The sequence below is a fragment of the Raphanus sativus genome, chromosome 4 (genome assembly GCF_000801105.2).
Source record: "Raphanus sativus cultivar WK10039 chromosome 4, ASM80110v3, whole genome shotgun sequence".
NCBI lineage: Eukaryota > Viridiplantae > Streptophyta > Magnoliopsida > Brassicales > Brassicaceae > Raphanus > Raphanus sativus.
This window is the reverse complement of record NC_079514.1, coordinates 22,475,884-22,547,972: the sequence shown is the minus strand read 5'-3', so window position 1 is coordinate 22,547,972 and position 72,089 is coordinate 22,475,884. Positions and strand designations below refer to the sequence as shown.

General features: G+C 36.5%; 5 protein-coding genes across 6 annotated transcripts; 4 read left to right on the top strand and 1 right to left on the bottom strand.

Annotated features, from left to right (window-relative positions):
• The first annotated feature begins 38,233 nt into the window (after nucleotides 1–38,233).
• On the top strand, nucleotides 38,234–42,076 carry LOC130511470 (uncharacterized). Of its 2 annotated transcripts, XR_008944932.1 has the most exons (5): nucleotides 38,234–38,534; nucleotides 38,811–41,115; nucleotides 41,369–41,429; nucleotides 41,536–41,600; nucleotides 41,818–42,076. XR_008944932.1 is itself a non-coding variant. In XM_057008477.1 (2 exons), exon 2 carries the CDS (start codon nucleotides 39,303–39,305, stop codon nucleotides 39,975–39,977), a length of 675 nt encoding a protein of 224 aa, XP_056864457.1. In that variant the 5' UTR covers nucleotides 38,234–38,534; nucleotides 38,811–39,302; the 3' UTR covers nucleotides 39,978–41,117. The 2 variants fall into 2 exon arrangements, 1 of the variants encoding a protein (XP_056864457.1); XM_057008477.1 differs by lacking the exons at nucleotides 41,369–41,429; nucleotides 41,536–41,600; nucleotides 41,818–42,076 and having other exon boundaries at nucleotides 38,811–41,117.
• A 2,406-nt stretch (nucleotides 42,077–44,482) lies between these two features.
• Nucleotides 44,483–45,690, top strand: LOC130511207 (uncharacterized). The gene is made up of 2 exons (XM_057008088.1): nucleotides 44,483–44,509; nucleotides 44,608–45,690. Exons 1-2 carry the CDS (start codon nucleotides 44,483–44,485, stop codon nucleotides 45,688–45,690), a joined length of 1,110 nt encoding a protein of 369 aa, XP_056864068.1.
• A 702-nt stretch (nucleotides 45,691–46,392) lies between these two features.
• Nucleotides 46,393–48,115, top strand: LOC130511206 (uncharacterized). Its single transcript, XM_057008087.1, has 3 exons — nucleotides 46,393–46,636; nucleotides 46,869–47,317; nucleotides 47,435–48,115. Exons 1-3 carry the CDS (start codon nucleotides 46,393–46,395, stop codon nucleotides 48,113–48,115), a joined length of 1,374 nt encoding a protein of 457 aa, XP_056864067.1.
• An 82-nt stretch (nucleotides 48,116–48,197) lies between these two features.
• Nucleotides 48,198–49,070, top strand: LOC130511205 (uncharacterized). Its single transcript, XM_057008086.1, has one exon. The coding sequence runs from the start codon at nucleotides 48,198–48,200 to the stop codon at nucleotides 49,068–49,070; it is 873 nt and encodes a 290-aa protein (XP_056864066.1).
• Nucleotides 49,071–59,756: 10,686 nt separating this feature from the next.
• On the bottom strand, nucleotides 59,757–61,654 carry LOC108850272 (uncharacterized protein At3g60930, chloroplastic-like). The gene is made up of 3 exons (XM_018623837.2): nucleotides 61,126–61,654; nucleotides 60,444–61,036; nucleotides 59,757–60,362 (listed from the first exon to the last, which is right to left on the bottom strand). Exons 1-3 carry the CDS (start codon nucleotides 61,652–61,654, stop codon nucleotides 59,757–59,759), a joined length of 1,728 nt encoding a protein of 575 aa, XP_018479339.1.
• Nucleotides 61,655–72,089: the final 10,435 nt, after the last annotated feature.

Sequence of the window (72,089 nt, the reverse complement as noted above, 5' to 3'; positions counted from 1 at the left end):
TGAGCACAAGCTTCTTGTTCTCTCCAGAATGTTCGCTTAGGTTTATTGACCGTTCAATTCATCCCACGGTTCTAAAGACATGATACGTTTTCCAATTCTTAAGGAAAATAGTAAAAGTTCAAAAAAAAAAAAAAACAAAATTATTAAAAAAAAGGAAAATTGCTCTAACGTTCAAATGTGGTCCGGTTGAAAAACAGATCACCGTCCTATAGAAGCCCTCATCATGTCGGTTCTGTTTGGGGTTTTCATCTTCAAGATTTAAGCTTTAACTAGATTACTAGATATTGATCCGCTTAGATTTCGATTTTGATTTAAAAAGAATAATAATTGTTTTTCATTATTAGTATTATATACTTTTAGATGTATTATTATATAACTAAATGTATATTAATTATTTGGATATTTTGAATTTTTATATATCAAATCCGAACCAAAACATATAAGATGATTATTTTTGTTTATTTGATTATTTTTATATTATTTTTACTTTAGATACAATATATATCAACCAAATCGGATAACATGATTATTTTGGTACAAATATCTCGAGTTTTAGATATACTAGGTTTTCAACTCGCGCTACGCGCGAGTTTGTTTTAATAATCTATAAATTTTTATTTAAATATGTTAAAAATAAAATATAAACATTTTTATATGAAATAGTATTCAAAGTGTGATTTCTTATTTGTTAAGTGTTTACACAATTATATTCTTTACATAGCTAATATTTTACATTTTTTGTTTGTATATGTAAATGTATAACTCTATCGATAATAGTATATATTTTTTATTAATAACAATTTGAAATAATTATATAGACTGTTTCGATGGGTCTTAGTTACTACGACACTGTTATAAATATTTTTACTATAATTTTTATTAATTTTTCATTTTAAATGTCATAAAAGATTACTTCATATGCATAATTTATAATTTTGCTTTGCAATTACAAAATAATTAAAAAATAAAGTATGACTATTTTACGAAAAATGATTCTCAGCTACATGAATAATGCACCACTACATTTCCAAAACCATCGACATGAACTATATGATTACATGACCACATCTCAAAACTATCATGTGTTAAGTTGCTAACACCATCAAAATATATCTAATAGCTAAAAAGTTTTGTTTTATTTGAAACCCAACAATTTCTAATGAGGTTTTAACATATTATCACATGTACTTGGTTGTACAAAATCACTTTTGAATCATTGATATTTGTATTTATTTTTCTTTCGATCTCTTGTATGTTTGTTATAGTCTATTTCTAAGAGTTTAGTTGACAAACTTCTTACCAAATCTTGCTAGATTTCAAATCTGAAACATTTTTTACTATTAGAAGGATGTTTATGGTGTAAGCAACATAACACCTCAAGGATGTTGTCATGTGAATCATATACTTTTTTGTTTTAGATATATTACTTTTTTCTAAATGTGCATCTATGAAGTCGGATATAGGTCATATAGCTCATAACCATTTTTCTATTTTTATATACTTATAGTGTGCATAAATGTATATGTATTTGAAATAATATAATTTTAATCATTTAAATACATATTTGATGGTATAATATTTAGAATTTTATTTTAATCATATTTATTTTGATGAAATTGAAATAATATTAAATTGTCTTTTTTAGATATAAGAAAAGGAAATAAATATAGATTTTTAACTACTGTTAAGTATTTTTAATTAAAATAAGAATTTATAATATTAGATATATTTTCTACTTGAGCTGGTCATAATATAAATTATTTGCCGGAAGTATGATGGTTTATTAGTTCACATATTTTTTTCTTATTGTTTGAAGTATCAGAATTTCATTGTTTTTAATTTATTCATTAATATTCTTATATAATACCAATTGATTAATGTATAATGAATATTTTTCATATCTTTCTTATCAGTGCCGCAGAGATTGTAGTCTAATGTTAGTACTATTAAAAAATATTAATAAAAATTTAAATACTTTATTAGGTTTAGAATTTTCTGTTTTAATATATTTTATTAAAATTATTCTTCAAATATATTTTTGATAAAAATCGTGTGAAATCATTTAAAATTTTTTGTTACGTTGATCACAGTAATAAAGTTTCATAAACATAGATTGTTTTCAATTTTATTTCTAAATTACATCAAAGAAGTATAAATAGTCACTATGTTCGTGTTTTATTGTTAATGAGTTATAATTTTTAGATTACCCAAATTTTTAGGTTGGTTTTATTAAATCTTATGTGGTTAATTTAATGAAGATTTAGATTAAAATTTTCTAAGAACATTTATTTTGAAACATAATATATTAGTTTTTCAAAATTTAATTCTTGATGAGTAAATTAAATTTAAATTCATTTAATTGAAAAAAATGTAATTTAAAATCACATCAGTAAACAGCATGTGTCTTACACAAGGAAATTACTTCCACCATCATTTATTTTTAATAAAACTTTATACTTATTATTGTAAGTCAAAAAATGAATTGGCTACATTAAAAAGGAGCAAAATTAATAAATTTTAATGCTAATTTAACATATTTGATATTCTAAATTATATGTGAATATTTTTTAATAACATATAGCCTCTATCTTAAAACGTCCGTGTAATTTGGTTTTCTTGTTTTTAGATTAGTTATAAATATAACTAATTTATTAGACGTAATACTTTAGACTCTTTATTTTTCATATTTGTTATATATATTATCAAATATATTTTCAACCATTTTTGTATGAGATCATTTTAATTGTATTTATTATATGGAACCTAGAATTTTATCGGTAATATATATATTTATAAGAAGTCATCATGTGGTTTATTTTATTGTTAATGACAGTATCTATATTAGATGATAGTGTTGATTACAATTTCAAAATTTAATGAGTAAATAGATTTGTTAATTTCTTTTGATTGAAAAAAATCAGTTTAAAATTCTTAAATAATAATTTTCTAAAATATGTGTTTCACACAAGTGAATTATTCTTACATGTGGTTCTTTTAAAATAATTTTTTTATAATTCAAAGAATAAATTGGCTCCATATAAAGAAAAAAAAAATCGAAACCAGCCATTGTTTTAAAATTGTTTAAAAACCATGTAAAACATATTATAAATTTAGATAATTATTTATATTCTATACAACTACTTAAAAATCTATGTCAAATTTCATGTTAAATTTCTTCTATTTTTATTAGTCTTGAAATTTTGATATTAATTATATTATTATATTATAATATATACAATATTTTATGCTTTAACATACTTAGAACACAATGTTTCATTACTTTCTTTGACGTACTTAACCAATAATTAGCATGTATGCATGTATGTTATGTTAATTTTTAAATAAAATCCCCTATATTTGTTTACATTATTTGATATTGATTTTCTTTTTATTTTTAAAATAAATATATTATTCTGAAAATCTTGATATTTTTAAATTCTGTGTGTAAATTTTTATATTATGTAGTATCAAATTTTAAAATAAGTGTGTTTTATAACATCCATCATCAAGATGTTATAAAAAAAAAAATAAGTGTGTTTTAAATTCTCATAATTTAAATTCTTGAAGTTTATATTTTAAAGACATTTTAGTTAGTTTTATATTAAGTTTCCCAAAAGTGTTATATATGTCAAGTTAATTCTTTGTAATGAGTTTAAAAGTTTATATTAATTTATATGAAAATTTATTTTATTTTAAACAATTGTTTTTTTGGAAATTTTTGACATTTTATTTTATCTCATTTCATAAAAATTCTATCAAATCCAATGTTGTCATCATCCTTCGGAAAAACTATTACTGAAATCAAAGTCAATCGTCTTCCTAACCTCACAGCCGGTGCAACATGGTTCGACCTAGGCAAGTCCTAGGTGGAGCAAGTGCCATAAGAGAAACTTTTTTTTCCATTAGTTGCATTGAAAATCAAGGATCTTAAATGACTTATAATCTTCAATGCATCCACATATCTTTGGTTATACTTTGTTATTTTATCAAGTCTACCCCTATTGTGAAATTTTCTAAATCCACCCCTTGGTGCAGTGGATCCAGTCCAAGATCAACCGATATTATAATTTTTCAAGAAGCGTAAAGATTCACCACTCATCTGTTCTCACATCCATTGACTTTAATTGGCACACTTAGTCGAGGTTTAACTAATTATAGGCTTCTTCCGAAAGCTTTCTCTTCAGCTCTCCGGCTTGTTTGTTGTTAAGATCAAATATAGTAATCAATATTGTGTTGTATTATATTATATCTGTGTAACAAAGCCATTATGTTTAACTTGTATTTGATGTTTCTTTTACCAAAATAGGAGAAAATCTCTTAGCCGCTTCAATTTTTAATCTAGACACACATTATTTCTTTGTTTCGTTTCTCTCTTGCTTGAATTATAATAAGAGCAATCTATTCAAAGAGATCATATACATATATATAAATTGACAACATTCCATTGAAGTTAACTAATTGGAAATTTTGTTGAAACCTTTAATATTATTTTTAGCCTAGTTTTCGATTTTTATCATTTAGTTTTACATTACTAAAAGTCTTCACTTCAATGTATTAGTTTTATACTATTGAAAGTATTGTCTATAATTTATTTTTAGCAATTTTCATTCAATTGCCTATGTTAATTTTGTTGAACATGTTGAAAATAATAAAACATTTTTGAGTAGGAGTTTAACTAACTCATGGTATCGACCAACCCAACATAGACAACTTTTTTTTTGGAAATATTGATTTTTGAAAATATTAAATTAAAATGATGATTTATCATATTTTGATCTGGATTTTAAATCATATGTGTTTTTACTTCCTATAGCTTCGATTAAAAACTTTCGTATTCTATTATAAAATGTTAATTTTCCAAAAAGAAACTATATGTATTCAAAAAACATATTGTTGGTTTATGTTAGTTAAATGTAATTCAAAATTATAAGTGATTTAAATTACAACAGATTTAAATTTTACAAAGTTTTGTATTTTAAGAACATATTTTCAGTTTCTGAAAAATCATATATATTAATTGATCTATATTGAATTTGTTTTATTAGTAATTGTATTTTTTATGGATTTCTATTTTATTTTAGAAAATTATATATTTGGAATTTTTTATTCAAAAATAATAAACTAAAATAATGATTTAACATATTATAATTGGTGGTTTTAAATCATATGTTCAATGGCTTATAGCCTCAACATATTATAAGAAGAAGTATTTTTTTGTTAATATTACAATTCTAATTTTCATTTTCCATTTTACTATAATAATATCATTTAAAGCAAGTTGTCAAATGTTAATACTTATTTTATTAATTCAATTTATATAAATATAATTTCGTTTCATTTATATATTTGAGATATTAACATTTTTTAAAAAAATAATAAATAATCTATTTTTCTACTTTGACTATTTTAACATTAATTTCTATTTTATTTTGGTATAAAATGTATTTTATATTTATTATATCTAAGAAAAGGTAATTTTTTTGTTACTATAACAATTTTGATTTTCTATTTTTCTATAAGAGTTACCATTTATTTAAGTAAGTTGTCAAATGTTAATATTTATTTTGTTAGTTTATGATATATAAATAATATTAATTTATTTTTTTTATTTTTTGGAAATATTAATATTTAAAAAAAAAAAATTAAAAATCTAATTTGTCATATTTTAATTAGTCGTTTAAAATCCTATGTGGACGTCTTCAATGACTTATAACCTCAACTTTTATATATATATATATATATATATATATATATATATATATTAATTTCGTTTTAAAAAAAAAATATTTTTTTTGGAAATATTAACATTTTAAAAATAATAAATTAAAAATCTGATTTTTTTTTGTTATATATTCATGTTAATATGACATTTTTATTATTCATGTTATATATTCCCTGTTTTTTGTTAACTTAACTATTTTCTTTTTATTTTTCATTTTTCTATATTAGTTACCATTTATTAAAGTGAGTTGTCAAATTTTAATATTTATTTTTCTTAGTTTATGTTATATATAATATTAATTTCGTTTTTTAAACAATCTTTTTGGAAATATTAACATTCTAAAAATAATAAATTAAAAATCTGAATTTTTGTTATATATTCATGTTAATATGACATTTTTATATTCATGTTATATATTCCTTTTTTTTTTTGTTAACTTAACTATTTTCTTTTTACTTTCCATTTTTCTATATAAGTTACCATTTATTAAAGTAAGTTGTCAAATTTTAATATTTATTTTTCTTATTTTATGTTATATATATAATATTAATCTCGTTTTTAAAAAAAATATTTTTGGAAATATTATTATAAATTAATTTAGTTTATTATTTTTAAATGATATTAATTTATAAATATCATTTAAAAATAATAAATTAAAAAAAAACTGAAAATGTTAATATTTATTTTGTTAGTTTATATTATATATATAATATCAATTTCGTTTTTATTTTTTATTGGAAATGTTGATATTTTTAAAATAATAAACAAAAAATCTGATTTGACATATTTCAATTGGTAGTTTAAAATTCTATGTGGACGCTCTCAATGGCCTATAGCCTCAACATTTATATAGTATCTTATTATATAAAGCTTGGTTCTTCAAAGTTACTAATTAACACGATCGTGACACATGGCAATTATGAATTTAAGATTGTGACATGTGTTAAACAATAATTTTATATAAATAATTAATTAATGGTATTTTTCCTTTTTAAGTTTTAAACAAAATATTGTAAAAAAAAAAAATTTCGTAATTATTTAATATTATTTTATTTTTTTATGTCCACGAAATAGAAAATTATAAAAGTTATATGAAAATAATTTTCCTTTTTAAAACAATTATGAACAAATATAATTATAATAGTTATTTAATAGTATTTTTCCATTTTAAGTTTTATACAAAATATTGTTGACGAAAAAAAATTCTACTAATAATTATTTAATAGTAAGCTTCCTTTTATAAATAATAAAAAATAAATTGTATAAGCTATATGAAAATAATTTTCCTTTTTAATAAACTCTAATTTTTTTTAAATCATTAAAAACAGAATTATGAAAGAAAATAGTAGTTTAATTTTTTTCTAAACGAATTAAAGTGTTAAATAGTAATTTTTATATAAATTGTTAATTAATAGTATTTTTCCTTTTTAAGTTTTAAACAAAAAACAATTTCTTAATTATTTAATATTATTTTCCTTTTTTATGTCCAAGAAATAGAAAATTGTAAAAGTTATATGAAAATAATTTTCCTTTTAAAAAACATTATGAAAAATATAATTATAATAGTTATTTAATAGTATTTTCCATTTTAAGTTTTATACAAAATATTGTTAACAAAAAAAAAAATTATACTAATAATTATTTAATAGTAAGCTTCCTTTTTAAATAATAAAAATAAAATTGTATAAGCTATATGAAAATAATATTCCTTTTTAATAAATTCTAATTTTGCTTTTTTTTTAAATCATGAAAAAACAGAATTAAGAAAGAAAATAGTAGTTTAATTTTTTTTAAGCGAATTATTAAAACCTGAGAATACAAAAGATTATTTAAATTTTTTTAAAAAAGAATCTAAATATTTTTCCCTTATTAAAATTCTAAGCAAAAGAAAGTTCTAAAAAATTTATACTAATAATTATTTAATAGTAAACTTCCTTTTTAAAATAATAAAAATAAAATTGTATAAGTTATATGAAAATAATTTTTCTCTTTAATAAATTCTAATTTTGCTTTTTTTTAAATCATGAAAAACAGAATTAAGAAAGAAAATAGTAGTTTAAATTTTTTCTAAGCGAATTATTAAAACCTGAGAATACAAAAGATTATTTAATATTTTTTTAAAAAAATCTAAATATTTTTCCCTTATTAAAATTCTAAGCAAAAGAGAGTTGTAAAAAAACCTTTTGATTTTTCTATAATTAACTAATTTTCTGTGGAAACTCTAATAGTCCATGTTTTGAGTAATGGTTAATGTTTTTTATACTATTTGGTCTAGGTTTCGAATTTCAGAGAAGGAAAATTATTAGTTTAGTTGGCGAAAAAGTTTATAGGATATGTTTAACATTATATTAAACCATGAACAAATAGAATGGTAATAGTTATTTAATAGTATTTTTCATTTTTAAGGTTTAAACAAAATATTGTAAACAAAAAAGAATTCTATACTAATAATTATTTAACAGTAAGTTTCTTTTTTTTTAATAATAAACAAATAAAAATGTATAAGCTGTATGAGTATAAATTTCCTTTTAAATAAAATCTAATTTTACTTTTCTAAAATCAGGACAAAACAGAATTATGAAAGAAAATAGTATTTTTTTTTAAAGGATTATAAAAACCTGAGAATATAACTGATTATTTTATAATAAATATATGTAGCTTTCCTTATTAAAATTCTAAGCAAAAGAGAGTTGTAAAAATAATAATATTATTTTTCTACGGAAGTTCCATAGTTCATGTTTGACTAAAGATTAATGTTTTTACACTATGTGGTCTAGATTTCGAGTTTCAGAGAAAGAAAATTGGAGTATCAAATTGTGGTACGACATGTACTACACATTATTTCCATAACCAGTTATTCACACAATTGAGATTCAAAAACATGGTCTTTAGCATACACATATCACAAGAATCAAATCAGTATTAAACTGTATAAAATATTAATAGTTTCATTACCTTTAATTGCATGATAAAAAGTTGATCTATTATGTTATCTATTCATAAAACATGAAAGATTATTTTCAATTCACCTATATATTCGTATCTATATTCTCTTTCTAAAATAGAGAAATTATATTATAGAGATGAATTTACTTCAATTTGTGATTATGCAGTTGAATTCTTTTATTTTTAGCGGAAAATATAGAGATATGGTATTTTTGTTTATCAATAAAAAGATAAAAATATCATTACATTACATTTTTCCTTCAACTATAGAAGCTCTATAGCAGAATCATACAATGGAGAGATTCACATTTATAATAGAATTTATTTTATGAAAAAGATAGAGAAATATATAGAGCTGAGAACTGAAGATGATGAATAAACAATACAAACAAAAATATATAAATGCTGACGATTGCACAAAAAAGTTCGAGATCCTACGATGACAACACAAAATATTACTAAATTGTCATGGAAGCATTATAATATGTTTAAACAAGAAGAATACTATAGAAATTAATACAAACATGCATTACATTAAGAGCTTAAAAAAATTTATGACGGTGTCATCAACTCAATTGGCTTGGTTCAACTTTTAAATTCTTTATATTTTGTTTTATTTTGTATTTCTTTATGTTGAGTTCGATTTGAATTTTCAGGAATAACTCTTTTCTCTAACCTTAAGTATAAAGTTGCTAATAAGTTACTTCACTTATGCGCCATGATTGTTAAAATAGGAGTACTAACCAAAATTTATATGAAAAAAAAATAATTCTTATACCTTCAATAATTTTCACACAGTATATAAAAAATTATATAACTAAATTAAAACATTAATCAAAACCCGTGCAGCGCACGGGTCCATATCTAGTAGATATAATAAGAGCAATCTATTCATATATATATATATATATATATATATTGACAACATGCCATTGAAGTTAACTAATTAGAAATTTTGTTGAAACCTTTTATATTACTTTTTAGCCTAGTTTTCGATTTGTATAGATCAAGACAAGATCGGTGTATAGAGCAATATTTATAGTATATTTATTGAAAATAGTTTACTTTTAGTTAACTGTAAGATAAAATAATCAAAATAATTATACTTATCAACAATCAAATAGTTAAGTTAAGAAAATAGCGAAGTTCTTGCTAGAGTATTTTTATTGATCAAAAGGTATTAAAATTTTTATTTAGACATTATCAATCTAAAATTTAATAAAATTATTAAATTTTTTAAAAATTTATAATTGACACAAATTTTTTGCAGGGAACAACAATCCACACCTTTATACAAGCTAATCGAGTAGCGTGCTATGAAGAGGAGTTAAAAGCTGGTGGAATCTATAGAATTAAGAACTTCTTGGTCATCGACAAAAAAGTTTCAAAGTGACTTCTCACAAGTTCTTAATTCAGTTCACTCAGCAAACAGTTTTTGCAGCCACCGACCATTCTGGCGATGATATAATTCTACAAAAAAAAATTTCCGACTTTAGATATAAAGTTAGAACAAGAACAATATTTTTCAAAAAAGGATTACGACGTGCATAAATTCATGTCTTCATTTATACACTTCTACTAAAATATATATTTTATTATTCGACTACAGGTTTATCTGCTGGAAAAAAGTGGAGGTAATATCTTTTGATTTTGAGTATACTATTATGCACGTCGACTACAGACTCGCGTGATAAATGATATCTTTTTATGCATCATCATTTTAATTTATTACTTTTAAAAAGGTTAATATTTCCAAAAAGTATTTTTAAAAACGAAATTAATATTATATATATAACTTAAATAAACAAAATAAATATTAACATTTGACAACTTACTTAAATAAATGGTAACTGTTATAGAAAAATGGAAAATCAAAATAATTATAGTAACAAAAAATTACTTCTTCTTAGATATAATAAATTTAAAATACATTTTATACCAAAATAAAATAGAAATTAATGTTAAAGTAGTCAAAGTAGAAAAATATATTATTTTATTGTTTTTTAAATGTTAATATCTCCAATATATAAATGAAACGAAATTAATACTATATACACTATAAGCTCTTTAAATTAATACTCGATAAATTAGTATACACTAAAAATCTCTATAAATTAATATAATTTTTATAGTCTCAAATTGAGTTTCTGGTTTAATTAGTATATCGATAAATTAACAATCTCTATAAATTAATAAAAAAATATATTTTTGGTGTAGTTCCAATATTACTAATTTATAAAAGTTTCAACGTATATAACTTGAATTAATAAAATAAGTATTAACATTTGACAACTTCCTTTAAATGGTATTATGATAATACAATGGAAAATTAAAATTAATATTGTAATATTAACCAAAAAAATACTTCTTCTTATAATATGTTGAGGTTATAATCCATTGAACATATGATTTAAAACCACCAATTATAATATGCTAAATCATTATTTTAGATTATAATTTTTGAATAAAAAATTCCAAATAAATAATTTTCTAAAATAAAATAAAAATCCATAAAAATAAAGTTACTAATAAAACAAAATTCAATATAGATCAATTAATATATATGATTTTTCAGAAATTATATAATGCATGATTGATTAATTATAATTTAGTATCTAAATTAATTTAATTCGTTTTAATGATTTAGTTTTATTAATTTATTTCATTTGCTATTAATTTTCCTGTTATACTAAACAAAATCTTTTCTGGAAATTTTTACATTTCAAAAGAAATAAATTAAATAATAATTTGAAATATTTGATTGATAATTTAAAAATCGAATTTTGAACATTCTTAAAATTAACATATAACTTCACATTATAATTTAACATAATGATAGATAATTGGTTCTGATTGAGTGCAGGTTTGTTGAAAACAATACCAATTAATCAACTTGTATGTCGTTTCTCTTTAAAAATATAAACATATAAAGTGCTTTCATTAGTTAATTACTATTATCATATTTATACTGGGATGACAAAAAAATATTTATGAGGAAGAATTGTCATTTTTAATTAGTGTTTTATATCCTATGTGGGTGCTGTTAATGACTTAAAATCTCAATTTTTATATGGTATAATACTTTCTATAATATCAAATTTCATGTTTTATACATTTTACTTATTTTATATCTTTTTGTTTGTTACTTTAACTATTTAACATTAATATATCATTTCAAGTTGGATAAATGTACTTTGAGTTTATTCTACCTAAGAGAACAATTTGTTTTATCAATACTACTGTTTTGTTTTTGATTTTCCATTTTACTATAATAGTTAGCATTTTTGTAGTAAGTTGTCAAACGTTAATATTTATTTTTCTAGTTGAAGACTTTAAGTTTTATTTAATAGTAAATGTTTTATTAGTTTAAGACTTTATTTTGTAAAGTTTAGCACGTGGTGTGAGGCAACAGACGTCGTTTACCGTCCATATGGATACAGAGCACCCAATTTGGTTTACAGAGTCTATATGAGTCTGTAAAATTGCCGACAAAAAAAAAAAGACTTTATTTTGTTAGTGTAAGACTTTAAGTTATATCTAATACTAATTTCATTTTATTTAATTTAAAATGTTTTAAGATTTTTTTGTGTTTGTTAATTTAACTATTTTAACATTAATTTGGTATAAAATGTATTTTGATTTTATTATAGCTAAGAAGACATAATGTTTTGTTAATATTACTATTTTGATTTAGTTTTTATTTTACTATAATAATTGCCATTTTAAGTAAGTTGTTATATATTTATATTTATTTTGTTAGTTTGACTTATATATGTAATAATATTTTCGTTTTATTTTAAAATATATTTTCTGGAAATATTAACATTTAAAAAATGAAGATGATGACTTGTCATATTAACCTATTTCTTTAACTAATTTAAAGGAAAAAGAATCATTGTTAATCCCGGTGGTGTGTTTTTTTGGAGGAATTGATCAAGTTCAGAAAGTGTAACCGTTTCTGGCTTTGTAACCTCTGATACTATAACTTTGGAGTCTTCTCGGTCTAACGTTTAATAATGCCCTAATCCAATTTTAAAACTACGCCTTTTAATATTTTGTATCAAAATTACAAAAAAATTAATATAAAAGTAATTTAAATATTGAATTAAAACAGTAAATTTAAAACATTAAAATATATTTTTGCATTTTTCCATGTAAAAGCATTCGTTAAATAGATATAGTAAAATCTTATAACAGTTTTGATCGATAACAAAATCAATGTAGGTAATCTCTTAAATAACATGTTATACTACAAATAACTATTTATACCTTTTAAAAACTTTTTTATATGTGATGATAGATATTCTTATATTCTAAAATGCACACTAAATAATTTATATTTATCATAAAACAATCATTCTTTAACAAAAAAATATTATTGTAGGCTTTGTAATCTATTTTGACATTGATTCTTGTAGAATATTAATTCCATAAATAAAATACCGCTAATTATGTTCGAATGAAATATCATTTTAAAGAAATCTTCGGTATTTGAATTATGCTCTCAAAATATCATAAATAAAATGTCCAATAAGTAGTATAACCTCTTTAAATTAATACTCGATAAATTAATATACACTAAAAATCTCTATAAATTAATATAATTTTATAGTTTCAAATTGATTTTTTGATTTAATTAGTATATCGATAAATTAATAATCTCTATAAATTAATAAAAATATAGTTTTGGTGTAGTTCCAACATTATTAATTTATAGAGATTTCACTGTACTTTCAATTAAAGTATCTTATCAAATTATTTTTATCTATAAATATTAGTAACAAAAAATTATAGAAAATATGCCTCTTTAGATTGGATGTCCTAATCGATGGCTTGGGTGGCTTCTCCTCTGGGCCGGCCCTGTCTCTCAGCCTTTGAAATCAAACACATGCAACATAAATTTAGATAGTTACCAGTTTCAAAAAAAAAAAAAAAATTTAGACAGTTACGAACTTATGATATCAAATAACCACAACTAAATATGGTGACGTATATTCATGTGAATGTACTTACCATGTCAAATAGTCATTAGTTGGTTCAATATCATTATCATAAAAAATCCTTGTGGAAGAAGTGGAGGACAAACAAAATACGTATACTATATAAAGCAATTAAAATGGTGATACAGCTAATAAATCTATATTACTTTTAAGGTCAAATAAGCAACGATAATTATGTGTGAGATTACAAACCTCTAAATTTTTTTGGGTTCATTGTTGTAGCTAGAAACACCATAGGTTTGTCAACACTTTCCATCAGTTTCTTTTGAAAACAATTTATTTAAGATTTAAAAGAAATATGAACTTCATGGGAAAACATGCTCACTCTTTTAATTGCAAGTGAATGTCTATTCTCTTATTAGTCACACCATTGTTGATGTTCTCATCGTTGATGAGAACCAGCTTTCTAAAGGCATCTATATAAATTTGTTATGTCATAAGAACTTATAAATCATATATATTTTTATATGGACAATAGTAAAGTTTAAACCATATAGATCCTCGTTCTTGTTGACCACTACATTGAACTTAACATGAGCACGAATCCTAAAGTTTTGCCTCTCAATATCATGGCTAGCATGATCTGTGTATTGAAAAACTATTTGATGAGTAAACTGAATTAAGAACTTGTGAGAAGTCACCTTATAACTTGTTTTGTTGTTGATGATCAAGACGTTCTTAATCCTATAGATTACACCAGCCTTTAAATCCCCTTCATAGTAGCCTATTCGATTAGCTGGTATGAAAGCATGAATTGTTGTCCCCCGTAAAAGTTTGTGTCAAATAATATGTACTGCTAGAGTTTCAAAAAAAAAATAATAATATGTACTGCTTATAAAATTTTGGATTGATAATATCTAAATAAAATTCTTCATACCTTTTTGATCAATAAGGCATAACTGGACACCCATAGCTGGTATATCTCTTTCTCAAAGTAAAGCTTGAAAACTCTTCGAACTTTAGACAATTATTTATAGTCACATAATACTTTATATATTAGAAAGTTTCTTCTTTTGTATTTAAGTAATTTTCCTTTTTAGATGTTTAAGTTTTTGTTATTCAACTATTTTAGCATCAGTTTTCCATTTTCTGGTATAAACGTTAACTTTGAAAATAACAAATTAATTTTTCTTCTAAAAAATTGGAAACTGAAAATAGTTAAATTAAAAAACACAAAAAATCTAAAATTTTCTATACCTAAAAAGTAAATATTTATTTTGCTAATATTACTTTTTTTTATTTTTCTCTTTACTTTTAATAATTAGCATTTTTAAGTAATGTGTCAAATGTCAATTTTTGTAAGTTTAAGTTATATATGCAAATTAATTTCGTTTTTAAAATATATTTTGGAAATATTAATATTTTAAAATGTAAATAAATTTAAAAATAATTAAATTAACAAACAAAAAAATCTAAAAGTAGTTGTTATACCTAAAAATAAATATTTACTTTGCTAACATTACTATTTGAGTTTTATTTTCCTTTTTTACTTTAATAATTAGCATTTTTAAGTACTATGTCAAATGCCAATATTTTTTTTTGTTTAAGTTATATATATATATATATAATTAATTTCGTTTTAAATATATTTTGGGATTATTAACATTTTCAAAAAATAAATTAAAATGCTGATTTGTCGTAGTGCGATTGGTGGTTTTAAATCCTATGTGGACGCTCTCAGTGGCTTATAACCTCAATTTTTATATAATATAGGTATAAACGTTAACTTTGAAAATAACAAATTAATTTTTCTTCCAAAAAATTGGAAACTTAAAATAGTTAAATTAACAAACACAAAAAATCTAAAATTTTCTATACCTAAAAAGTAAATATTTATTTTGCTAATATTACTTTTTTTATTTTTCTCTTTACTTTTAATAATTAGCATTAAGTAATGTGTCAAATGTCAATTTTTGTAAGTTTAAGTTATATATGCAAATTAATTTCGTTTTTAAAATATATTTTGGAAATATTAATATTTTAAAATGTAAATAAATTTAAAAATAATTAAATTAACAAACAAAAAAATCTAAAAGTACTTGTTATAATTAAAAATAAATATATACTTTAATTACTATTTGAGTTTTATTTTCCTTTTTTACTTTAATAATTAGCATTTTTAAGTACTATGTCAAATGTCAATATTTTTTTTAGTTTAAGTTATATATATATATATATAATTTCGTTTTTAAATATATTTTGGAAATATTAACATTTAAAAAAACAAATTAAAATGCTGATTTGTCGTAATGCGATTGGTGGTTTTAAATCATAAATTAAAAATTTGTGTCAATTATAAATTTTTAAAAATTAATAATCTTATTAAATTTTAGATTGATAATGTATAAATAAAATTCTTCATACCTTTTGATCAATAAGAAATAACTCCAAACCCATAAGCACACGGTGTGCTGCACACCCTTGTTGATGTTACGTGCTTCCCAAAAGTGAATCACTCTAGCAAGAACTTCATTCTTATTAAAACCTTTTCTTAGATCATCAAAAACCAAAGAAGAAGCAGAAGCCACCATTGCGTAAATATTTTTTTTTTGCTTTTCAATATCTCTCTCTTTCCCAAAGTAAATCTTGAAAACCTTTGAAACTCTAGACAATTATTTATAGTCACATAATACTTCATTTATTAGAAAGTTTCTTCTTTTATATATTAAGTGAATTTCCCTTTTAGATGTTTTAGTTTTTGTTATATATTTATGTTAATATGACATTTTTATATTCATGCTATATATTCATCTTTTTTTGTTAACTTAACTATTTTCTTTTTATTTTCCATTTTTCTATATCATTTACCATTTATTTAAATAAGTTGTCAAATTTTAATCTTTATTTTTTAGTTTATGTTATATATATAATATTAATTTCGTTTTTTAAAAAAATATTTTTGGAAACATAAACATTTTAAAAATAATAAATTAAAATTTTGATTTTTTTTTATATATTCATGCTAATATGACATTTTGTATTCATGCTATATATTCCTTTTTTTTGTTAACTTAACTATTTTTTTATTTCCATTTTTCAATATCAGTTACCATTTATTAAAGTAAGTTGTCAAATTTTAATATTTTTGTTATATATTCATGTTAATATGACATTTTTAACTTAATGTTATATATTCCTTTTTTTTGTTAACTTAACTATTTTCTTTTTATTTTCCATTTATATAGTATAGATTTTTTAAAGTAAGTTGTCAAATTTTAATATTTATTTTTCTTAGTTTATATTATATATATAATATTAATTTCGTTTTTTTTGGAAATATAAACATTTTAAAAATAATAAATTAAAAAAACTGAAAATGTTAATAATTTTTAGGTTAAGTTATATATATAATATTAATTTCGTTTTAATATTTATTAAAGTAAGTTGTCAAATTTTAATATTTATTTTTCTTAGTTTATGTTATATATATAATATTAATTTCGTTTTGGATTATTAAAGTAAGTTGTCAAATTTTAATATTTATTTTTCTTAGTTTATGTTATATATATAATATTAATTTCGTTTTAAATTTTTTTTGGAAATATTAACATTTTAAAAATTATAAATTAAAAAAAAACTGAAAATGTTAATATTTTTTAGGTTAAGTTATATATATATATATATAATATTACTTTCGTTTTAAAAAAGAATTTGGAAATATTAACATTTTAAAAATAATAAATTAAAAAAAAAAAACTGAAAATGTTAATATTTTTAGGTTAAGTTATATATATATATATATATATATAATATTACTTTCGTTTTAAAAAATAATTTGGAAATATTAACATTTTAAAATATTAAATTAAAAATCTGATTTGTCGTATTTTAATCGGTCGTTTAAAATCCTACGTGGACGCTTTTAATGGCTTATAGCCTCAACTTTTATATAGTATAGATTATTATTTGGATATTTTTAAGTTTCAATAGATCAGAATTCAACCCACTTAGATTTAGAAGGATCCGACTCAAAACTCACAAGAAAACTTATAATACTCCAACGGGATTTAATTTTAAAAATTTAAAAGTTAGATACCTTAGATATGATTCATATTTGAACGGTATCCGAATGACCATATTGCTAATTGTAGATTACTAAAATCCCCTAGTCTATATTTGAGAAGTGATTTGCCACATGTCTTCTCTACAATCGTTTTTACAAAAATATTGTGACGTGGCTATTAAGATTGATGACATGTCATATGGTTAAATATGACATGGACAATTACATTTAATGCTGATATATATTTTTGGAAATCTTTTTAGAATATGGCAATAACTCATATATTACATTTACTATTGATTTATATTTTTGGTAAACTTTGTAGAATATGTTAATAACTCATAAATCATCATTAAAATAAATATATTCAAAAATGACATTTTGAATTTCGAAATATTATATAATTTTACTTTTATAATAATAAATTTTTTATTATCTAAAATTTTCTAAATTTTCTGAATTAAAAAAAAATTTAAATCGTAATATCATTAGTTTCTTTTAGATATCTACAAATTATATAAATATTATTTAGTTTTAATATTTGATAACTATACAATTTTATATGATTTTTAGTAATTTTGTACAAGTTGATTTAATACATTTAACCAAATGAAATAAATAATTTTTTTAATCTAAGATTTTAACTTTATATATATCATATATATTATTAAATATAATTTAAAAAATATTTTCTATTAATTTATGCTTAATTAATGATATTTATATTAATTATTGGTCAAAATAAAATATATAATATTAATAAATTACAATTTAAAATATAAAATTTAACTTAAAAAAAAAACAATTTCCCGCCAAAACCGGAAAAACGCAATTTCCCGGTAAATTCGGAAAACGTAATTTCCGGCTAAAACCCGAAAAACGTAATTTCCCGCCAAAGCCGGAAAACGCAATTTTCCGCAAAAATTAGAAAAACAAAATTTTCGCCGGAAACGCAATTTCCCGTCAAAATCGGAAAAACACAATTTCCCGTCAAAACCGGAAAACGCAATTTCCCACCAAAACCGGAAAAACGCAATTTCCCGCCAAAACCGGAAAACGCAATTTCTCGTCTAAACCGGCAAATGCAATTTCCCGCCAAAACCGGAAAAACACAATTTCCCGCCAAAACCGGAAAATGCAATTTCCCGCCAAAATCGGAAAAACGCAATTTCCCGTCAAAACCGGAAAAACGCAATTTCCCGCCAAAAACCGGAAAAACGCAACTTCACGCCAAAACCGGAAAACACAATTTCCCGTCAAAATCGGCAAAACGCAATTTTCCTGTCAAAACCGAAAAACGTAATTTCCCGCCAAAACCGGAAAAACGCAATTTCCCGCGAAGACCCAAAAATGCAATTTCCCGCCAAAACCGGAAAACCTAATTTTTTGCCAAAATCGAAAAACGTAATTTTCTGCCGAAACCTGAAAAACGCAATTTTCCGCAAAAACCGGAAAAATAAAATTTTAATTTGATTAACTTGGTCTTAAACTTAACTTATGTCTCAATTCGATCTATTTGGTCTTAACTTAAAAATGGTTCATTATAAAGATGTTGGGTTCATGGGTCAACCATTAATCCATCTAATCCATTTAATTTAATGGGTCATGGATCAACTCAACTCATTTAATAAATAGGTTGGGTTGACCCATAACCCATTAATTGTTAATCCATTTGGGTTATGGGTTGGGTTGACCCATTTGACTCATTTTGACACCCCTAACTACACATGGTGCATGAAAACACTTAGATTAATAATTGTGACATGACTACTAAAATTGTTAGCATGTCTTATAGATTAATATGACATGGACAATTATATTTAATGTTAATTTATATTTTTGGTAAACTTTTTAAAATATGGTAATAACTCATATATTATATTTATTGTCGATTTATATTTTGGACTTTTTTAAAATATGGTAATAATTCATAAATCATCATTAAAATAAAGATATTTAATTATGGCATTTCAAATTTCGAATTATCATTTAAATTAAAAATATTTCAAATATACATATTTTTATAAAATTATAAAAATTAAATCATAAAATCAAATTAAATCGTAAAATCATTAGTTTCTTAAATTTTTTTTTGACAACCATTAGTTTCTTATATATATCTACAGATTTTATAAATATTGTTTAATTTTAATTTTTGACAATTATGCAATTTTACATATTTATTTAATATATTTAATTAAAATAAATAGATAGAAAAATATACCTAAGATTATAATTTTAAATATATACATGCACATTCTTAAATATAATTCAAAATAAACAAAATTGTTATTATCTTAATTTTAATGTTCAGTTAAATCAAATTTATATTAAAATATTAATAAGAAAAAAGAAAATTTATAATATTAATAAAAAATTAAATATAATTTATATTTATCTATTAAAAATATATTAAAATTCTTTTACTGCACATGGTGCAGAAAAACACCTAGTTACCAAATAATTAAAAGGAGTAAAACTACTATTTTAGTGGTATTGAGACTGTAATGCCCCAACCCCACGGCTAATGGATCACCCACGCCTGCTCTTTCGGCCCGTGGGTCCCATCCCATCCAACGGTCATGCGTTAATTTTTCAAGGCTCCAAATTATTGTTTACTGACCCTGCAATCACCACCCGACCTTTCCCCGTGCTTTGGCCTCACTCGTACGGTATCGCGAATCACTTCCCGATAAGTCACCCATCATTTCACTACTCCAGCCCAAACATGCTTAACCATGGAATTCTAAACGGATGTGTGACGGAAAGGGTAAGTCAACTTTGGTGACATAGGTAGCCAAATCAATTCTCTTAAGCTTTTCAACATATCACAACTCCCAAGACGTCTAAAGACGTCTCCCAGGTCAGAACTGAGACGGCTAACCAGCTCTAATACCACTTGTAACGCCACGATCCGTCCACGGCTAATGGGCCACCCACGCCCACTCTCTCGGCCCGTGGGCCCCATCCCATCCGACGGTCGTGTGTTAATTTTTCAAAGCTCCAAATCATTGTTTATTGACCCTGCAATCACCACCTGACATAGGTAGCCAAATCAATTCTCTTAAGCGTTTCAACATATCACAACTCGGGATGTTATAATTCACCCCTCTCAAAGAACGCAACGTCTTCGTTCCGCCCCATGACATGTCTCAAGACGTCTCCCAGGTCAGAACTGAGACGGCTAACCAGCTCTAATACCACTTGTAACGCCACGACCCGTCCACGGCTAATGGGCCACCCACGCCCACTCTCTCGGCCCGTGGGCCCCATCCCATCCGACGGTCGTGTGTTAATTTTTCAAAGCTCCAAATCATTGTTTATTGACCCTGCAACACCACCTGACATTTTCCCGTGCTGTGGCCTCACTCGCACGGTATCGCGAATCACTTCCCGATAGTTCACCCATCATTTCACTACTCCAGCCCAAGCACGTTTAACCATGGAGTTCTAAACGAATGTGTGACGGAAAAGATAACTCAACTTTGGTGACATAGGTAGTCAAATCAATTCTCTAAAGCTTTTCAACATATCACAACTCGGGATGTTACAGAGACATTCTAATTTAAACGTCATGTATGTTTATTTTTACATATTTATAAATAAGTATTGATTTTATATAAATAGTAGTATATATTTGTATTATTTAAATTTATTAAATAATTTTTTATTATGAAATTTCTAAACATAATAATTTATAGTTTGTATTGAGTAATTTATTTTCTTTTGAATTGTCAACAGTTTCATCTAGATTTTTAAACTATGACCAAACAAATATTTTTTTTTTTAGTTTTTTATGGACCAAAATTTTAATGTATGATAAAATTCTTATATATACTAATTAAAATTTGGTGCTATATATTTTATATTCTTTAACATTTATCATATTCGATTTACATTTGGATATTATTTATATGAAATATAAATAAAATAATATATTTACATACTAATTTCTATTTACTTATATATTATGTAGATAACTATATTATGTGGTTTAAATTTTTAGATATTACTAATAAATAATGAAAAATATAACTTCATAGATTTCAAACAACACTGTATATATATATATTCTAAATTTATAAACTAAATACCTAAATTTATTAAATAAATTCCTTAATTTATTAAATATATACCTAAATTCATTACTAATAAATAATAAAAATATGAGTATGTAATTTTGTGTCAATATTGTATTTTTCTCTATGCATGCAGAATAATTATTATTACTGCATATGTCTAACTACAAATAATTACGATATATTTCCATAGAATTCAAATTATCATCATCATCATGATTGTACTAAAACAGCAATAACAACGTAAATAACCATTACTCATTCTTTAGGTTTTCCGTTATATATAACATTTTACTTTGTTACACTGGATTTAAATAAAGAGCTTACGGATGTACAATATTTTACAATCAAAATTAGGAATATTTTTAATTACAGCATAAAGTATAGGAAGTAGTAGTTTTGAAAATATGGTAAATTCGTTGGTTAGCTAGAGTATTGAAAATATGGTAAATTCGTTGGTTAGCTAGAGTATCGGAAGTAGTAGTTTTGATTTTAACTAAATAAGGAAAATACAATACCTAACATTAGATTTATCGATTGATTCGGTGGCAGTGGATTGTAAATATTGTGAAAGTTTAAGGGTTAATATTAATTTGTACTTTTTTAAATAAACTAGATTTAACTATAAACATGATTTTGATCTACACGTTCGGGGCGGATATTTTTTCATGTTTATAATATTTTTATATTTGCATTTGCATATTTTTCTCATTTAATTCTCTTTTTTCTATTAATTGTTTATTATTTAATTATTTAGACGAATTCATACGCTAGATAATAAACTACTAAATAATATAGAAATATGCAATATGAGATACCTAGACGATATGTCAAAATTAAAAAAATTATTATGTCTACCACACGATGATTATGTTAAATATATGGAAGTATTTATACAAAAAACTACAATCTCTTATTAATAAAACATTACCTAAATTATTTAAAGAAAATATAGTTAAAGAAATAGTATATGATTCTTTTAGAGGAATGATACGAGCACTAAGAGAATATGTAAGAACCCTATGTATTCAAAGCCAATAAATCAAAAGAGTAAAGATAACATTTGAATTCAACTGCGAAAACTACGAAGATATACCCTAAAAATTTGGTTGCGAAAAGCAAAGAAAACACAAAAAACGTAAAAATAAGAAATATTACAAACATGAAAATAAAAAGTTTAGATTCAAAATAAATACTTTAGACCAAGAATGAGAAAATGGTATAAAAGAGAAAAAGAAAGAAATATTATAAAGTAAAAGAAAAGAAAGCAATGGATATCGAAAAATATTGTCCACAAGGCAAGAAAAATTGTAAATATTGGTTATGCCATGAAATAGGCTACTACGCGAATGAATGTACAAATAAAAAATCCTATAAAAAAGAAGTAAAATATCTTAATCAAATCAATTCAATTGGACTAGTACCAATATAATCATCATATTGTTATGAAATACTATCTTCCTCAAAATCTGAAAGTGAATATAGTAGTTCGAATGAATCCGAATAGCACATTCATTCATATACAAATAATCAAAACTTTAGCATATATTGATACTGGTGCTAAATTACATATTTTACAAGAAAATACTATAGATAAAGAATTGTGGAAATTTTTTAAAAACCATTAACTATAAGAGTGGGTGATAAAATCAATATAAAATTGATTATGGAGCCTTTATAATTCAGATAAAAATAGCAGAAAAATATTTATAATACCAAGTGTTTATAAACACGATACATGAGTACCTTTTATAATCGGAAATAATTCTTAAAATTATATAGACCTTTCTGTCAGTATCTAAAACACATATCATTAACATGCCCGAAAATAGGAAAACAAAAGAAAAAAGTAGTAAATATACCCATATATAACACTAAAAAGGAAAAATTAAAAATCCAACTAGTAAATAAAATAGAATCAATGATAAACTATGAAAAAGTATGAAAAAACTAGAAGAAGTATGTAGTGAAGATCCATTGGATATTAAGAACACTAACAATATGCTAAAAGAAATTAAATTAAAAGACCCTAACAAAAAAATAAGAGTCAATTATAAAATGACTTATACCGAACAAGATGTAAAAGAGTCTCAAGAAAAAACCAACGTATTATTAAAACGATTAATTAGAGAAAGTTTTAGTCAACATTCTTCAACTGATTTCTACGTTAATAATCATAACAACAGAAAAGAGGTAAAAGAAGAATGGTGATAGACTACCGAAAAATAAATGAAGCGACAATAGGTAATGCCTAAAACCTACCTAGAAAAGAATACTTATAATTACCAAATTAAGAGGAGCTAAGTATTTCTCTGCACTTGATGCAAAGTTGGCAAATCCGGCTCCATGAGAATACTAAACCATTAACTACTTTTACATGCCAACCTCAAAAACACTTTGAGTGGAATGTATTACCGTTTGGGTTAAAACAAACCCAATGAATATTTCAACAATTTATGAATAACAATTTAACCGGATATGAAGAATTCAGCTCAGTATATATAGATGATATAATCATATTTACAAAATATAATGAAAAAGATCATCTCGAAAAACTATGTAAAATACTTGAAAGATGTAAAGAAAAAGGTTTAGTAGTAAGCCAAAAGAAAGCCCAAACACTTAAAAAAAATTCTTAGGATTAGAAATAAATAGTGACGGAACAATTGTCGCACAAAAACACATACTTGAAAAAAAAATCAATTTCCTAACCATCTACAGGATAGAAAGCAAATACAACGCTTTCTTGGAAATCTAAATTATTTAGCTGATCAAGGATTTTTTAAAAATCTTGCAAAACAAAGAAAATCTTTACAACAAAAAATATCCGAAACAATTCCTTGGAAATGACCTGAAGAAGATCGCGAGGTTGTTTAAAACTAAAGAGATGTGTAATAAATTACCTGAATTATACAATCCAAGTGATGATGATATACTCATTGTCTCTACTGATGCATGCATAACACATTGGAGCGCCATTTTAATAGTGTTATATGGCAAAAAGTCAGAAGAAATTGAAAAAATAAAAGAATTAATAACTCAAAAACTTCCCTAAAACAAGAGAAACTAGTAAAATATAATAGTCGCACTTTCACTAATTCCCGACAAAAATACCCGATACATGAATTAGAAACCTTAGCAGCTATAAAAACATTTAAGAAATAGCTGATTGATTTAAGATCAATCAAGTTTTATCTAAGAAATGATTCAAAATACTTGATCGGATTTCAAAACTATAACATAAAGGCAAACTATAATCAAGGAAGACTAATAAGATGGCAGATGCAAATATCACAATACTCATATGTACCAGTATACATAAAAGGAGAATTAAATTAATTGCTGATTCACTAACAAGAGAATTCAGAAATGAAAACCCAAAATAAAAAATTATATTTATCAATAGAAGAATTGATAAACTATCATTAATAATTACCTATCAATGATAAATTTACCAATTACTATTTGATACTCTTGATATAGAGACTATATCATATAAAATAATCAGCCATAAGACACACAAATAATTCTAGTTTCAGGAACGCAGCAATAAAAACTTTGGAGAATCAACTCAAGCAGAATAAGGAAAACCTAAAGAAGGTCCAAGACGAAATAAATTAAATTGAATCAGTAATCCAAAACCTAAAACCAAAAAATCAAACCCAAAACACTGAAAATATAGTCTTACCAGAAAGTCCACCTAAAATCCCCATAAATTCTATGTCATTGACAACGGATCAATGAAGGGAGTATATGACGAATGGCATAAAGCAGCCTAATTTATAACAGGAAAAAACATTATTCATCAGAGCTATCCAACAATCGACGAAGCCAAGCGAGCCCTCGATGAATCAAGCAAAAATAAAAATCAATTTAAAATTAATTCAAAGATCGCCTAATTCTTGGCGAGGAAGGAAGTATGCAACCAACAATTAAAATGACACCCATCAGAAAGTGATTCAACGTTACTACTCACCAGAGCAACTGAAGAAAAATCAATTAAAGAAGAAACAAGCCCATTTGTTTTCAGAATATGGGACAATACTTTCATCAAATGCCCAAGATATCATCATCTAATGTGTGAGCTACTTAGAAAAACACAGTTCGAAGTTAAACTTGGAGAACCACACACATGCACAATCTGCGGAACCAAAGACGAAGGACCAGAGGATGAAGTGATTGAAGAGGAAGACATGACTGAGGAAACAATAATTGAAGAATCAATCAAAAAAATGTAGACATCCGACAAGAATCACGTGAAAAAAAATGTAGACCTAATATATCTACCTACATAAATAAAGTGGAAAATAAGATTCCACACGCTATCTTTGTAAGAGTGGACAACAAATGAGCCATGCGTCTACCTTTATTATGTAAAATAGTCATGTCCTTATCTCATATGTAGTATAAATAGGTGTGTAAACCTCGCTTGTAAGGGTGTGAAGTGAAATAAAAAAAATTGAACAAGTTTCGATTTAAAGAGTTGAGAAAACTTTTCTCTGAAAAGCTCTAACTGTTGAAGGTTTAAATCTTCTGAATAGCAGTTTACACTAGACAAAACTCATAAAAATAAATTAAAAACACCCGAGAATAAAAGAAGTTCAATCAAATTCAGGCGACCATTACAACCAACAAAATTCAACTATAGCTCATTTCAGGTATGTCCGATAAAGAAGAAACTCAGAACATAGTACAAAATAACTTATTAGATTACATTAGTAGTATGGAACGAATAATTTCTTTGAAAAAGATATACTAATCCAAGGATCAAAAATTAAAAACCTTGAAAAAGAAGCAAAAATAACATTAAAATGATGAAGATGTACATAGAAATAGATGATCAGAAAGATTAACAAAAAATATTATACTTTGAAAATTCATACAAGAATTTCCCTTACCAATTGAATCGACCCACGGTGAATTCACATTACTAGTAATTTCCTCTGAAGCCATAAATGAAAAGGTAAGTAAAATGAAATTGAGTCATCTAGAAAAAAATATCGTATATACACATAGGAACAATTCAAATAATAGTAAGATAAACATTTAAAAAATATCGATTCCCCAATCAGATTAGTAGTAACTGACAACAGAATTCAAGATGAAAACGATAAAATAATCGGAATAGTAGATAGAAATTCAAAACACTCAGTTGTTAAATTTAACGTGGTCTGTCAATATAGCATCCCATTAATAACAAAAAACCTTAACAATTTGATCGGAATTATCTACGATTTCCAAAGACATGATCTTATGGAAGATGGAGATCATCCGCTATCAATTACATATACTGTTGGATATGCTTTATCCTCATCTGCACATAATATTGAATTTGCAAAAATGAATGATATATATCTTGAAAACTTGTTTAAAGAAACCACCAATGTTAAGTTTATACCAAATAAAAATATAAGCGATCAAATAAATAGAACATATACTCCACAGTTAAATTCTTGGAACCTAGCTTTAGTGGATCAAGAATAGTTAGAAACAGAACCTACAAAAAAAGAAGAAAATCAGTTAATAGTTCATATGAGTTACAACAAATTAATCATAAACTAAATAAATTAGATCAAATTATAACAACGCTAGATAATAAACTATGAAAAGTAGAGTAAAATATGCAATATTAGTCATTGTCTGATGAGTTTAATGATTCTATTGGTACTAGTCCAATTGAATTGATTTGATTAAGATATTTTACTTTTTTAATAGGATTTTTTATTTGACATTCATTCGCATAGAGGCCTATTTCATGGCATAACCAACATTTACAATTTTTCTTGCCTTGTGGGCAATATTTTTCGTTATCCATTGCTTTCTTTTCTTTTTCTCTATAATATTTCTTTCCTTTTTTTCTTTTATACAATTTTCTCTTTCTTGGTCTAAAGTATTTATTCTTGAATCTAAACCTTCATAGTTCTCGCAGTTGAATTCAAATGTTCTCTTACTCTTTTGATTTTTTGGCTTTGAATACATAGGGTTCTTATGTATTCTCTTAGTATTCGTATGTTATGTATGTTAAATGGGGATGGTAGTTTTTGTATTAATACTTCCATGTATTTAACATAATCATCATGTGGTAGTTCATAATAATTCTTTTCGTATTGACATATAAATTCGTCTAGGTATCTCATATTGCATATTTCTATATTATTTAATATATGTCTCACTTTCGCTATTTTGTTCTATGTCTTCATTAGTTTGTTCTTTCCCAGTAGGTTTATTCCGCCTAAGAACTGTGTATTTAATTTTTCAACCACAGTGACAAGAATTTTTTGATGGTCTCTAAACTTTTGTAGTTGAAATTTATTAGCATCTTTCATCCCGGCAAGGTATGTGAATACAATTCCGGTTGTGTTATATATTAAGAGATTTAAATAATTTTCGGCGTTCATTTTTTGAATTGTTTCGTTTAATTGTAGCTGCATTTCTTGTTCAGAGACCCAACTGCGTAATCTGATTTTACTGATTTTGGTTTAAATTGTTGATACTTTTTCGATTTTTCCTGTTTCGGGTCTAAAATATCCTCTTTCATTTTTGTAATTGTTGTCAAATTTTATGGTTGATTTTTGATCAATAAGTTCTTGTTTACTTGTTCCTTCTACAGGATTTTAGAAAGGAACAAATGGTTCCTCCTCTGATGAAGAAGAGTGATCAATTATTATTTCATTTTATTCAAGTTGTTGAGGATTGTCTATTAGAGTAATATTTTTTTAGCATCTTTCTTAATTCTTCCATATGTTTGTCCATTTTCCTTAATATCGCCCCCCCCCCCCTTTTTCTCATTTGAAATATTTTTTAGCATCTAAACACGGTCGTGCTTCCATACTCCGACTCAAGAATAGGTCGTTCCGAGATTGATTCCGATGGCCGGACCTTCTCATTTACCAAACATTCTATCAGAGAAGCTAACAGAGAAAAGCTTTTAGCAAATTATAAAGATGTAAGATGTATGCTCTGAAGTAGTAGCTGACGTAATTGTTGAAGCAGACATTGTGTTGAGTGGTGAAGACCATGTGGAGTCAAATGCTGAGCTGGAGTCGTGTAGACTTGGAGAGCAAGGGCGTATTTTAGAGATATGGAAAGGGGAATAAACTTGAGGATAAATTTTATGACTTAAAAGAAGAGGAATAAGTGCATTCTAAGAAAAGGAAAGTTGCACTTATTGTTATGGAAGATGTTTATACTCATGTTGCCTTGGAGACTAGGATTTCAGGAACGTGTAGAATAATATAAAATAGCTATGGAGCCGTCTGTATCAAGATAGAGACACAAAGGCTGATTTTATAGAGAGTGAAAAGCTCTTGAAAGTTGTATGGGTCGTGCCGAAGCAGTTGCTGAAGTATTTGACGAAAGAGAGACATAAGCGTTGTAGCTTAGGAATCTTTCAGTAGTGTTTGTTTGGGTGTTAAAATTAGACGTGTAAAATCTGAATTAAGCAGATGTTGTAATAGATTGTTTAAAAGAGATTCTAATAAAGCATAAGTGTTTCCTTGTAGTGTTTTGTCTCTCGGTTTACTTTCTACAATACTATTGTGGTGTCTCCTTTTGCACTAGCAATTGGTATCAGAGCGGGTCACCTAAGTCACTGGTGAAGATCCCGAAGGCAAGAGGAAACAAGGGAAGACAGAGTACAGCAGGAAGCAGTAGGAAGCGTGGTGGCTGAGTTTATGCTTGATCCTCAACAATATGGCATTGTAAAGTGAAGATGAAGACAAGCTTACAAAGTATTGATATGGAGGTTTTGGCATCAGTGGAAGATGGCTATGAAGTTCCCAAAACGGTAGATAAAGATGGTTTTGTGGTCAACGAACAATTGGCTAAATGGAAAAAAGCGTGAGAAGGAGATGTCAAGGAATAATTTTGTGTAACCGACCTGTCGCCATATGATGTCTCGAACGTTATTTTGAGTTTGATTTGGACAATTAGTGTTGACTTCGAAATTGCGGACAAAATTATTCCAAAACTCATCGTAAAAATTCTTCGCTAAAAATTATACGAAAGTTACTTGTTTGAAAAAAACTTTTCCGAGGACTTTCAGGCGTTGATTCTGTTGTGACCGATTTTGACCCCAACAATGATTGGTTCGACTGTGGCTATAAAATTTTACAGCTAAAATTTTACAATCAACTTATCTATAGCTAAAATTTTACAAAACTCATCGCTGTAAGTTATACGCCATAGATATGTTAAAATAAAAATGTGAAATATGTGATGTTTATATAAAATACTTTTTTATCAATTAAAGTAGTTTATAATAATATTTTTTAAAACAATCACAGTTTACTGTTACTTATAATATGATATGTAAGTAATATTTATGTTATTTAAAATATATTTTTTTTTAAAAGTACCCAAATTAATTGAAAAGATTTATTGTTGTTTTATTATAATTATCTAATTTATTTGATATTAAATATAGTTTTTCTTCTTACAGCTTTTACAGCCTATAAAAAGGATGTAGATCACTCAGTAAGAAGTTGGGCAGATAGAGGATTTCATGAGAGTTTTGCAGTAGATACATCCAGATCTTCCCACAGTGGAAACCACATTGAAGAATTTGATGAAGATTATTGGGAAGAAAGAGCTTGGGAAAACTACATGGAGAATGATAGATTTGCAAATCGTGATCCCAAATCGATCGACATCCACCGTCCACCATCGATCGATTATCTACTTCACCCAGCAAAACGACATCGTCCATCGATCGACATCGCCAGCATCACATCGATCGATATTGACCCAGACGAATTAAAGGACAAAATCGGAATTTCACCAATTAGGACAACAGATGGGTATATAAAGTTGTCAACACCAGCCACGAAATTTCAAACTTCAACAACTCATACCCAGCAGCTTCCAGCAACTAGCAACATAACCATGGAGGACTGCAACATCAAGAACAATTGATCCAATCCTGCAGCTAGACGATTTCATCATCGATCGCCACCACCACTGCACCATCGATCGATCCCTTTACCAGAGCTCAATCTCGATTTTATGATTCATATGATATCAGGAATGTTTCACTAACACCTGATGAATTTGGTATTTTCAGGGACATAGATGGCTTTGCAAGAGCAATGGATGGAAGAGTTCTGCACATATCCAGAGAAGACGTAGCAGACATCCTTCAAGTTGCCAATGGACCAGACAACATGTTCACACAGCAACGTGGCTATCCAGACATCCAAGCTCACGTTCAAGACAACCACCACGTCACCATGAGGGAGGATACAGTTCCTCAAAGTTTCTGTCAACCTAGGAGTTCACCATCGATCGATATCGTTTCATCACCATCGATCGACGGCGAGTTACCCAGATCGATCGACAGAGCAAGAGTCAGATCGACCGTCAGACGTATGGAGTTTGGACGACGTGCCTTTGATTCCAACGGATCCAGAAGATTCAAATGGGAAGAGAAGGACGAATTTGGTGTCCACAAATATGAGTTTGGACATGCTGGGGGAGTTGATGGTGAAATCATCCCTGTCACCAAGGAGCACATAAGAAGAATCCTGGAGAGAGCATCTCTTTTTCATAAGGGTTGCTTACGCCTTCCAGAACATACACGCCCTTACCATGCATACAGACCACCACCAGTACTCTACAGCAGAGAGGAGATAAATGATATGGTGACTGATGTATGGAGAGCTCAGACACACCTTGAGGCAGAATTTCGCACATTGGTGGAAGATACTTTCCAGCCTTTGGATAGCAGCTATGAAGCTCTCCAAAGTGATATGACAGTGCTAAGAATGGAGATTGAGAGCATTAGAACCATGCTTGAGAAGGAAGCCACGCCACCAGTATCAATCGACACAGAACCTACACCATCGATCGACATCGGCAAGACTACATCCAAGGACCAACCAGAATGTTCATCACCTAAAAGAGATGAATGGGAGATTGCTTACATCAATACACGGATTGGAGACGTCTACAGCCCCCTCAACAACAATGTCGAATGGTTAAGCAATAGGATTGATCTTCTACAGAAAGAGTTGGTAACAATTCGCGAGAAAGGTCAGACTCAGAATGCTAATGTTCCGTCGATCGACACAAACTCTTCACCATCGATCAACACAAGGTTTGCAGCTATGGAGGATAGGATGACATCATACGAGGAAAGGCACAATCACTACAGTTCACCTATCATGTGATACCTGGATACACTGTCACAACAGTTGAACAAGTTGCAACAAGACATTGGCATAGTTCAAGATCATCTTGGTCTTCGTGAAAGAAACGCGACATCGATAGACAGGCTCAAACCTATGTCTATCGACATCGAGCAACCACCAGCGCAGACAGCATGCACAACAGCAGAAGTTGATCAGATCAAACATGAGCTATACGAAGCTATGAATGCTATGGAGGAGAGACTCAACGGAAGAAGTGATGACATTGACGACACCCTCAACGAAAGAGTGAACAGCCTATGCAGAGCTACTCGTCAACTGAAGAACTAGATACGTGATATGCAGTACCAAGGACAGCTTTCAGAATCGATCGACACAGATACCACTAGATCGACCGACAGAACTCACAGCGAAACGACCGACGCACATGTTGTAGCATCGATCGACACCGAGTCCTTGGCAGACCGAGATCAGCAGACTCATGACCAGCATGACACTACACAACATGAAGAACTGTCCGAGCATTCAACAATTGATTTCTATCAACATCAGTTCGACATGGAAGATTTAGACAGAAGGCTACAAGTCATCAAAGCAGATTTAGCAAATATGCATCAAAGATGGACTAGACCAGATGATGCCACAAGAAGTTTCACTGCTACTGTGTCCAAAGATCAAGGAGACGTTTGCCAACCAGCAAACAACTGTTCCTACTACAACTGAGTCACACACCCACCAAAGTCAAGCTAAATGACTATAACAAAGCGCTGAGTGTGAGGCAACCCACTATTAGGTTTTCTTTTATTTTGTTTTAAGTTATTTTTACATTTTTACTTTTATTTTTTGCATTTATTTTTGCAGTTTTTAAAGATCCAAGTAGAATGATGATTCCGTCGACCGACACATTCCATTCACATCGCTCGACACCACACGACCATTACTAACGATCGACGTATAGCTTTACGTATCGATCGACACCATATCGGTCATGTTTAGTCGTTCTATCTTGTTACATTCAGTTCTTATGATTTATTTATTCACTCCGACTGTGTTACACTGGGACAATGTAATTTAAGTCTGGAGGGGAGTTTACTAATATGTGTTTTTATTTTGGTTTTTATTTAAAATGTTTTCAAAATTATTTTTAACATAAGTACTAAAAAGAGACATTGATATAGATTTATACTTGATTATCTAACCACTCTTTAGCACCATTCTAGATTTACTGATTGCAGATAGTACTAAAGATGCTAAAGTGGATCAACCTGTCACTTATATACACTAGCTGAGATTGGAATCCTTTTACAAGTCTGGAAGGTAAAAAGTCTGTGTGTTTCTGGTTCCCTTCCTTCTCTCTCTTCGACATCTCAAAGATCTAAGTTTAATGTTATAGAAGATTGAAATGATTTCTTGAGCGGCAGAGGGGTAGGAGTGTCTCCCGCGACCCCAGTATTCTAAATCTCAGGGATGATCACACATTGTGGAAACGAGGGGAGATGAGATGACTAGATGACCTTTGTGGCATCGAAACCTGTTGAAATTGAAACTAATAAGAGATTCAGAGAAGAGAGATGAGGGGAGAAAGGGATCAGAGAAGACTACCTGTGTGTTCAGATACTTGTTTGAGTTGAATCCATGTGTCCTTTGATCGATACTCCCAAGGTAAAGCCTGCACTTTTATTTTATGTTAAGAAAGGAGTTTATTAGAGGGGAATGTCAGATAAGATTTGCTAAGTTGTGGACTAGATGAATTTGGTTGCTAAGCTAGGATAAGGCATAATGAACTTCTGTGATTAGGATGTTTAGATATGAATTGCAAACCCATAGAGTGATGACTTCAATATTTTGAATTTTTGAGTCCCTACTGCTTTCAAACCTTTTCCAAAGACTACTGGTTTTTGCTTGAGGACAAGCAAATGAGTAAATCTGGGGGAGTTGATATACCATGGATTTCACCCATTTCCTACCATGGTATAGTAGTATTTTATTATATAACTAATGTGTTTTCTAGCCCGTTAGGTATATTTTCAGGTTCAGGAGCGTTTCGCGATAAAGTGATGTTTTTGGAGCATTTTGGAGTACAAGAGATAATACACCCGAGTTGACCATTTAAGACCAAGTCGGAAGTCAACATTGTGATGAGAATCGATCGATACTCATCCAGAGTTGTCGATCGATGTAGCTGAGAAGATCCGCGTACTAGAAGATTATAATCGATCGATACACATCTAGTGTTGTCGATTGATATCAAGGACGAAATGGTTTAGCCGACTACTTCACCAAGACTTCACCAAATTGCGAGATTGCCCCTGACGAGTTTTTAACCTAATGGAAATGCTTAAATATTCCTGCTATGTGTTTTTGACGGCAGGCAAGCTTTGACAAGTCTAAGAAACAAGTCTTGAGAAGCAAAGCAGAGAGTGTGAGAGAAAGACTAGGGTTTTATATGTTTTGAGAGATTGGAGAGATCATTGAGAGATTTGTGATTGAACTCCATTTGTTTTCTATTCCCTATCTATGCAATTCTTTTATCTATCTTATATTATGAATTGCTTAGCTATGTCTGAGTAGTCTACTTGTTAGATCTAGGGTTTAAATAGGTTTGTGGGATTAGCCCCAAACTATAATTGCTAAGTTCTGATATTCATCAAATAGATTGCACCCTAAGCTTGTTCTAGAGTAGCTAACTAGAGCATAGATCACTATGATCTTTGATATCTTGAATTATTTGTTTGAACTAGTTGTCTCCTTGGAGAAGAGGTAACCGCCCTCCTTGAGACCTAGTGTTCATTATCGGCTTGCGCATAGGCATATCTAGAAGCCGTCGATCGATATCCCGACAGGTGAATCGATCGGCGCTGCGAAAGGTGTATCGCTCGATATCTCTAAAGGATATCGATCGACTCTTTTTCTGGTAAACAGACGACAGTTGAGGCCATGATCTAGATTATTTAACCAGTGAGACATCACTGAGAGTTAAGCGGCTGAGTTCTATAGTATCATGCAAGCAACTTGTTAGGCATTTGTAGATATTATAATCTCCATTCCTGAATAAAAGCCCCAAGTCTATCACTCTTTATCATCAAACAACCATCATATTGTTAGTTAGAGCAACTACCTTGCTCATTTTTGTGGGAACCAAAATTCGCACTGTCGATTTTTATTAAGTAAATCGGAGGAAAGCTAAGTAAACCTAACTTTCCCTGAAGGTCCGGATTCTCTGCGACAACCAACGACAAGTGATCAAATAAATGCGGAAAGGTTTTATTAAGATTTGAGACTGGACCTTAAGGAAGGCTGCCTACGTACCCCTTTCGAGGATCAAGTCGGACGTAGTTCAGTTGGAGTTGTTTGAACAAGAGATCGAACTGCCTGGCGGAGTTCGTCTAGTACGAGCGTTAGTCATAGAAACGGGCATGTCGAGAATAATGCCTAGGGTTTCTATGTGCGGAACTCTAACTACAACAAGGGTTTTGTTAAGAGTTGGGACTGGACCTTGAGAAAGGCTGCCTACGTACCCCTTTCGAGGATCAAGTCGGACGTAGTTCAGTTAGAAAGATTTGAACAAGAGATCGAACTGCCTCGGCGGAGTTCGTCTAGTATGAGCGTTGGACATTGAAACAGGCATGTCGAGATTAATGCCTAGGGTTTCTATGTGCGGAACTCTAAGTAAAGCTTAAACGTTGGATCTTTCCGAGAGGAGTAGAGATATGCTAACGTGACGGAAGTAGGACAGGGGCGGCCGGACGTTCTAGGTCCTGCCTTGCTAGTCTGGCCACCTAAGTCCTACATTCTCTAAGCTAGCAGGAATTCTCTAAGTCTAAATCTCGGATCTGCCCTAATTTTCGGATTTGCTCTCTCTCTTAATGATTTTTTGCTCTCTTCTTCTTCCTCTCCCAAAGCTCCTTTATATACTCCTTCTTATGACGGTCTATTCTCTTTCTGGGCCGCAAGACGGGCTTCTTTCCATTTTCGTCGGCCTCCACGTTTATTGGGAAACTTAACATTTATCTTCGGGAACTTGACATTTATCCTTCCGTCGATTTAGCATTCATCTTGTTATGTAAAGATAAACGTAAATCGTCGTATCTATCTCAGATAATCGTAGACAGACTGTCCGATCGCGTTTGGTCCCTTTCGGGCCGTCTCTAGGACTTCTGTTGTTTTCTACGATTTCTTTGGAAGTTCTTCGTTCGTTCGTAGAGTTGAGACGAGTGGTGTCTTAAGATGACCATCGCTGTTTCGTACGAAGAATCTAAGATCTTCCTTCCCGTCGATATCTTACGAGTTTCCGAATGTTTTCGACGGTCTTAGATTGGAGTAAGAACCGGAGTTTCGTACGCGGAATCTCGATGATTCGTCCTGCGAGGACTTGGGATAGACTCGAAGTACAGACTTCTGATTGCCGGGGACTGGGATTCGTGTACCGAAGATTGTTGTCCGAAGACCCGAGCCAGAACGGGGCTAGCCGCCCGGCGGCCACGGCCAGCACGGGCGCTAGCTGCCGGCGGCCACGGCCAGCACGGGGCTAGCCGCCCGGCGGCCACGGCCAGCACGGGCGCTAGCCGCCGGCGGCCACGGCCAGCACGGGGCTAGCCGCCCGGCGGCCACGGCCAGCACGGGGCTAGCCGCCCGGCGGCCACGGCCAGCACGGGCGCTAGCCGCCGGCGGCCACGGCCAGCACGGGGCTAGCCGCCCGGCGGCCACGGCCAGCACATGTGCTAGCCGCCGGCGGCCACGGCCAGCACGGGGGCTAGCCGCCCGGCGGACAGGACCAGCACGTGCGTCTCGACGAGGACTTCGATTCGATGTCTTGATCGTTTTTCTGAGTCCTCACGGTTTGAGAGAACGGGCTCTTCGAAGTTTTCCGGCGGCCAGGACCAGCACTGGCGCTAGCCGCCCGGCGGTCAGGACCAGCACGGGCGCTAGCCGCCGCCGGCCAGGACCAGCACGTGCGTCTCGACGAGGGCTTCGATTTGATATCTTGATCGTTCTCTGGGTCCTCACGGTTTGAGAGAACGGGCTCTTTGAAGTTTAAAGGCGGATTCCTTGTCGTTCGGCCTGTCCAAACTTAGATTACTTCTCGTTTCTTCCGTATACTTTCGTATGGTCATGTCATATCAGCTACGGACCTAATGTCTCTCGGTTCTTCTTGATTGTATCATCGAAGTTTAACGACCAAATCTGAGTTGGTTTTCTCGTAAAGTTTATCGTGTAAAACAAGAACAATCGACTTTAACATAGGTTTTTTTTAAGCTGTACGACTTGCTTTGCTTTTGACGCTTGTTTTATGGAAAGTCCGCGCACAATAAATATTTTTAGCCGTTGATTTCGAGATAACCGTTTTTGACCCCAACAATTTTAGGAATTGTCATTTGCATTTCATCATTAAAACCAACTTCACCTAGGATTGATTAATTGATTAGATTTAATTGGTTCCCTAACTCGTCGTGATTCGATCCCTAAGTACTACAGCTGAACCTCTTATTTGAGAGAGTAAGCTCTATAGGGTAATTTGAGCAGTATCAATAAGTGTGTGTGTTTGTGTGTGTTATACCATGTAGTAATTGTAGATTGTTTCTTGTTCTACATCAATGAAATCTTGACGAAGTTCCAGGGATATAGAAAACAAACCCCATTAACAAACTATGTGTACCATTTACTTTATTCTTATGTTGAGAATTGTAACTCTTGTATTGTAAGTAGGATGAGGAATGAAAGTTGTTGAGCCTAATTTGAGCTGTGTCCACTTTGTTCCTGCTGCTTCATAGTTTGTAGTATAGAAGCTCACTCTTTGAAAAACGAGAGCGTATGGAAAACGATCATTTCATATCTAATATGTTTAATTCATATCCGACTTATATCACCATACAAAATATATCTAAACTTTTCAAAAATTTAAAATAACATACATGTTGTTTATCTTTTTGGTGAAATCATACACCGGTCGCCACATCAGCTTACACATCATCTAATTTTTGCTAAACTAGATGCTACATCACCTAATTTGCTAATGAGGATGCTACATAGGGGTGTCAAAATGGATCAAAATTAATGGGTCAATCCAAACCAGTCAAATCCATGGATCTTATGAATAAGAAAATTGGGTACAAATGGATTAATGGATAAAATGGATAAATCATCAAAAACTATACTAAAAACTCTTAAACTAGAGTTTTTAGAGTGTCCACGTATGCAAGGAAATTCAGACCAATCACAGAGTTTAATATCGCCACATCACACCTTTCTTTAGTTAATAGATAATTCGACTGGACCAAATAATGTGGTCTAATAAAAAGATAAAAATGGCCCATTTTTAATAAAGTCCATATCTCAGCCTAAGACATTGCTCCTAACAATCGTCGTCACCGTCACCGACTTCTCCACTTTGCCTTCATCTTTCAAAGTATCCTTTTCACTGTTTTAATCAGGACCCACTTTTCTTATTCAATGCCTATTGTAAGATTTCTAGAGATGTTAACGTTTCACCTCCTTTCCTTTCTCTTCTTATATAAATCTCTTCCTCGAATCTACATCCAACTACATTCCACAACATCCAAAAAGTGACGTCAAGCGATTCGGTTCAAATCCCTGGGAATTGGAGAGATTACAAATCTCAAAATTAAACTGTCCAGCGAGGTAATTCTCTTGAAAGAATCAAGCTTTTCAGATGAAACAAATCAACTAGGATATGCCATTGAGATTTTTCATGACGAGATAGAGATGCTCGATCCGTACGCATTTCACCGCGAGCTTTACGAACCGGATTTGATTTGAGTTATTGCAGATATGAGACGGAAGCAAGCCGTTGAGTCCATTGGAGGAAATATCATGACTTTGCATCTGCAATGTTTTAATTTTTTTTTTGGCACTCTTTTATCTGAAATTCTAATCACTGGATTTTCAAATCATTAGGAGGGACATCCTTGTTGGGGAAAAATATCCAGACATGAGTTTTCTCCAGCTTCCGGCTATGTCCTCGACTTCCGGACCCTTGCTCAAGAAGAAACCAGGAACTGACCCCTGCCTTGGGTCTGACCCCTAGATCGGACCGACCCCTTGGAGTAAAATAGAAGTTTTCTACCTAAGGGGAAACTTCCATTTTTCTGATTATGGAAGAGTTCTATTACTTGAAGCCGACATCTACAACTATAAAAGGGGAGCCCAAACCCTAGAATAAGGGATCGACTTTCGGAGGCTAGAAGATTAGAGTTTAGGCGACTAGTACTAGGGTTTAGACACCCAAACATTGTAGTCCCGATCAAAACACTCAATAACATCTTCTAGTTTACGATTTCTCTTGCTTTCATACAAATCCTCTAGTGTTCCGTAGCACTTAAACGATCCTACACAAAAATACCCTAACAGTTTGGCGCTAGAAGGAGGGAGTGATCCAACTACGTGACGATGGCATTAGAGGACGACGCTAACCAGACGGAGATGACTCCGAGAGAGATCGAGCTCCTCAACAAGCTCGAGTTTCTTCAGAGTCAGGTTACCGATCTTCACAAATCTCGGGAGGCAACACCCGGAGGTCCCGAACTTCTCCTTGAAGTTCAAAACCTAAAAGACAAACTTGGAGAGCACTCCAAGCAACTACAGCAAAGCGCCGAGAAGCTATACGCCATAGAGGCGGAGAATCTTGTCCTCCGACAAGAGAACCATACCCTCGGTGAAGCTAGCAACAAGCGAAAGCGGTTTCGGACTAAGGTACGACCCATGGCTTCACTCTACACTCCGCGCGACAGTGAAGAGGTACCTCGTCGACCCGCCTCAACCAAAGACGAACCCGAAAGCCGAGAAGCCACGAACGATAGGACCCAAGTACAAGTAGATAGCGATTCCGATACGGAGTACGAGGAGTATTCACCCAATGATCCCGATATCTCAGATCCAGCCCTAGCAGCCTACTTAGAAAGAGTAGTCTTCGAAAGGTCCGTCACCATTCAATCTATGGTAGAAAGGCTCCCAGGGCACCTCCTCCTATTCGAAGAAGCAATCAGGGGTCCTACTCTGATACACCTTTCGTGGAAGAGATTGCTTTGGTGGAGATGCCGCGAAAGTTCTCTTTCCCAAGCATAAAGATGTACGAAGGTACTGGGGACCCCGACAATCACATTGCTCAGTACAAGTAACGCATGCTAGCAGTAGCAATTCCTCGGGATGCACGGGAAGCTACCATGTGCAAAGGATTCGGATCGACCTTGACCGGCCCCGCTCTTCAATGGTATATCAAGCTGCCCACCAAATCAATCAAATCCTTTGCAGCCCTTAGCGATAAGTTCGTGGAGCAGTTCGCTAGCAGCCATGACCTAGAGAAGAACTCGGATGATCTCTATGAGATCCTCCAGCATAGGAATGAGCCCCTTCGTTCTTACATAGCTCGCTTCAACCAAGCGAAGGTAGCTATTCCTGAGTGCAACGCTGATACGGCTATCTCAGCCTTCAAGAGGGGTCTACTTCCAGAGGGAGACCTTTACAAGGAGCTGATCAAATACAAGTGCATGATTATGGAAGACGTGCTGTCTCGTGCTTGGGCTCAAGTAAGATGGGCAGAAGATGTTGCTAGTAGGGCTAAAGCCGGTCCGAACACTACAAGAAATATGAGTATTGGTAGCAGTTCACAGTAGCACGAATTCACTAACTGCTACCAAAAATGCCAAAATCTGATCATAACTATACAGTAGCACTAAATCCGCGCTAAGATAGAATTTTATTAAGCGGGAAAGCAAAAATAACTACTATAGGTGAACATTTGTTTTGGAGCCAATACTTAGCCAATTTTTTGGGTTTACCTTAGCTTCTTACCAGGAAAAATAACTCTTCTCTTTAAAAAAAAAAAAAAAAAAAAGAGAGAGTTCATCTCTCGTCGTCTCTGGCCCGTTTCCCCTCTCGAGCTCCGACCACTACTCTGTGGTCTCCACTCACCGGCAATCGAACACGGTGGCGCATCTTGTCCACTCTCGAGCCTCGCCGCCGTGTCTATGCTCCTCAATCCGCCGCTCTCTGCTTCACACCGCAACAGTGTCGCCGTCGTTTGTCACGTCGGAGCTCTCATCCATCGCTGAGTCGGTGACAAAACCACAACACGATAGCACCTGCTCCAAATCAAGCTTCTCTGGCGCGTTCTTGCTTCACAACCGGCATCTCCGTCTTGTTCCGTTCTCGTCGTCACCGGAATCAAAACTGTAGAAGAGCAACCATGGCATTTCGACAAAAGGTTTGGGTTCAAAGCTTGAGATGACTCGTTTTCGAAAATCGATTCATGGTTCGTGTTGTATTTGTCTCTTTTTGTGAAGCTTAGAGCAGCACTGCCTCTGTTTTGTTGATTTATCTCTCTCTCTTTCATATTGTTTGGTACTGACTTTGTTTTCCTCCATGAACTCCAGTGGTGAAGCTTTTTAATGCTGTAATTCATTTGTTTAGTCTCTGAGAGAGTGATTCATCTTATTCAAGACTTTTGTTTCAAACAGGTAAACAAGTTTCAACATGCTCAGAAGGGATTGAATGCTTCAAGGTCAAAAGACTCTCAAGGTAGAGGTTTTAGATATTGATCTTTAGCTTGAATATTTCGGTGTCCACTCTCTTGTTTTTGGCTTCTAAATCTGTTTTTTTTTTGTTCTATTGGAACATCCATCAGTGTTAAAGAAGCTAAGAAAAGAAGCATTCTTCTCGGAGTTGAGAAAAACGAAAAGAGACTCCAAGGTTTGTCTCTTACTCTCTCTTTTAATGTTCTTTATCTTGACAGTTGTGTGTGTTATTAAACCATCACCTTTAGATGAACTTATAAGCAAGCTAGTGTTCTGTCTTGATCTTGTTTCTATTGAGATATTAAGGGAACGAATCACTTTCATTAGTGAGAGCTGTTAGCTTCAAGTGTGTTCTTGGCAATTTACTGATGAGATTTTGTGGGATGGTACAGGCTCAAAAAGCTTCAAATTCCACTGAAGACGAAGCTCCTGCTTGAGCTGCAGTATCATTTGCTTTGAGAGATCGCAAGCTTGCAATCTTCTTTGCATAGTCTGTATCAGATGTTGTTGCAGTCTTAATTGGGGGATCTGGAACTTCATCTTTCACCACCTCCCATAGCTCTCTGTTCATCAGTGTGGTGTGCATCGTTACTGCCCAGAACTCGTGGTTTGATATCTTGTTCATCGATTCATTGATGTTTTTATGCCCAAGTTGTGTTCAACAATTATATGATAAAATTCTGAGTATGAGATTTTCTGTTATATTAGTTTGGTTTTTATAGAAAAGGAATTGTAATTGATTATATCTGAGCTCAATTCATGGACTTGGATAAAACTAATGTTAAAAGTGAATGATTCTCTTGTGTTCATAAAAATAAAATGAAGAAGTAAACGAATGTTCTTTTTTTAACAAAAGTAAACGAATTTTATTACTTTAAATCTTTAAAAAATCGATTTATAAGAATATTTTTTGTTTATTTATATTTTGTCTTTATTCTAAGCAAAACCTAAAACATATTTTAAAACTCTAAACATAAATTTAAAAACTTCAATATTTTCACAATAAAACTTTAATATTATATTTAAATTTAAAATTTAATATGTTTAAAAATCTAATCTTAAATTTTAATTCAAAACCTCAAACACTAAATTTTAAATCTACACCCTATACAATATCCTTAACCCCAAACTTAAACCCTATATACAAAATCATAAATCTAATGTTTACAACATTATAATAGAAAGATTAAATTTAAGCTCCAAATATATAAAAACTCAAATCATATATTCAATCTTTTCAATCTTAAACTTATGCTCAAAGTTTAAATCTATTATCAAATTTAAAATCTAAACCTCAAAACCAAATCTTAATTTACACCCTAAATCTAATACCCTAAACCCCAAACTTAAGCCTTGCATACAAAGTTATAAATCTTAACTTTTTCAAAGTTATAATATAAATTTTAAAATTAAACTCCATTATATTCTAAAACTCAAATTTATAATTAATTCTACATCTAAACCCTAAACCACAAACCTCATATTTACATATATCATAAAACATCAAATCTTAAGTTGTAATAAATTATAATTTCTATAAGATGAAACTCTAACATTTTAAAAAATTTAATCACAGATCTTAAATATAAAATTCTAAGTTTAATAATTTTTGAAAATTTAATCTCAAACCATATATTTGATTCCAAATTTAAAAACTATAATTTTATACCCTAAACTCTATATTTAAACTTCAAACCCCAAACTTAATCTCTACATACAAAGTCATTAATTTAATATAATATTTTAACATCAGTCTTAAATTTAAATATGCTAATTTTATTATAAATGTTTCAATTATACTTTTGAAATTATAAACTTAATTTAATGTAAAAAACAGTATAACAAAGAAGAAGAAAAAAAAGAAAAAAAGAAAAAAAGCCTTGACCAATAAGGGAGAATGGCGAGGATAACCAATAGATCAATCTTCACCGTTAATTTATGTCAATCTAATGGATATAACTAATCGATTTTTTTATTATTTTAACCACAAATCGACCAATAATACACAAGGACGAAGATCAGTCTTTCTTTTAACTACAACCGTTGATTATCCTAAATCTAACGGACAAGAATTCATAAGGTGTAAAGATGTGTTTGTCTCTCTCTCTCCTCTTACCCCGTAATTCTCCCCTTTCACATTTCTCTACTCTGTGTCTTCCTCTCATCTTTTTTTTTCTTATCGAATCTGGAATGATGAGTCTGCTTGCCAGATCTTGTTTCCGATCTGTTTCCTCTTTGCGTATCTGTAACTGTTTGGTTTATATTGAAGAACGATGGATTGGCTACAGAGAAGAGTAAGTAAAAGTCTCCCCATTTTTTATTATAAAAATTTGGATTGTCTCCCTGTCTGAAATTGTTGATGAAAGTTTGAATCTTTTTCTGCTTTTGTTTTGAAAACTGTATTCAAAGAAAAAACAGATGAAGAAGATGAAGAACAGCCGGATATGGAGAGAAGAGGCGGAGGCAGAGGCATAACAAACGACAGATGTGGTGGAGCCGAGCAAGAAGAAGAAGAAGAAAGGCGGAGAAGGAGAGCAGACAGAGACGCAAGGAGGAGGAGGATGGAGTAGGAAGATGACGGGCAGATCGAACGGTGGTGTTCGTGGCTGGTGGTCTCGGCGTCAACGAGGAGTGCGGCGGAGATCGAAAAAGAACGTGGTTTAGTTAGGTTTAGTTAGGGTCAGTTAGGTTTGGTTAGGGTTAGTTAATAAACCGGGTTTGTATGTAAACCGGTTTTTTGTAATAAACCAATACATTTGTAAACCAAAAATTAAATAATAAATAATTTTATTCACAAAACCAGTTATATTAGAATTTAATTTTAATTTTTAAAACGTGAATTAAAATATATTAATTTATAATTTTAATTAATAATTATGAATTTAAAAATATAAATGAGAAATAATAACATAGCATTATATCTATGTAATTATAATATATTTTACAGCGTTATAAAAACGTCATAAAAAAAACACATTATAACAGTAGACCAATGCTATAAAAAAACTAATCAAGAGCACACGTTCAATGCTACAATATGTATATTTATTATAGCACATGAAAATACGCTACAATAAGTGGAGGGTCTATTATAGCTGCGGCTGTCACGGCGTTCTTCGAAACGCTATGAAAACCTTATGATAGCGTTTTTCGGGTGCTACTAATACCGATTTTTCTTGTAGTGGAAGTATGATCAGAAGTCATCAAAGCCTATAAGCAGTGACCATGACGAGCCTTCTCACTCTAAGTCCGTGAGGGAGACTAGTAACCCGAATAGGGGCAGGTATCAGCATCGACCTTTGCCTAGATCCGAAGGGATGATGGTGTCTACTTGGCCTGACATCTCCCATCTCGCAATATCCAAACCAGAACTGATCGGTGGCTTACGACAAATGGGTCCTCAAGTCAAGTGGCCCCCTAAGATGAAGGCCGCAGAGGCTAATAGAAATCCCAAGCGATGGTGTGAGTTTCATAGTGATCATGGTCATACTACGGAGGATTGCATAACCCTAAAGATGGAAGTCGCCGAGCTCCTCAAGAAAAGCTACCTACGGGAGTTCCTCTTGGATAAAGCCAAGAACCTTCTAAATAAAGAAGATCCCAATCTCCCTATCGAGGCAGCTCCTGCATTGCCACCACAGCAAGACCGGGAGATCCATGTCATCACAGGCGGATCAGAGGTGAGCGGAATTAGCAGTGCTGCAGCCAAGAAAAGTACTCGCAATGCCAGGAACGGTCAAGAGGCCGAGGGTCCCAAGCGCCTACTCCTTGGAACAGATGAGATCAGTTTCACTGCAAGGGAGGAGGAAAAGGTCCTCACCCCTCATCACGACGCTCTCGTCATTTCACTTACCATAGCAAACTGCTTGGTCAAGCGGATACTAGTAGATAATGGGAGCTCCAGCAACATAATCTTCTATTCGGCCTTCGCCGACCTGGGTTTGGAACCTACAGCTCTAACCAGAAAGGCAACCCCCCTCGTAGGCTTCAGTGGAGAAGTCAAACAAACCTTAGGAGAGGTCCTTCTTCCCGTGTATGTCGAAGGGGTAAACCAAGCCACAAAGTTCCTGGTCGTCGACTGCCCCTCATCATACAGCGTGATATTGGGAAGGCCTTGGATCCATGACATGGGAGCCGTACCTTCAACTTTGCACCAGCTGGCCAAGTTCCCAACCCCTTGGGGCATCAGAGCGGTCAAGGGGGATCAAGAGAATGCTAGGTCTTGCTATCAGACTACCCTTAGGGGAAAGACTCAGGTCTTATAGCAATTACAGAAGAAGCTTCCGGCCCCACATACCGAAGAGCCGGAAGTGGAAGAAATGGATGAGGTCCCGCTCACGGAAGGGAACTCAAGTCGAAACTTAAAGATAGGCTCCAAGCTTCCGGAAAGCTTGAGAAGGAGACTGGTCGATTTCTTAAGATCCAACTCCGATTGCTTTGCCTGGTCTCACGAAGACATGCCTGGAATTGATCCCAATGTTATCATGCATCAACTCAAGGTGGATCCAATGCATCCTCCTGTCAGACAGAAGAGGAGAAAATTCGCTCATGAAAGGGACGAGATAATCAACGAAGAGATCAAGAACCTACTAGATGCTGGATTCATACGAGAGGTGCAATACCCGAAATGGCTAGCCAATGTGGTGGTCGTCAGGAAGAAGAATGGGAAGTGGAGAGTCTGTATCGATTTCACAGACCTTAATAAGTCTTGTCCAAAATATCCTTTCCCTCTGCCTCACATCGACAAGTTGGTCGAGGCAACGGCTGGTCACGAGCTGATGAGTTTCATGGATGTGTTCTCTGAATATAACCAGATCCTAATGCACCCTGACGATATAGATAAGACCTCATTCATGACCTCAAGGGGTATCTACTGTTACAAGGTTATGCCTTTCGGATTGAAGAACGCCGGCTCGACCTACCAAAGGCTTGTCAACATGATGTTCGCCGACCAGATAGGGCAGACCATGGAAGTCTACATTGATGACATGTTGGTGAAGTCCCTAGACGCCGAAGACCATATCTCACACCTTCAACAAGCTTTCACCACTCTCAGGAGGTACACCATGAAGTTAAACCCTTCAAAGTGCTCGTTCGGAGTAAGTTCTGGAAAGTTCCTAGGGTACATAGTCACTCACAGGGGCATTGAAGCAAACCCAGAGCAGGTGAGAGCGATCCAGGTGATACCTTCCCCTCGCAACGTCAAGGAAGGTGCAAAGACTGACAGGAAGGATGGCCGCCTTGAGCAGATTCATCTCCAGGCTATCCGACAAGTCGCATGCCTTCTTCGAAACCCTGAAGGACCCCAAGGACTTCCAATGGGCCGAGAAATGTGAGCAAGCCCTATCCGATCTCAAGGCCTATCCCACCACTCCACCTTTCCTCTCAAAACCTTTGGAAGGTAAGGTCCTACTGCTCTATCTGACGGTATCGGAACACGCAGTCTGTGCGGTCCTAGTAAGGGAAGAAGGAAGAAAACAGCATCCTATCTACTACGTAAGCAAATCTTTACTGGATGCGGAGACCCACTATAGTCACCTCGAGAAGCTGGCCCTTGCCTTAGTTAATGCTGCCCGAAAACTGCGTCCCTACTTCCAGGCTCATCAAATCGTGGTAGTCACCTCCTTCCCCATCAAGGCTGTTCTGCATAAGCCAGAAGTGTCTGGACGACTAGCAAAATGGGCTATAGAGCTGGGGGAATACGACGTGATCTTCCGGCCTGCAACAGCCATCAAATCGCAAGTCCTGGAATATTTGGTAGCTGAATTCTCTCCTGCCATGCTTCCAGCCCTAGAACAAGAGGTAAAACTTCGTGATAGCGAAGGGGAGAAAGGCGAATGGACAATGTACGTTGATGGGTTTAGTAACGTAAGTGGCGCAGGCGTGGGACTGGTTCTAATTTCCCCCACGGGGGTGTCAGCCTCAAGGGCCGTACGTTGCAACTTCAAAGCAACGAACAACGAAGCTGAATAAGAAGCTCTAATAGCAGGGCTGACACTTGCAAAATAGATGGGGGTGGAAGATATCCAGGTCTTCAGCGATCCACAACTGATCATAAGCCAAGTCCAAGGAGACTATCAGGCGAAAGATCCGAGTATGATCAGATACCTATCTGGGGCCAAGAAACTACTCGACAGGTTCCGACATTATAAGCTCACCCAGATTCCTAGGGAGCACAACTCCCAGGCTGATGTTCTAGCTAACCTAGGGTCCGCCCTAGAAACTACAAGTCATACGAGCATCCCAATACTGGTACTCCAATGGCCCGCGACCGAAAAGGAGACGGAACCTGAAGAAGTATCTGTGGTAGACGAAGGAGAGACCTGGATGACGCCCATCACCAACTACCTAAGGTATGACACCTTGCCTGAAGATCGTGACGAAAGTCGGAAGATAAGGCGCCAAGCCGCAAGGTATTGCTTTTCTGAGGGGAAATTATACCGAAGATCCTTTTCAGGACCCTATCTACGATGTCTTACCCCTAGAGAAGCCGCCAGGATATTAGAAGAGCTGCATGAAGGAGAATGTGGTTCCCACTCTAGTGGTCGGAGCCTGGTACTCAGAGCTAGAAGAGCAGGATACTATTGGCCAACCATGGCAAGGGACTCCCTAAAACAAGCCAAGCTCTGTAGTCAATGCCAGAAGCACGCGCCAATCCAAACCTTCCACCAGAGAACCTCAAATCCCTAAGTTTCTCCTTGGCCCTTCCGAAAATGGGGCATGGTCGGTGGCTTACGACAAATGGGTCCTCAAGTCAAGTGGCTTACGACAAATGGGTCCTCAAGTCAAGTGGCCCCCTAAGATGAAGGCCGCAGAGGCTAATAGAAATCCCAAGCGATGGTGTGAGTTTCATAGTGATCATGGTCATACTACGGAGGATTGCATAACCCTAAAGATGGAAGTCGCCGAGCTCCTCAAGAAAAGCTACCTACGGGAGTTCCTCTTGGATAAAGCCAAGAACCTTCTAAATAAAGAAGATCCCAGTCTCCCTATCAAGGCAGCTCCTGCATTGCCACCACAGCAAGACCGGGTGATCCATGTCATCACAGGCGGATCAGAGGTGAGCGGAATTAGCAGTGCTGCAGCCAAGAAAAGTACTCGCAATGCCAGGAACGGTCAAGAGGCCGAGGGTCCCAAGCGCCTACTCCTTGGAACGGATGAGATCAGTTTCACTGCAAGGGAGGAGGAAAAGGTCCTCACTCCTCATCACGACGCTCTCGTCATTTCACTTACCATAGCAAACTGCTTGGTCAAGCGGATACTAGTAGATAATGGGAGCTCCAGCAACATAATCTTCTATTCGGCCTTCGCCGACCTGGGTTTGGAACCTACAGCTCTAACCAGAAAGGCAACCCCCCTCGTAGGCTTCAGTGGAGAAGTCAAACAAACCTTAGGAGAGGTCCTTCTTCCCGTGTATGCCGAAGGGGTAAACCAAGCCACGAAGTTCCTGGTCGTCGACTGCCCCTCATCATACAACGTGATATTGGGAAGGCCTTGGATCCATGACATGGGAGCCGTACCTTCAACTTTGCACCAGCTGGCCAAGTTCCCAACCCCTTGGGGCATCAGAGCGGTCAAGGGGGATCAAGAGAATGCTAGGTCTTGCTATCAGACTACCCTTAGGGGAAAGACTCAGGTCTTATAGCAATTACAGAAGAAGCTTCCGGCCCCACATACCGAAGAGCCGGAAGTGGAAGAAATGGATGAGGTCCCGCTCACGGAAGGGAACTCAAGTCGAAACTTAAAGATAGGCTCCAAGCTTCCGGAAAGCTTGAGAAGGAGACTGGTCGATTTCTTAAGATCCAACTCCGATTGCTTTGCCTGGTATCACGAAGACATGCCTGGAATTGATCCCAATGTTATCATGCATCAACTCAAGGTGGATCCAATGCATCCTCCTGTCAGACAGAAGAGGAGAAAATTCGCTCCTGAAAGGGACGAGATAATCAACGAAGAAATCAAGAACCTACTAGATGCTGGATTCATACGAGAGGTGCAATACCCGAAATGGCTAGCCAATGTGGTGGTCGTCAGGAAGAAGAATGGGAAGTGGAGAGTCTGTATCGATTTCACAGACCTTAATAAGTCTTGTCCAAAATATCCTTTCCCTCTGCCTCACATCGATAAGTTGGTCGACGCAACAGCTGGTCACGAGCTGATGAGTTTCATGGATGTGTTCTCTGAATATAACCAGATCCTAATGCACCCTGACGATATAGATAAGACCTCATTCATGACCTCAAGGGGTATCTACTGTTACAAGGTTATGCCTTTCGGATTGAAGAACGGCGGCTCGACCTACCAAAGGCTTGTCAACATGATGTTCGCCGACCAGATAGGGCAGACCATGGAAGTCTACATTGATGACATGTTGGTGAAGTCCCTAGACGCCGAAGACCATATCTCACACCTTCAACAAGCCTTCACCACTCTCAGGAGGTACACCATGAAGTTAAACCCTTCAAAGTGCTCGTTCGGAGTAAGTTCTGGAAAGTTCCTAGGGTACATAGTCACTCACAGGGGCATTGAAGCAAACCCAGAGCAGGTGAGAGCGATCCAGGTGATACCTTCCCCTCGCAACGTCAAGGAAGGTGCAAAGACTGACAGGAAGGATGGCCGCCTTGAGCAGATTCATCTCCAGGCTATCCGACAAGTCGCATGCCTTCTTCGAAACCCTGAAGGACCCCAAGGACTTCCAATGGACCGAGAAATGTGAGCAAGCCCTATCCGATCTCAAGGCCTATCTCACCACTCCACCTCTCCTCTCAAAACCTTTGGAAGGTAAGGTCCTACTGCTCTATCTGGCGGTATCGGAACACGCAGTCAGTGCGGTCCTAGTAAGGGAAGAAGGAAGAAAACAGCATCCTATCTACTACGTAAGCAAATCTTTACTGGATGCGGAGACCCACTATAGTCACCTCGAGAAGCTGGCCCTTGCCTTAGTTAATGCTGCCCGAAAACTGCGTCCCTACTTCCAGGCTCATCAAATCGTGGTAGTCACCTCCTTCCCCATCAAGGCTGTTCTGCATAAGCCAGAAGTGTCTGGACGACTAGCAAAATGGGCTATAGAGCTGGGGGAATACGACGTGATCTTCCGGCCTGCAACAGCCATCAAATCGCAAGTCCTGGAATATTTGGTAGCTGAATTCTCTCCTGCCATGCTTCCAGCCCTAGAACAAGAGGTAAAACTTCGTGATAGCGAAGGGGAGAAAGGCGAATGGACAATGTACGTTGATGGGTTTAGTAACGTAAGTGGCGCAGGCGTGGGACTGGTTCTAACTTCCCCCACGGGGGAGTCAGCCTCAAGGGCCGTACGTTGCAACTTCAAAGCAACGAACAACGAAGCTGAATATGAAGCTCTAATAGCAGGGCTGACACTTGCAAAATAGATGGGGGTGGAAGATATCCAGGTCTTCAGCGATCCACAACTGATCATAAGCCAAGTCCAAGGAGACTATCAGGCGAAAGATCCGAGTATGATCAGATACCTATCTGGGGCCAAGAAACTACTCGACAGGTTCCGACATTATAAGCTCACCCAGATTCCTAGGGAGCACAACCCCCAGGCTGATGTTCTAGCTAACCTAGGGTCCGCCCTAGAAACTACAAGTCATACGAGCATCCCAATACTGGTACTCCAATGGCCCGCGACCGAAAAGGAGACGGAACCTGAAGAAGTATCCGTGGTAGACGAAGGAGAGACCTGGATGACGCCCATCACCAACTACCTAAGGTATGACACCTTGCCTGAAGATCGTGACGAAAGTCGGAAGATAAGGCGCCAAGCCGCAAAGTATTGCTTTTCTGAGGGGAAACTATACCGAAGATCCTTTTCAGGACCTTATCTACGATGTCTTACCCCTAGAGAAGCCGCCAGGATATTAGAAGAGCTGCATGAAGGAGAATGTGGTTCCCACTCTAGTGGTCGGAGCCTGGTACTCAGAGCTAGAAGAGCAGGATACTATTGGCCAACCATGGCGAGGGACTCCCTCAAACAAGCCAAGCTCTGTAGTCAATGCCAGAAGCACGCGCCAATCTCCAACCTTCCACCAGAGAACCTCAAATCCCTAAGTTCTCCTTGGCCCTTCCGAAAATGGGGCATGGACATCGTAGGAAAGTTCCCTATGGCACCGGGGCAAAAGATTTTTCTCCTAGTCGTGACAGACTATTTCACCAAATGGGTGGAAGCTGAAGCACTAGCCAAGATAACGGATCTCCAAATCAGGAAATTCCTATGGACTAACGTGATCACACGCTTCGGAACTCCCCATGAGATCGTCACAGACAACGGACCCCAGTTCACAAGCTATAACTTCCGAAAGTTCTGCAAGGACTGGAACATCAAGCTCTCCTACTCAGCACCACGACACCCTCAATCTAACGGCCAAGAAGAATCCACTAACAAGACAGTGGTGAACATGCTCAAGAAGCGCCTAGAAGACGCCCATGGGCGATGGGCAGAAGAGCTACACGGAGTACTCTGGGCCTATCGGACAACCCCGAAGACGGCTACCCAGGAGACTCCCTTCCCCCTTGTCTATGGTGCTGATGCGGTGATACCCACAGAGGTGCACGTAAGGACCACGGTCTCTGAATTCCTTTCCCAGGAGGAGAATAACGAGCTAATGTCCCTGAGTCTAGACCTACTCGACGAAAAGAGGGAGGCGGCCCGCCTTAGAAATGCATCCTACCAGTTGAAAGTCGCCAAGAGCTACAACAAAAAGGTCAGATCCAGAACCTTCCAGAAAGGGGACTGGGTCCTAAGGCGAGTCTGTGACCACACAAGGGACAAATCAGCCGGAAAAATCGCTCCTGGATGGGAAGGTCCCTATAAGGTAATAGAGGTGCAAGGGGCAGGAGCCTATAAGCTGGAAGACAGCGACGGCAAGGTCCAACCCAACTGCTGGAACACCTTGCACCTCAAATTCTATCACTTCTAGAGTAAGATCCCCGGATCAAGCTTTATATACTACTACTATTATTATGATATATTTAAGTACACTGGTTTCCTACTCCTATGTATGCGATAACGTCTCCGGACTAAGCTTATAAAATACATTATTAGTTACGGCTAAAGGGGTTATAGGAACTCCAATGTACTTAAAGGGGCATACTAGCTAGGTCAGGTCTTAAGGGATCTTAGACCTCAGCAAACCCTATATACACTAGTGAGACTACTCACATGGGTGTACGACATATAAGGAACGGGTCTGATCAACCCTATTACATTGTCTGCACCTCGGGCCCTGCGTAAAGGCTATAAGTCCAAGAGTTACGTGGGGACCACCGTACTAGTGCTACCCAAACCCTGTGTTAAAGACGCTACGAGCTAAATACACGCAGGGGGCATGACGTACACTTCAAAGTACTGTAATCAGATGCTGACGGCTGATATGCAGGGAGCAAATGTGCGAAAATACCGGTTAGCACCAAAAATTAATACTTATCCAGACGTGAAAAGTAGTGTGTCTGGTGTGAAGTCGCTCCGCGGGGCAGGCCCACGCCAGACCACAGTAAGTCTGAGCGTGACCTTTTCTGCAGAAAGGTAGAGTGCAGCATTGAGATTCACGAGAGTGGCCTATACCTCCGGGTGGCAGAGTGCGGTTTCTCAATAACAGATCGGTAGTGGTTCCCCCATGGGGAGCAGAATACGATCACAAACCTCCCATAACGCATACGGCCTCAGTGTCTATGACGAACCTCAGGGTTCAATACGGCCTCAGGGTCTATATAATAACCTCCGGGTTTAGTACGGCCTCCGGGTCTATAAAAGAACCTCGGGGTTCAATGCAGCATCCAGGTCTGTAAGGAATCTCCGGATTCTAGATCACCTCAGGGTCGATCAAGGGCCTTCTGGTCTAACTGATCTTCGGATCTAGTAAGAACCTCAGGGTTCAAGGATCTTCGAATCCAAATACCAACCCTCGGGTTTGCCAAGAACCTCATGGTTTAAAAGCATCAACCTCCAGTTTCGAGGTATCCATAGGGTTTAATCATGGTCCCCGGATCTAAAGATTAAACCCCAACACTCAGAAAACCTCAGGGTTCAATGAGCAAACCTTCAGGTTCAATAAAACGGCCTTCGGGCCTAGGTAAGGAGCCTTAGGGTTCAAGACTTTAAGAACTTTCGGGTTCAAAGGCTCAAGAACCTCAGGGTTCAAACCAAGCTAGAACTCTAGGGTTCCAAGCAAGGATCTTTCATTCCAAATCCAAAACTCAGGTTTTTAATAATGGATTACAAGGTCTAACGTTTTTCTGATCATTTCAGGATTCAATCAATCTACTAATAGGATCCAGGTCCTAGACATTGATATCCATTCAAGGGGTCAACCCCAACAAGGATCCACCCCTTACAACACGTCTACAAGCCTATCTAGACACTCCCGTGTTCTAATGATACGAAATGTGTTCGGCAAGGGATATATCCCTGAATTATCGGCGCCACAAGAGGATCCCGATCCTAGACCCTAAAACTCCGCCCAGGAGATCGCGCTCAAAGGTCTTATGAACCATTCCGAACGAAAGACGAACAAAAGCAAAGGATATTATTCAACAATAAAATTCAAGGGACAAGAAAAGCATATAAAAGCCATTGTTTTAGCAAGGACGGACCGCCCAAAGCCGTTATTACAAAAAGCTCAGATATCCTCTAAGGCCTACCGCGCCTAGATGAAGGAATAGCTGGTTCGTCTTCAAAGGAGGGAGGTTCAGTACCCTCGAGTTCCGCTTCAGCCAAAACCACCGTCTTGTACTGAGAGAACTCCTTGTGCAAGTTCCATTTCCGGGCCTGCCCTTTGAGCCACTCTCTCATTACTTCCCAATGGGCGATGATCCTTGCACCGTTCATAGCCATGGTTGTTGGACCCAATTTTTGACGTGGGCTAAATAGGCCGTATTTAAAATGGGCCGTAAAAGGATTAAACCCACAGCGACGTCAACAAGGTGGAAAACAGGTCGCCGAAGTCGAGAAGGTCGCGGAAGCAGTTACAAGAATAGCGGAGTCGAACCTATAAAAGGAAGAGGAGATCAAGGCTAAAGGAGATAGCGAAAACCCAGAGAGAGAGAGCACACCACACATTTACATCTTTCTTACTTCGTTTAGATCTCATTTTAGATCGACCTCCTTGTTATAGTCGATCTCTTAGCTATTCTTTGTACTCGACCTCTTAATCAATAAAAGTCCATTTTTGTCTACCAAATTCCGATTACATCGTTGTGTTCTAAGGATATCGTTGCCTACATCTTTTTGTCACTTCTCTAGTTTACTTACAAACACTACAAAATACTTAAGTGTAGATTTTAGGTTCTACATTTTGGCGCCGACTGTGGGGAAGATAAACGAAAAACATCCTTGCTAAGAACTCGATCTAGGATTTCTAAGCACGATCATGGATCCAAGTCAATCTGGAGTCCCTCAGCAGAGATCCGACAACGTCGATCCAATCGGAGTCGACCAAGGAGTCAATCTGCCGATCGGACCAGTTAACACAAGCGGGATTAACGATCCAACCCAGATCCCGCAAGCTCCACCAGCTGGGGTCACAGCATCCGACAGATCCGGATCCCGAGTCTGGAGCCGAACCGGGGACAGATCCCCAATAGACAGTTCGCTAACCCGAACTCAACCAATAAGACCGATTTCTCCTGTACAAATAACCCAAACAAGGGAGGAAGTCGCGGAGCTTTGAGGCATGGTACAAGCTCTCCTAGATAAAGCCCAGGAGCAGGAGATCGCTCATCGAGCAATTACCACCAGGCTGGAACAAACTGAAAGAGAGTTCGCTGAGCATCGAGCTAGCATTCAGGACGGGCACAGATCTTAGACAAATCCGTTGCTTAGAGCACCGAACGGCGGAGCCTTCAGAACTCCCGGTTTTTCGAGTGCCCGATCGGGACATTATGCTGGAGATAACTCGCTTAACAATCCATTTACCAGCCCGATTCCCCGGAGCCTAAGTTTCAAGGGGGTTGGGGAAAACCAAACACGAACCCAAGGCTCTCCGATCACGCCTCTCCGAACCAACGGCGTCAACGGAATAGCCAACGGAGTTCGATTCGAGACCCCGCCTTCCGACCAATGAGCTCCCGGAGTCCATCACACAACGACGGAAGACTTCGGAATCCCTGACACAGGTCTCGAGCAGGGTAGACGAAATGAAGTTCCTCCTTTCTCCCCAACCGCCGTAGGGACTCCGCGGAGGGATGACCTGAGGACCGATGGAGGAAACGGGAACTTTCAGGAGTACATCGATAGAAACGATGCCGAACTCAAACGACTACACGCTATTATGCATATGGCAACAAGCGCAGCCCCGGATATCGACCTCGCTATAGAGGAAACCCAAAGGACTCCCTTCACAGAAAGAATCGCGGGGATGAAGATAAGCACAATTGGGAAAATAAAATTCCCCGAATACTCTGGAAACTCAGACCCTAAAGCTCACATCCTAGCCTTTAGAGTTGCAATATCCAGGGCGCATCTCAACGACAACGAAAAAGAAGCGGGCTACTGTCGTTTCTTCGCAGAGAACCTCGCAGGCTCCGCTTTAGAGTGGTTTGCCGGCCTAGAAGAAAATTCGATTGATAACTTCACACAGCTGGTGTCGGCGTTCCTAAAGCAATACTCGGTGTTCATAGAAACTAGAACGACCGAAGCCGATCTATGGAACCTCAAACAAGCGCCCTTCGAGCCTTTAAGAGCCTACATAAACAAATTTAGAGAAATCAAAGCCAAAATTGCAAACCTAAACGACGGGGTGGCTCTAGCCGCCCTGAAAAATGGTGTGTGGTTCTCTTCTAAATTCAAAGAAGAAATGTCGGTCAGAGCCCCAGTATCACTAGACGACGCACTGCATCGAGCATCGCACTTTGCGGCCTACGAAGAGGACGTAGCTAACTTGAAAGAGCAATTCTTGGCAAGCAAAAATGCCGCCAGCAAAAAGACCTCGACAACTAAAGAAGCACCAACCAAGGGTCAACATTCTTACGCAGACAGCTCCTCGAAAAATAGGTCATCGACTTTCGATCTAAACAAGCATTGCGATTTCCACAAACGAAAAGGACATTCCACTGAAGAATGTCGCGCCGCTTTATGAGAAAAAAGAGAGAAAGGAGGAAGAAGAAAACTCCCAAGAGGAAAAACTCCCTTCGACTCCAAAAAGCGACAAAAAGCCGAAATCATCTTCCCACAAAAGGGCTCGGGAGGCAGAAGCCGAGTCACCAAACTTGCCACCACCCGCTCCCAAAAAGCGGGTCGACATGATCTCACTGAGCTCAAACAGGCGGGATCGATGCGACGTTCAGGGTATGATGGCGACCTCGACACAAGGAAGCATAACAATCACCATACAAATCCCCGGACTCCATGAAGAATTCGAGCTTGTACTGAAAAAACAGCTGATCAAGCCAAAACGGGCCGAAAAATTCACAGAACTCAGAAAGCACTTAGAGGAAATGAGGCCATACGAACTCAGAACCCGAAATAAAAACAGCATGCAGCAGCCCAACTACAAGCTGTCTGGGAGGCAAAAGCAATACCAGTCCGCATGAAAAAAGAAATGGCTCCCTCCCCCCCACTATAAACAGTCGGATCATGCGACGTATCGATTTCATATATGGAGGGTCAAAATTTTGCAACTCCGTCAATTCAATTAAGGCCCACCAGCGGAGAGCCGAAAGACCTCTAAGAATCCAGGAACCTCTATCTGGCCCTGACCATGAAATCACATTTGACGAGAATGAAACCGCAGATCTTGATCAACCACACGACGACGCCCTCGTTCTGCGATTCGATGTCGGAGGAATGGAGCTCTCACGAATTATGATCGACACGGGAAGTTCAGCCGACGTCCTATTCTACGACGCTTTCAAACGAATGGGGTTCACCAAAACTCTCCTTAAACAAATACCAACTCCTCTCATCGGATTCGCAGGGGAAACAACATACTCCCTAGGATCTATCGAGCTCGCAGTCACCGCCGGCGACGTTAGGAAAATCGTGGAATTCATAGTGATAGTCCGACCAGCACCGTTCAATGATATCCTAGGAAGACCATGGCTATACATCATGAAAGCAGTACCATCAACCTACCACCAATGTTTGAAATTCCCAACCCCGAAAGGCATTGAAACCATTCGCGGAAGCCAGAGGAGCTCTCGGACATGCTACCTCGCGAGCTTCAAAGATATCGAACCACTCCCTTAGACCGGAATAGATACCTTGACAAAGACCGTACGATCACTCGTACACGATCAAAAGCCAAAACGACCCTTAACTAAGGGGAAACAATCGAACTACGTTAAGACTTGATCCCTTCCTAAGGGTACATAGGCAGCCCGCGACTCGAGTACAGTCACCTCCCAACATTAAAAACAAGAAGGGAGCACCCCGCAGCAACAAGCGACCTATCTGAATCAAGGACACCATTACACAGATTTTCTTTCAACAAAGAATTCGATTGTAATAAAATTAACAGTTCAAAATTATCAAAAAGACATCTTTTTAAGATTCATCGTACTCAAAACACAAGTTTTACCACCATATAATTTTCCTGCTTACTTAACGACTAAATGTAAAGTCAAGGCCCTGATCAAGTCTTTGAGCACATTTCGGTCCCGCTGGAAAACGCGGCATATCGGTTTTAATAAAAACCTCATTCTGCGCCGACAAGGCATCGACGGAGTATCAACTCTCTTCGATCAAAAGTTCAAAATAAATCATCGAACTCTACCCTTCTAAAGAAAATACGAAGCGTTCAAACTCGTCTCTTTATTAAATTCAATAACAGAAGCAAATAATAGAAAAAGACAACACATGAAAAACAATCAACGGAGAACGGATTCCTACAGACTACTCTCCGACGTCGAAATCTCCATCTCCAAAGCATCCATCCATTTGCTTCGTCCCATCGCTGTCAAAAGCTCCCTTGGCAAAGTAGTCTTCCGAATCTTGGGGAAGTTCCAGCCCTTCGGTCATCACAGACACATCGAACTCTCCGAGCTCGACTTCCTTCTCTCCAGAACGCTTTGCGTCACCCAAAGCCAATAGATTCTTGCCCATTATCTCCTTCAGAAGATCTATCCTCACGACAACCTCCCCAAGCTGGAGCTCATCATCGATCTTGGACCGTTCACCTTCCCATTTCTCCTACAGAGACCTCAGAACGCCCTGATAATCATCAGCCAAGCCTTTCTCGGCCTCACGAATCGAACTTCGGAGAGCATCGGCATGCTTCGAAGCGTTTGACTCTAGCTGCGACTCAAGCAAAGAGACTCGTTCAAGAGCCGACTTCCTCTCGTTATCCGCAATGCGAAGGCAAGATTCAAGTAAAGCGATTCGGCTCTCCGATTCTTCTGCAACAGACAAACGATCGGCATTAGCATGATCACGCTCTTGCAACAGCTTCAGGTTTGACTTCAGCTCCCTCACGACCCTCTTAACCTCGAGGAGCTCGTCGGATCGCTGAACATCTTGGAGGCGCCGCTCCAGGGTCGCCGCGAACTCGTTGTTAGCTTCCTTGGCCTAAAAATCATGGAAAGTTCAAAAGGAGTTCGAACAAAGATGCGCAAAAATTCAGCAAACCAACCTTGGCGTGGGCCACCGCCATCTTGACATAAGCCTCGCGCTCGGTCATGTTCCGAAGAGAGGGAAGTGGGCAACCAGCAGGCTTAAAGTGCCTCACCAGATGAGCCACACTATCTGGATCGTCCGTGATTGGACAGTCCTTGGAGTGCGCGAATTTCCAATGAAACGGCTTCGCATGCCCCATCACCAAGAGAACTCTGGCGGTTGTCCGAACCGTTCGTCCTTGCCCTCTTGGAGGGACGTTCCCGACCCTCCGAGCCAGTAGGACTACTCGACTTCACACGAGCAAATGGGTCCTTGCCACCAGGTTCCTTACCTTCCTGTCTAGAAGGAACCTGGAGAACTCGGGTTTCCTCACGAAGGACCTCAGTAAGAGCCTCGCAAACATCACCGGATCGAATTCTCTCCACACCAACGCTACCAACTCGATTTCTCGACTTATCGGCCTCGCGGGGATTCGATCTTCTCGTCGACATAATCGCTCAATTTGAAAAAAGAAAAAAGATTTTGAAGGTCCTCAGATGAAACCTAAGTGAGAAACCTCGAGGTCTTATAAAGAAGCGAACTGCTATGAGCATCTTAACCGATAGATTTTAATAAATTCGGAATACCAAAATATTCTCGCCAAAAGAGAAACGGACAATATCCTAACAATTCGAGTTTAAATCCACAAAATCCCGGGGAAATAAGGATATCCGCGATTACATAGTTATCCAACAAAAACATGAAATCAAAAGAAAAAGAGAATTAAGGGCCAACATCGCCTCCCGCGTTTGACGGCCCCCCAAGGTCCAACTCCTCCGGTACTCGCGGAAGATCAAGCTCGGAGATAGTCCAACTCGAGGAGGGACATGACTCAACGGCTGCTTCACAGTCTCTCTCCAAATCTTGCAAGCGAGCCAACTCCCCATCAACGTCGCAGCTGCCCTCTTTGATCTCGTCCAGAAGAGAGATGTTGGCAATCACCTCTTGAAGCTGAATTCTAGCCGCCGTCTCCCTCTCTTTGTTGGACCACTTCTCTTCCAGAGATTTCAGAATCTCTGCATAATGACGCGACATCTCACGACAAGCGGAGCGAACGTCTCGGTCCCTCTCAGCTTCGAGCCTCGCAATTTTGGTCCGTTGAGCAGCGACCTCGACTTCTAAAGCCGACTTCTCATCACAAACTTTCACCCACTCTCCCATCATGGAATTGATCTTCTCGACCTCCTCCTTATTCTCCCGCTTGGCGATCTCAAGTTCAGCGGAGATCCTCTTGAAGTCAAGGGAGATCCGATCTATCTCCGCATCTCTTTGAGAGGTCTCTGTGCGCTCCGCCATCTTCAGAACCAGGTCGTTACAAACCTCCATGACCTGGAAGTAAGAGTAATCAGGAAAAAACGATGCGGTAAAAGCAAAAATTGGTAGCAAAATAGCAATTCGCTTAGATTAAACCTTGGCATTTGCTTCAGCGACCTTGGTATAAGCATCTTCCTCTTCCAAGGAAGAGAAAAGCGGTCTCCCAAAACCTTGAGAGCTAGTCCCATCATGTTTAGGACCAGAACTAGTCTCATATAGAGGGGAACGATCGCTCCTCCTTACTCTCCGTCTTTTCGACGTCTTGGGAGCAGCTCGCGACGGTCTCGTTGAAACACTTCGCCAAGCCCTGGCAGATCCGTGCTCGCGAGCTGGCATATCCTCCTCCGAATCAGAGCCCAAAGATATCGGGGTAGGATCCACTGGCGCTTTCCTTGAAACAGACGCCCTCGTTCTGAGTGACCTCCGAAACGAGCACCTCTCAGAATGACTCGTGTTAGGACGAACAATAATTTCTTCCAGAGAGGTAGGCTCTTCATGATCAGAACGCTCGGCCTCCTCAAGCAACCCGACCGGCCCCGAGATCGGTGGAGCTATACTTAGACCGACGGGAAGCGAGTTCAAGGTACGAATTCGCTCCCTAGTAAACGATGACCAATCGGTGTCCCCGCGCTTCAAGACAGCCACCGTCCCTCGAAGTTGATCGGATACCGGAGAAACCCTCGGATGAGCTAAACAAAAAATAATAATAATAAATAATCCGAATGAACAATTGCATAAATTCCTTGGATAACACGACAATCAAGGCACAAAACCTTACCAATAGTTTCGGCCCAACGTCGAAGAAGCAGGGAAAAGTCAAAATCTCCCACTGAGGACGAGTCGACCTTGAAAACAAAGAATTGATCTCGCCACTGATCATCCCGATAAGGTGTCCCTCCAATCACATGGAGGCCAGGACGGGGAGACGCCAAGATTGTCCCTGGATTCTTCTGGTTGCGCTTTATGAGATATAGGCTGTGTAACTCTTCCAGCTCAAACAAAAGCTTCTCCTCTCTGGCCCTCACGAGGATCGCAAGGAGGTGTCGAAGAAGGTTCGGGCATAACTGCGTGAGAGAAATCCCATGACCGGCGAGGATCTCTAGCAGCTGCCTCGGAATCGGGAAAGAAAGCCCGCAAGACTCAAAAAAGCTGAGATATGCTCCGTCATACCCGTTTCTAACGGTCTCCGGAGTCTCGTGATCAGAAGCAAGCTCACAGACCACGGCGCGGTCTACTCCGAACGAGGAATATAACTTTTCAATAAGCTCTCTCGTGATCGTCGGACTTGGAAACGATAAGGAAGACATTGTGAGGGATTAAACTCACACCTAGATTTTAGATCAGGTTTTAAGGTTTAGGAAAGGTTAGGGAAAGATAACGTGGGCTGAATCCCGTAATAACTTGTTGAATGAACTTCGATTTGTATTGATATAATGGAAAAAGGATGGTTACAAAAGGTGATCTTTGATGAATACAAAGATTTATAAGAATATTACAAATAAGAATGTTTTGATGAATGTTGAGTGAAATATGAGTAAAGTCAGATCCTTTGATCATTGTTTGATGTCTTCTTTAAATAGCCTCAGGCTCCGTCAGTTGCTACCAACAGGTTCCCGAGATCCTCTCCGTGATTTGAGGGATTTGTAACAGCTTCCCTTTTACCGGGTCCTGCGCCTGTTTACTTGTCAACGAGCTGCCTCTTTTCCTTGACCTCTCTGATGAACATCTCTAGCTCACAGCCTCCGGATCTGACTTAGCTGTTTTTGAAGATTGAATTCATGATGGGCCTTTCGCGGCCCGTTATCATTTCTTATTGTCTATCACTAGCTAGGGGGTCATATTTGGGCCCAACAGTTGCCCCCAGCTATCGAGATAAGATTCCTTATCTCGGAAGCTAGACCTAGCCGCCGAGCATCAATCTTTTTGTTGAGATCTCGAGCAACAGTTATCTTTATTGAAGATTTCCTTTGCTTAATCTGATGGCTATGATTGCGTATAAAAAGGCGCGAGTATCCGACTTCTCGGCCAGCAAGGTTCCCGTTCCTCAATTCTCAGAGAGTTCAGGTACTTTCGAGATTAACATGTTTAATCTATCATTTTCCGGAGAGTATGGTTCTAACTTAGGTTTGGTGGGCCCTGATTCAGCTCCAGTCGAGACGTCCCAGATGGGCGATGACAAGGAGGCAGATGAGGGAGATCCAGCCAAAGAAAGTGATCCAGTCGAGGGAGACAAGGATGTTGGGATGAGCTCCCGTGATAATGATGTCTAAGAGCTGCGGCTCTTTTTGAATTGTAATGTTGCTTTTCATGACTTTTGCCCAATGGGCTTTGTTTACGTTTCAGACTTATAGCCTGAGGAGGCTTTTAAACCTTAGGGTCTTCTGAACCCTCGTTAACCTGGGGAGGCTTTTAAACCCTTTTATTCAAATTTCGGTTTTGTTTTTCGTATTAAGTCATTTGACTTGGTTTGATCGTTTCTTGGATGAGATTGACTTTTGTCAAGTGGAAGTTTCGGTTAGGACATGTATCGTGATTATTATATACAATGTCTAATGAATTATCAGGTCTCGAAGATTTCGAGTGTATTCGATTATGAGGATCCTTAGAAGGAGTTCCTGAAATATTGAGATTAGCTCCGGGTTTTTAGGAACCTGAGCTACCCTGAAGATCTTAGGAGGAGGTTCATGGGAACCTGAATTCGTTTGTGGGATTTTAAGACCCATTGAAGTTTGCTTAGGATTTTAAGACCTTTTGAGATTTGATAAGGATTTTAAGACCTTTTGAGATTTGATAAGGATTTTAAGACCTTTTGGAATTTGATAAGGATTTTAAGACCTTTAGTGGTTTCTAAGGATTTTTAAGACCTTAGATTTAGGTTTTTTGAAGTTTGATTTCGCCTGAAGGATTTTAAGACCTTCGAGGTTACTAAGGATTTTAAGACCTTAGGTCCAGGTTCGTGGAGACCTGAGTTTGTTGGAAGGATTTTAAGACCTTCGAGATTACTGAGGATTTTAAGACCTTAGGTTCAGGTTGACGGAGACCTGAATTTGTTCGAAGGGTTTTAAGACCTTGGGTTCAGGTTCGTAGAGACCTGAATTTGTTCGAAGGATTTTAAGACCTTAGGTTCAGGTTCGTAGAGACCTGAGTTTGTTCGAAGGGTTTTAAGACCTTAGGTTCAGGATCGTAGAGACCTGAATTTGTTCGAAGGGTTTTAAGACCTTGAGTTCAGGTTCGTAGAGACCTGAATTTGTTCGAAGGATTTTAAGACCTTGGGTTCAGGTTCGTAGAGACCTGAATTTGTTCGAAGGTCAAGTTATCGAAGATAATTGCTTTATTAATTATAGGATACATGGTATCACGATAATCATACAATCGCTGTTTGGGCTATATGTTCTCAAACATATGCCCCCTTTCGTCATGGTGAAAAGAGTGTCAAAATGAGATTGGGGTTGCACTCATAACACAATTGCCTACGTACCCAGTCAAGGGGTCAAGCCTAACGTAATTCGAGGAATTTAAGTACCTAATGATAATATTTCTTCAGATTTGTGGCATTCCACGATCTGATTTCAGGTACTCCGGTTCGCACCTTCAGGAGCTTATAGACGCCAGGTCGTACCACGTGGATAATCCGGTAGGGACCTTCCCAATTGGTTCCTAACTTCCCAGCATCTGGTTCCTTGGTTCCTTCGAAAAACTTCCTAAGTACCAGGTCACCTACAACAAATTGTCGAGGCCTGACTTTGGAATTATAATGTCGAGGCATTGCCTGCTGATAGTTTTGAATCCGAAGCAAAACTTGGTCTTGTCGTTCCTCGATTAAATCGAAGCTGTCTGATAAGAGCTGGTCGTTAGCTTCGGGATCAGACGTACATAGCTCTCGACGGAGGCTCCCAGTGGAGGTTTCCGCCGAAACGACAGCTTCCATTTCGTAGGCTAAAGAGAAAGGGGTTTCCTCTGTAGCCTTTCTCGGGGTGGTTCGTCATGCCCAAAGTACTTCAGGTATCTTTTCAGACCAGGTTTTCTTGTTGGTTCCGAAGCATTTCTTGAGGTTTGCTAATATTGACTTATTAGCAGCCTCCGCCTGACCGTTACCTTGAGGTCGTCGAGGTGTTGAGAAGGTAAGGCGGATATTCCACTTGTCGCAAAATGCTTTGAAGTCGCGAGAAATGAACTGTCATCCATTGTTGGTTACGATCTCATACGGGACGCCATAGCGGCAGACAATGTCTTTCCACACAAATCCTTCGACTTCGAATCTAGTTATCTGTTGGAAAGCTTCAGCCTCTATCCACTTCGTGAAGTAGTCTGTCAAAACCAAGAGGAAGCGTAGCTTCCGCCTTCCCCTTCCTGGCGTTATGAGTGGTCCTATGATGTCCATGGACCACTTCATGAACGGGACGGAGCGGATATTGAGGATAGTTTTTCCGCAGGCTGATGTATAATCGGTGCATGCCTTTGGCATTTATCACATGAAGAGGAGTAAACCTCGCAGTCAGCGATAATGGTGGACCAGAAATAGCCCTGTCTTTTGATTCAGATAGCTAGAGCTCTGCCCCCAGGGTGGTTTCCTCAGGAGCATGCGTGCATTTCTTTCATAAGATTGATAGCATCGAGGCCATTGACGCATTTTAGGTAAGGTCCGGAAATGCTTCGTTTATGGAGGGCTGACTCGATTATGCAGTATCTTGCGCTTAATGCTTTGAGTTTTCGGGCCTCCCACTTATTGGGGGGGATCTTATCCTACAAGATGTACTGCATGATCGGTATTCTCCAATCCTCTCTCCCAATGATTTTGTCATGAAGAGATGAGGGCGGGTCTTGTTCAGGTCCCTGAGTGTCGTGACCTGATGTGTCTTGTTCAGGTCCCTGAGTGTCGTGACCTGATGTCTTATTGCCCCCGGAGATATTGGTCGGATTAGGCTCGAAGGAGTCTGAATTCTGAGGAATATCTCCAGTTCTGGTGTTGTTCTCCGGAGTCTGGGTCGTTTCTTCGGATGCGCTTTCAAAAGCAGAACGACTCCTGGTCCTGGCTGCGTGGACAGGTGAATCTGAGGTCTGGATCTTGCCCCCGGAGGTATGCTTTTTAAAGCTACGAATTTTGGTTTTTGGGAACCAGTACGTTGTAAGAACTTGGGTTGCTACCGTCTGGCGGTAGCTACCTTCCGTTTGCTCTTTCGGCTTGCTATCGATCTCAGCTTTGGTAGCTATGTCAATACTTGGCTTTTCGATTCCCTCTACGGGTATGATCCGTTTTACGAGGGGGTCTGATGTTGACGCTAGAGCAGCCAGCGCGTCTGCTGAGGAGTTCTCTCCTCGTGGGATCCTCGTTAGTTCAAATCTGTTGAACTGTCTAGTGAGGTTCTGGACGACTTCGAGATATGCCCCCATTCTTTCGTCCCTCGTTTCGTATTCTCCGTGAAACTGGCTAGCTACTAGCTGTGAATCACTATAAGCGTTTAGCTCTCGAATTCTGAGGCTTAAAGCGAGTTTCAACCTTGCGATTAGTGCTTCATATTCAGCTTCGTTGTTTGAGGCGCTGAATCCAAGCCTATATGACTGCTCAATGGTTTCTCCTGCTGAAGAAGTTAGTCTTAAACCGACACCGGAACCCTGTTTTGATGAGGCTCCGTCGACATACAAGCTCCATTTCGGAGTTTCCATTTCAGAGTCTAATTGCTCGGATGCTAGCTCAATGATAAAGTCGGCAAGGACCTGAGCCTTCGCTGCTGCTCGAGGTCTGTACTCAATGTCGTATACACTGAGCTCTATGGCCCATTTAGCCAATCGCCCTGACTGGCTAGGGCTGTGCAATATCATTCGTAATGGTTGTGAGGTCATTACGACGATTGAATGCGATTGGAAATAAGGTCGCAACTTTCTAGCAGCTGTTACGACTGCTAGAGCTAGTTTTTCCATTGCAGGGTACCTTGTTTCGGCATCTATCAAGCTCTTACTGGTGTAATAGACAGGTCTTTGTTCGTTTTGTTCCTCCCGTACCAGAACGCCGCTAACTGCAGCAGTCGATACAGCGAGATACAAGTACAATGGCTCTCCTACTACTGGTTTAGATAGGATCGGAGGTTCGGAGAGGTAAGCTTTCAATTGTTTGAAGGCTTCCTCGCATTTCTCGTCCCATAAGAACTTCTTATTATTTCTTAGGAGCTTGTAGAATGGGAGACACTTATCGGTGGACTTGGATATGAATCGATTTAATGCCGCGATTCGTCCAGTCAATCTTTGTACCTCTCTGGTTGTCCTAGGTGACGGCATTTCTAGGAAGGTTGCTATCTGCTGCGGGTTGGCTTCAATGCCTCTTTCGGTTACGAGATAGCCTAGGAATTCGCCCGAGGGTACCCCGAAGGTACATTTAGTGGGATTGAGCTTCATATCGTACTTGTTAAGGATATCGAAGCATTCTCTTAAATGGGCGATATGGTCTTCTCCAGCTGAGGATTTGACTAGCATATCGTCAATATAGACCTCCATGGTTTTTCCAAGTTGTCCAGCAAACATCTTATTTACTAGCCTCTGGTAGGTAGCTCCTGCATTCTTTAATCCGAATGGCATAACCTTGTAACAATAGGTTCCTCGTTCGGTTATGAATGCAGTTTTCTCCTGGTCGTCAGGATCCATCATGATTTGGTTGTACCCTGAGAAGGCATCCATAAAGGATAGGAGTCGATGGCCAGCTGTTGCTTCAACCAGGCGGTCGATGTGAGGTAACGGGAAGCTGTCTTTAGGACAAGCTTTGTTCAGGTCTGTGAAGTCTACACAGATTCTCCATTTCCCGTTTTTCTTCTTTACCACTACTGGGTTAGCTAACCAGTCGGGGTAGTGTACCTCTCGAATGGACCCAGCTTTCGTAAATCGGTCAACTTCGTCGTTAACAGCCTGAGCCTTTTCGAGGCCTAGCTTGCAACGCTTTTGTTTGATCGGTTTGAAAGTAGGGTCTACTTTCAGCTTATGGGTGGTGACGTTCAGATCTATGCCTTTCATGTTGCTGGTGGACCATGCAAAGGTTTTGACATTGCTTTTCAGAAAATCAATGAGCTCCTTTTTTTGTTTCAGGAGGTAGCTCGGATCCGATGCTCACCTGTCTTTCAGGATCTGAGTCGTCGATGCAAACTTTTTCAGTGAGGTTCTTGGAGGGACCTCGGATATTTTGTTGCATTTCGCGACCCTCCTGGATCTGTAATTGCTATTGGGGGGATTTTTTGAGGATTTCGAATCCTCCCAAATAGCAGATCCTGGATATCTTCTGGCTACCGTGTATGGTAGCTATCCCTTCGGGTGTTGGGAATTTTACGCATTGATGATACGTTGAGGCTACTGCCTTCATTTTGTGAATCCAGGGTCTTCCCAGGATCGCATGGAACGGGGAAGGTCTGTCGATGACTACTAAGTTGGTCATTTTCATTATTCCGCCAGCTATGACTGGGAGCTTGATAGTTCCCAATGAGGTAGCTGTTTCTCCGGAGAAGCCTACGAGGTTAGCTTTTTGGCCAATAATTTCGTAGTCATTTATTTCCATCCCTTTTAGGGTGTTATAGAAAATGAGGTCGACAGAGCTTCCTGTGTCTATCATGAGCTTAGGGACCTCGTATCCTGCGATGTTCAGGGTGACAATCAACGCATCATCGTGAGGTCTGTCGAGGTTTGAGGTCTTGCTCTCCCAGAAAGAAATCTTAGTATTGGATTCAGGGTTAGGAGGCTTAGGTCCAGTGTTAGACACAGCCTTCCGCACGTGATTCTTAATGGAATTGACGGAATCTTGACATATGTCTGATCCTCCAAGGATACAGTCCACCCTCGAGTCGGGGCTCGATTGAGGGGACGGTTTGCTCAAGAGAGCTTCGACTTGTAAACTTTTTCCTTGGGGGAATTTCCCAAGAATCATGTCGACTCTTTTCTTGGGAGCTGGAGGTGGCGAATCGGTCTCCTTCTCAGGTGACCTCTCGCGTTTCGGGGAAGTGTCCCTGGAACCTCTTTTCTGATAAGGTGGTGGCTTTTTAAGGTCCACGCCCTTTATTTCTCCAGCTGCGAATTTAGCTGCCAACTGTCGTTGGAGGTCCCAACATTCCTCGGTTGAGTGCCCTTCGCGATCGTGATAAGAGCAACGTTTGCCTTTATCAAAGCCTTTTGACCAGGGAATTTTGTTTGCTGCTGCAACAGGTTTCTCTTCCTTGTCTTCCTCGATTGCGTAGGAATGTTCTCCCTGAGTCTGATTATTTCGGGGGTTACCCTTTTTATGAGGTCCCTTAGCCTCAGAGGATTCACCTTTCGAGTGACTCTGAGGTTTCTTGTGGAGTTTATCCAGTGCAGCTGTCTCCTCCTCCAGAGTAATATATCTGGTGGCTTTATGAAAAGCGTCATCGATAGTTGGAGGAGTATTAAGTGTTAGCTCTGACCAGAATTTTGATTTATAGATCAGACCTCTCCTAAGAGCCTCGATGGCGACTAGGTCGTTAGGATTCGAGAGCTTAGTTCTTATTGCCCTGAATTTCTCGATGTAGACTCGTAGTGAGTCCCCCATTCCTTGTCTGACCTTCCACAGGTCGGCCTCAGAGGCTTGCTTCAGGATATGGGTTGAGTACTGCTTCATAAAGGCGTTAGTTAATTGATCGAAACTGTCTATCGAGGCTGGCTCGAGACCGGAGGACCACTCAAGGGCTGTTCCGACCAAATTTTCGGCGAATGTCCTGCAGTAACCTGCTTCACATTCTTCCTGTGTGAAATGGGCTTTAACGATTGCCAATCCGAAAGCTCTCAAATAGGCCTTTGGGTCAGAGGTCCCATCATACTCGGGAATTCTGATTTTTCGGGTATCTCTTATGTGAGAGCTGGCAATTCTGTCCGTGAATGGAGTTCCACGGGTTTCCTCGATCAAGCTATCGATTTCGGGAGCTTTATGGACCTGAGCTCCCAATTTTTTGAGAGCTGCGTGAGTTCGTTCCATATATCTACGGATAGCTTCAGGTCCCTCTAAAGGAAGGACGTTTGGGTCGTTAGCAGGTACCCGACGGGCAGGTTCCTGACGGAATCTAGTTGGCTCATCCTCCCATGCGGTTGGTGGGCTAGATCGCTCACCAGCTCTTGGGTTATCGGAATCTATCCTTTGATAACCGTCCCCATTTGGGATCGAGCTTCTGGTTTGATAAACCGAAGCTGACGCTCTGCCCCCAGATGGGAAGGATATTCCTGCTCCGGACCTAAGATCAGGCGGCGGAGGAGGTAAGCGAGTGCTCCTGTCAGTAACCTGACCGGGTGTGGAACTAGTCGTCGCTATGTTACTTCCCATAGCACTGGTGTTAGGTGGATTAAACGCGGGGGCTGTCCCAGTATGAGGTGTCTGGAAAGCAGATCCGCGCCCTTCCGGAGCAGTGCTATCAGGGGAAAAGTTTAAACGTCCTCGGGGAAATGAGGGATCGGTTAATCGATCATGAAAAATGGCCCCCGGAGCTTGACGTTGCGGTGGTTGGGTTGTTGCGTTTAGAGATCTGGTTATCTCTTCGAATCGTTGCTGACGAACAGTCAGCTGATGCATCGTGCGCTCACTTTCCTGAGCTCTGTCCACTAACTGCATCATCATCTGGCGAATCTCAGAGAGCTGAGCCTCCGTTTGATTCGGAATGGCTTGCTGTTGAGGATTCTCGGTAATCGGGAGCCCGGAGGTGGTTCCACCTGATGATCTCGGGTTAGTAACCCCGGTTGTAGTTTGGCTCGTTCGAGCGCCAGCCGGAAGCTGTTGCCCAGATCGGTGGTCGCCACGTTGAGGCTCTGTGATTACGAGACTAGAGCCTCCGTCGTTCGGTGAGCCATCGCTCTGAATCGGGAGGTTAAGGTCACACGGGTTTGTTGTCTGATCGGTAGGATTCATCCTCAAGTTAGATTAAGGGATTCGATTGTTTCTTCCCCACAGACGGCGCCAATTGTGAGGGATTAAACTCACACCTAGATTTTAGATCAGGTTTTAAGGTTTAGGAAAGGTTAGGGAAAGATAACGTGGGCTGAATCCCGTAATAACTTGTTGAATGAACTTCGATTTGTATTGATATAATGGAAAAAGGATGGTTACAAAAGGTGATCTTTGATGAATACAAAGATTTATAAGAATATTACAAATAAGAATGTTTTGATGAATGTTGAGTGAAATATGAGTAAAGTCGGATCCTTTGATCATTATTTGATGTCTTCTTTAAATAGCCTCAGGCTCCGTCGGTTGCTACCAACAGGTTCCCGAGATCCTCTCCGTGATTTGAGGGATTTGTAACAGCTTCCCTTTGGCCGGGTCATGCGCCTGTTTACTTGTCAACGAGCTACCTCTTTGACCGGGTCATGCGCCTGTTTACTTGTCAACGAGCTGCTTCTTTTCCTTGACCTCTCTGATGAACATCTCTAGCTCACAGCCTCCGGATCTGACTTAGCTGTTTTTGAAGATTGAATTCATGATGGGCCTTTCGCGGCCCGTTATCATTTCTTATTGTCTATCACTAGCTAGGGATCATATTTGGGCCCAACAGACATCTCGCAAAGATAAGTAAAGAAGAAAAATCACAAGAATAAGAGAAAGAAAAATGATCGGAAGTAAAAAAGAAAGATCAAAGCTTCATCGCTATTTAAAGGAAAGCCTCAAACGGCTATATTGCGGCTCCCAAGGAACGCAATAATTGCCTAGGCTACCCTATAACCGCCAAAATCACTTCCCCTTCGCCCTAGAAAATCACGCGCACGACCGTTATGCGGTGCAAAATAACCGACGAATTGAAACATTGGAAACCAAAGAAGATTCAACTGGGCTCCCGAACCAAGTAAACCGAATCGTCTCTTTCCATCTTGATAGAAAGAAAAGAGATTGGGGGACAAATGTTGAACCCAATTTTCGACGTGGGCTAAATAGGCCGTATTTAAAATGGGTCGTAAAAGGATTAAACCCACAGCGACGTCAACAAGGTGGAAAAACAGGTCGCCGAAGTCGAGAAGGTCGCGGAAGCAGTTACAAGAATAGCGGAGTCGAACCTATAAAAGGAAGAGGAGATCAAGGCTAAAGGAGATAGCGAAAACCCTAGAGAGAGAGCACACCACACACATTACATCTTTCTTACTTCGTTTAGATCTCATTTTAGATCGACCTCCTTGTTATAGTCGATCTCTTAGCTATTCTTTGTACTCGACCTCTTAATCAATAAAAGTCCATTTTTGTCTACCGAATTCCGATTACATCGTTGTGTTCTAAGGATATCGTTGCCTACATCTTTTTGTCACTTCCCTAGTTTACTTACAAACACTACAAAATACTTGAGTGTAGATTATAGGTTCTACAATGACGTCATATTTTTCGAAGTCTCCGCCTCCGTTTGAAGTTTAGCGATAGTCTCCTCCAGCTCCTGCTTCTCTCGGCTCAATTGAAGAGATTCATCTGAAGCAATTTCTACTGAACCCTCGATGGCCCGAACCTTTGCTTGAAGGTCCCTCAGCTCCAGTTCCTTCGCAACATGCCTACTCTTCTCCTCAGACAATTGATGGGTTAATTCGGAAACCTCATCTCGATTAATTGATGAACCCTCCTCCACTATTCGGTCCTTCAGATGATGCAAATCAGAAAGGACCTACGTCGGAAAACAAGTCTTATAAACTGCGGACTCATAATACAAGGTCTTATCCATAACTCACCTGAAGGAGTTCGCCCTGGACCTGCTGAACAATCCCAGAGGAGTCCTTGTCCGGGGGAAGAGCCTGCAT

Excerpts from the sequence above, each read along its gene's own strand:
- LOC130511205 (XM_057008086.1), top strand. The coding sequence starts at position 48,198 with ATGGGTCCTCAAGTCAAGTGGCCCCCTAAGATGAAGGCCGCAGAGGCT.
- LOC130511470 (XM_057008477.1), top strand. The coding sequence starts at position 39,303 with ATGGCATTAGAGGACGACGCTAACCAGACGGAGATGACTCCGAGAGAG.
- LOC130511207 (XM_057008088.1), top strand. The coding sequence starts at position 44,483 with ATGAAAATACGCTACAATAAGTGGAGG. Across the intron at positions 44,510-44,607 it reads TACGCTACAATAAGTGGAGG|TGGAAGTATGATCAGAAGTC; the intron begins GTCTATTATAGC and ends TTTTTCTTGTAG.
- LOC130511206 (XM_057008087.1), top strand. The coding sequence starts at position 46,393 with ATGGAAGTCTACATTGATGACATGTTGGTGAAGTCCCTAGACGCCGAA. Across the intron at positions 46,637-46,868 it reads CCCTCGCAACGTCAAGGAAG|TCTGTGCGGTCCTAGTAAGG; the intron begins GTGCAAAGACTG and ends CGGAACACGCAG. Across the intron at positions 47,318-47,434 it reads GTGGCGCAGGCGTGGGACTG|ATGGGGGTGGAAGATATCCA; the intron begins GTTCTAATTTCC and ends CTTGCAAAATAG.
- LOC108850272 (XM_018623837.2), bottom strand. The coding sequence starts at position 61,654 with ATGTCTTCCTTATCGTTTCCAAGTCCGACGATCACGAGAGAGCTTATT. Across the intron at positions 61,037-61,125 it reads ACGTTGGGCCGAAACTATTG|CTCATCCGAGGGTTTCTCCG; the intron begins GTAAGGTTTTGT and ends TTTTTTGTTTAG. Across the intron at positions 60,363-60,443 it reads TCGCTGAAGCAAATGCCAAG|GTCATGGAGGTTTGTAACGA; the intron begins GTTTAATCTAAG and ends TCTTACTTCCAG.